Source organism: Schistosoma haematobium, chromosome 4 (genome assembly GCF_000699445.3).
Source record: "Schistosoma haematobium chromosome 4, whole genome shotgun sequence".
Classification (NCBI taxonomy): domain Eukaryota; kingdom Metazoa; phylum Platyhelminthes; class Trematoda; order Strigeidida; family Schistosomatidae; genus Schistosoma; species Schistosoma haematobium.
In genome coordinates, this window is record NC_067199.1 from 30,316,160 (window position 1) to 30,388,248 (window position 72,089).

General features: G+C 32.3%; 2 protein-coding genes across 2 annotated transcripts; one reads left to right on the plus strand and one right to left on the minus strand.

Moving 5' to 3' along the window:
* Positions 1–10,026: 10,026 nt before the first annotated feature.
* Positions 10,027–15,808, plus strand: MICU3 (Calcium uptake protein 3, mitochondrial). Its single transcript, XM_051216180.1, has 9 exons — positions 10,027–10,211; positions 10,251–10,383; positions 10,423–10,694; positions 10,736–10,801; positions 10,839–10,933; positions 10,967–11,144; positions 11,182–11,290; positions 12,262–12,419; positions 14,311–15,808. The coding sequence occupies exons 3-9, from the start codon at positions 10,644–10,646 to the stop codon at positions 14,386–14,388; spliced, it is 735 nt and encodes a 244-aa protein (XP_051066744.1). The 5' UTR covers positions 10,027–10,211; positions 10,251–10,383; positions 10,423–10,643; the 3' UTR covers positions 14,389–15,808.
* A 12,106-nt stretch (positions 15,809–27,914) lies between these two features.
* Positions 27,915–31,559, minus strand: LAMC1_7 (Laminin subunit gamma-1). The gene has a single exon (XM_051208221.1). It carries the CDS (start codon positions 31,038–31,040, stop codon positions 30,531–30,533), a length of 510 nt encoding a protein of 169 aa, XP_051066745.1. The 5' UTR covers positions 31,041–31,559; the 3' UTR covers positions 27,915–30,530.
* Between the last annotated feature and the right edge of the window lie 40,530 nt (positions 31,560–72,089).

Here is a 72,089-nt window from a genome sequence, read left to right on the forward strand (position 1 = left end):
TTTTAGAAATTACGAAACCTTCTACCACCGAGGTATCTTCAGTCAAAGAAAAGCCTCAAACGACTCAGAATGATATAACCGATTTATGTCATACGCTCACGCGTTATCTTAGTCTTCGTGCCGACCATAAGAGATCGCGCACCCCACGTAGAACCATTTCACGTAAGCGATCTGTCTCTAGACAACGAGAGACGGATAATCCCAACTGGTTCTGGTATCATAACCAGTATGGAAAGTTTTCCAGAAATTGCAGAAAACCCTGCAATTTTCCCAACACGAAACCGACTGATTCGAAAAGCAATTCGGGAAACTTCCAAGCCGGCACGCGTTAACGGCGACCGTAGCCGGCGAACAAAGCCGTCTGTTATTCGTCACAGATGTGACAACGAGAGTCCGCTACCCCGTCGACACTGGCGCAGAAGTTAGCGTTCTCCCAGCAAATCCTAACGACCGACTACACGAATCGACCCTAAACTTACAGGCGGCAAACGGAAAACCGATCGCTACGTATGGCAAAAGGTACGTTTACCTTAACGTGGGTTTACGCAAACCCATCCACTGGATTTTCGTTATTGCAGATGTTTCTATGCCAATCATTGGTATGGATCTTCTACAACACCATAATCTGATCATCGACACGCGCAAACGGAGGCTAGTAGACGGAAACACTAATATGTCCGTTTGCGTAACTTCCTTTTCTGGTTGCAGATTATCCCCAGTTACTATGTTGTACCTCCGTCCCATATAGTAAGGAAAGACGACCAGACGCTGCTAAATTTAGTAAGCTATCAGAAGAGTGTTTACCAACGACAAACTCGTTGGGTTTAAACTTCTGGCTGGCCACGTCTTAGGGTCGTCACTGCCCCACCAGGGGGAGTGATCTGTAGCGGTAAATAAATCCCCAAAATAAATAGCTCTGTAAGTTTTCGACATTGGATGCTGACCATATGTTTTAGTGGACTCATCTAGCTGAAGGCGCTCGGTCAGGCATCCAGACCAGATCACGTGTGGTAACGCCGTGCTCAACATCAACCGCAATCGCTAGCCAGATTAGATCAGAGAATTCCGATATATTGGTCATTGCCAAATATACTCTTCCGATCTCCTTGACTCTGTCTTTTGATTTCTCTGGGTGGGAACGAAATATATTAGGTGTTACTGGTAGAAGCGTTGTCAAACACTGAATACCTGTGACATCATCATTGGTGAGACTGACGTGATCTGGTACACCTAATTGCAACTGTGAGTCTGTTCCTTTTTGGGATTTTTATATATCATTGCCTTATTTTTTATTTTTTTTAAACATTGTGATTTTTTTTCGTGTTTTTTCTTGGATATATATATATTTTCCCCTCGTTCATTATCGTACTTCATACTTCATGACTGAACAGACACCTAACGTACTCAAGCTTAAGACTTTGTCCCCACCTTCGTTTCAACTGATGCCCTTCTGGCCCGACAACATCGAAGCCTGGTTTTGCTACGCGGAAGCCGACTTCCACGAGCACGGCGTGATCGACACACGTGCACAATTCCTCGCAGTAGTCAAGGCACTACCGCGCGAATTCAAAAGGTATGTAACACCTAGTATGTTTACTAGTGATGTTTCCGATCCTTACGAAATATTAAAACGCTCGATTCTTAAACGAGGAGACCTAACCGATCGACAAAGGTTAGATCAACTCTTCAATAACATCGACCTGCAACACGGTTCTGCGACGGACATGTTGCAACGGATGAGAGAGGTAATAGGCCCAAGAACTTTCGACGAAGGTCTATTCAAACAACTCTTCTTGTCAAAACTTCCCCAACAGGTGCAAGCAGTTCTGGTCTCGTTCCAGAACAACGCCTTAGACGAGCTAGCTGCATCTGCCGACCGCATTTTAGAAATTACGAAACCTTCTACCACCGAGGTATCTTCAGTCAAAGAAAAGCCTCAAACGACTCAGAATGATATAACCGATTTATGTCATACGCTCACGCGTTATCTTAGTCTTCGTGCCGACCATAAGAGATCGCGCACCCCACGTAGAACCATTTCACGTAAGCGATCTGTCTCTAGACAACGAGAGACGGATAATCCCAACTGGTTCTGGTATCATAACCAGTATGGAAAGTTTTCCAGAAATTGCAGAAAACCCTGCAATTTTCCCAACACGAAACCGACTGATTCGAAAAGCAATTCGGGAAACTTCCAAGCCGGCACGCGTTAACGGCGACCGTAGCCGGCGAACAAAGCCGTCTGTTATTCGTCACAGATGTGACAACGAGAGTCCGCTACCCCGTCGACACTGGCGCAGAAGTTAGCGTTCTCCCAGCAAATCCTAACGACCGACTACACGAATCGACCCTAAACTTACAGGCGGCAAACGGAAAACCGATCGCTACGTATGGCAAAAGGTACGTTTACCTTAACGTGGGTTTACGCAAACCCATCCACTGGATTTTCGTTATTGCAGATGTTTCTATGCCAATCATTGGTATGGATCTTCTACAACACCATAATCTGATCATCGACACGCGCAAACGGAGGCTAGTAGACGGAAACACTAATATGTCCGTTTGCGTAACTTCCTTTCTGGTTGCAGATTATCCCCAGTTACTATGTTGTACCTCCGTCCCATATAGTAAGGAAAGACGACCAGACGCTGCTAAATTTAGTAAGCTATCAGAAGAGTGTTTACCAACGACAAACTCGTTGGGTTTAAACTTCTGGCTGGCCACGTCTTAGGGTCGTCACTGCCCCACCAGGGGAGTGATCTGTAGCGGTAAATAAATCCCCAAAATAAATAGCTCTGTAAGTTTTCGACATTGGATGCTGACCATATGTTTTAGTGGACTCATCTAGCTGAAGGCGCTCGGTCAGGCATCCAGACCAGATCACGTGTGGTAACGCCGTGCTCAACATCAACCGCAATCGCTAGCCAGATTAGATCAGAGAATTCCGATATATTGGTCATTGCCAAATATACTCTTCCGATCTCCTTGACTCTGTCTTTTGATTTCTCTGGGTGGGAACGAAATATATTAGAAGGTGTTACTGGTAGAAGCGTTGTCAAACACTGAATACCTGTGACATCATCATTGGTGAGACTGACGTGATATGGTACACCTAATTGCAACTGTGAGTCTGTTCCTTTTTGGGATTTTTATATATCATTGCCTTATTTTTTATTTTTTTTTAAACATTGTGATTTTTTTCGTGTTTTTTCTTGGATATATATATATTTTCCCCTCGTTCATTATCGTACTTCATACTTCATGACTGAACAGACACCTAACGTACTCAAGCTTAAGACTTTGTCCCCACCTTCGTTTCAACTGATGCCTTTCTGGCCCGACAACATCGAAGCCTGGTTTTGCTACGCGGAAGCCGACTTCCACGAGCACGGCGTGATCGACACACGTGCACAATTCCTCGCAGTAGTCAAGGCACTACCGCGCGAATTCAAAAGGTATGTAACACCTAGTATGTTTACTAGTGATGTTTCCGATCCTTACGAAATATTAAAACGCTCGATTCTTAAACGAGGAGACCTAACCGATCGACAAAGGTTAGATCAACTCTTCAATAACATCGACCTGCAACACGGTTCTGCGACGGACATGTTGCAACGGATGAGAGAGGTAATAGGCCCAAGAACTTTCGACGAAGGTCTATTCAAACAACTCTTCTTGTCAAAACTTCCCCAACAGGTGCAAGCAGTTCTGGTCTCGTTCCAGAACAACGCCTTAGACGAGCTAGCTGCATCTGCCGACCGCATTTTAGAAATTACGAAACCTTCTACCACCGAGGTATCTTCAGTCAAAGAAAAGCCTCAAACGACTCAGAATGATATAACCGATTTATGTCATACGCTCACGCGTTATCTTAGTCTTCGTGCCGACCATAAGAGATCGCGCACCCCACGTAGAACCATTTCACGTAAGCGATCTGTCTCTAGACAACGAGAGACGGATAATCCCAACTGGTTCTGGTATCATAACCAGTATGGAAAGTTTTCCAGAAATTGCAGAAAACCCTGCAATTTTCCCAACACGAAACCGACTGATTCGAAAAGCAATTCGGGAAACTTCCAAGCCGGCACGCGTTAACGGCGACCGTAGCCGGCGAACAAAGCCGTCTGTTATTCGTCACAGATGTGACAACGAGAGTCCGCTACCCCGTCGACACTGGCGCAGAAGTTAGCGTTCTCCCAGCAAATCCTAACGACCGACTACACGAATCGACCCTAAACTTACAGGCGGCAAACGGAAAACCGATCGCTACGTATGGCAAAAGGTACGTTTACCTTAACGTGGGTTTACGCAAACCCATCCACTGGATTTTCGTTATTGCAGATGTTTCTATGCCAATCATTGGTATGGATCTTCTACAACACCATAATCTGATCATCGACACGCGCAAACGGAGGCTAGTAGACGGAAACACTAATATGTCCGTTTGCGTAACTTCCTTTTCTGGTTGCAGATTATCCCCAGTTACTATGTTGTACCTCCGTCCCATATAGTAAGGAAAGACGACCAGACGCTGCTAAATTTAGTAAGCTATCAGAAGAGTGTTTACCAACGACAAACTCGTTGGGTTTAAACTTCTGGCTGGCCACGTCTTAGGGTCGTCACTGCCCCACCAGGGGGAGTGATCTGTAGCGGTAAATAAATCCCCAAAATAAATAGCTCTGTAAGTTTTCGACATTGGATGCTGACCATATGTTTTAGTGGACTCATCTAGCTGAAGGCGCTCGGTCAGGCATCCAGACCAGATCACGTGTGGTAACGCCGTGCTCAACATCAACCGCAATCGCTAGCCAGATTAGATCAGAGAATTCCGATATATTGGTCATTGCCAAATATACTCTTCCGATCTCCTTGACTCTGTCTTTTGATTTCTCTGGGTGGGAACGAAATATATTAGAAGGTGTTACTGGTAGAAGCGTTGTCAAACACTGAATACCTGTGACATCATCAGGATAGTTAAAAGTTTTTTCTCTACTAGTTTTACGACGATAACTTATTAGTCCACTAATGAAACTAGTCATGTTTTATTAACACTGGGACTCACGATTCTAAATATGGAATTACATTATCACTAGATTGGGCTTTCTTCAGCACGGTGACAAGTAGTCGCTGTTAGAAAGCTGGAACTAGGAATCAATAACAATGGAGGAAATCACAATATTTAATAGACTGCAGGTTAAGTGCAATTTTGTCTACGCTCGACGCTCAACCATACTTTACTTTCACCATTACATAACACCATGTCACAACGATATTCTGACTTTTCAGGAAGACTAGTAGAGTAGAGAATACCGAACCAAAGGAAACGTCTCTTCTGGTACCATGAAACGAAGAATGGCCATGGTAAACCGTGGCGGTTTATCCATTAACTACATTCTAAGCTATCAGGCCATCACATTTTTCTATACAGAAACGGACGAAGACATCAATTCAGACGATACTCAACCCATTTCCTCCAAATGGCGTTCCGTTGCAAAAGCGCATACTTAGCGTTTTAGGGTCTTTCGGGAATATAAGTTAGCTAGACCCATGAACTTTTTAAAGTCACGATCAGTGTTTTATAAAGATCACATCTTAAAAAATAGTTCTACATCATACAACTTTGTCTAAATAAGGATGTTGTCTTGCTATATTATGACCATAAAACACAAGCCAAAAGAGTTCTCGACCTACGTACGGTATAATCGGATAGACTAGAATGTTTAAATTTGCAACATATACACTATAGACGGACAGGAAAAGTGCAATGGTTAGGAGTATTTGAATTATTGTACGAATTAGGAATTCCAGATATAACGCAATTAAACCAAGGAGTACTAGATGAGCACGAACAAAGGTATTGTGTTGGGAATTTGTAATCAAGCAGTCACCAAGTGCAAAAGAATCATTAGTTCATACAAACGCCACAAAAATGTATGTTTATAATGTATTGCATCGCTCACAACGTAACATCTGAATTCTTACAATAACAGATTGTGTGAAAGGACATACAATAATCTAAAAATCCATCTAGCTTTCTATATAGCTAGGAGATTTTTGGTGCGAAAGAAGATGCAATGAATAAGAAACGTGGTTGATAAATACGACATCTTAGTACGTGAGAATCGGCAAGGGTACTCTCTGCAAAATGAAATGTTTGCTTACTCTGAAACTCGTGGCCAGTGAGATTAACTCGGTTAGCTTCAAACTGGAACCCAGAAAATCAGCATGCCACACATTCATAAGTTTGAGACACAGATGACACAATCAGTATTCGTCACGAATTATGGTGTTTTGTAACTGCTTAACAATCTAAAATATATCAAGTTACTGGAACATGGTGAACGACACTTTTGGCTGCTTTCGTTTACTACCAACATTATTATTATTAATATTATTGTTATTATTCACAAGCATCTTATGGGTACATAAGCGTTGTGAAGAAACCATTTTGGGTTTCTTCAAACAATGCAATAATACACAATTTTCAATAATGTTAGCATAATACTTGCCATATTTAAAAAAATTTAGAGTAATAATAGTAGAATATTAATAATAATAAATCGGGTCTGTGCAATTGAGAAGAATATTGAATTGATTTCAAAGAAGGAAATGGATAAAATAAGGGGATAGAAATAAAGGAGACGTGAAATACGCAAATAGTTTAATTGGCGTATTTGTGAACATAAAACAAGAACAAACGACTATGTATATGTCGTCAAATTAGTAACAAAAAATAATTAAGAAAAAACAACTTATTATTGTAGTAAAATATGACTCTAGAATAAATGTTTGTGCAGGCATAGTTTGGAGTGATGCGATGAAAGTCTCAATTGAGTGAAAAGGATAATGAAATATCAATATGTATGAGTCATAGTGAAGATAAAACGGGTCTGAGAAGTTAATTTAAGTGTAACACAAGTTATTGTCTTAATTACAAACTTCGTGATCTTAAGAATATTTATTTAGAAGGAAAGAAGAGAGAAAAGAAGTGAACACCTAGTGAAAAGTTTCATCCATGATAAGAATAATAATTGCGTAATGAGTATTAACCTCAGAAGGAAACCAACAATTTAGAAAAATAAAATAAAAATCCTTTAATGCACTCGGATAAATACCATGTAGATTTATGTAATAATATACAGTGTGAAACCGGATATTAGTATAAACATATGTGCAATAATAATTAAGAATGATGCTATGAAAGTCACAATTATTTTCAAAGGACAGTCAGGAATTAAATATGTTAAGAAGGCTAAGAAGATATAAAAGGAATATCTAATGTGTCGGGGGAACAATAATGATAATAATGACAGTAATAATTATAGATACGAACATAAGCAGACTTCATATATTAAGATAAATAGAAATAAAATAAAATAGACGTGAAAATATTTAAAGGTTTCGTTTTGCTTTCCAGGCAATTAAATGGATGACGGACCTTGTTTGTATAAATCATTATTGAATACATTGATATTCAATAGGTGAAATAATCCACTTTCGTAAAGAAAATCATCATCATTCAATACTAATAATAGGAAATATAACGCCTATACAAAATGAGGAAGTGAATGAATGCTTGAACGATACTGTTTTGGCATGTGCTTAGTTATTTGAGGTTAACTATTAACCAACCAAAACTATTGATAAGTCGCAATCCAAACTATTTAAAAGGCTTTAGTATGATATCCAAATTGGAAGAGGACTCGAAGGACTTAAAGGGTCACAATTATTCTGAGTTTGACAACACCTTATAATCGAAATGTTCCAACCTAGTTAAGTCAAAAGTCAGAAGCGAAGGGGTTCGAAGTAATATCTGATGGGCGATCAATGGTCAATCGAAGTTGACCGACGGTTGTAGTACATATGTAACACGGCGTGTCCACTCGTGATCTGGTGCAAGTGCGGTACCGAGCTACTACAGCTAGATGAGGCGAAGACTTACAGAACTACTGATTTTTGGGATTTATTTACAACTGCAGACTCTTTAGTTGATTCACTTTTCAGAAGGAGGTATACAAAGCCTTTGCCTCCACAGTAAGTGCCTTTATCGGGTGATATAACTGCCAGCGTTTTGTCTGCAATGGTGACAACTGTTGAGTCATCTTATCACAGAGGTTCTTCCGTTCACTGGATTGCGGACAAACCGAAATCACTTGTGATGTGGATAAAATCGCTGCATTTGGCTGAGATTGGAGTCATTTGAATTTTCAGCATTGTCCAGAATTAAACGGTGAATTTAGAGCACCTGGAGCAACAATCATCATAGTTATAAATATAGGAGGCTTTATTTATCAGGAATAGGACTGAATAATACTGTGGTGGACCAGACGATATATAAACGCGAAAAGTAGTTTGTGTTGTTTGTCTTGACGTTGCACGGTTTAGTGCAACGGCGTGCTTTCTCACCATAATTTGAATGATACCAACAAATTCCGGCTGCCCGTTTGGGTGACCTAAGACGATGTCTGGATACTGATCTCTTTCTGGACGCAGATCTGGCAGGTCGAGAATGAAAGGTGGCTATAGTTGCCTGCAGCGATGCTAACTGCCGTGTTAACTGTGTTATTTGTTGCTGGATGTTGAGTGCGTCGCTCATGTTTTCTCTACTTGAGGATTGTATCATGTTAACGCCACGACTATCGGGATATATTTCTATCATTTTATCGGCCATGTCTGCTAAATCATCAAGACTGACAGAAGCTCCTGATATGCTGAGGATTTGTCTGACGTTATGTGGTAACCTTTGAACCACATCTGCTCAAGTAATGTTTCGTCTAACTTGTATGAGCCTGCTAGGTGTCTCATATGTCTTAGCAACTGTGAAGGTCTTTTGTCACCTAACTCGCATGCGGTTAGCAGTTGCTGTAAGCTTTATTCGTCAGACTGTGATGTACAGTGGATTACTGCGGCTTTTATTTTGTCAAAGGGGTCCGTTTCTGGTACATTATCTATCAGGTCTCCGACTTCTGCTGCCACTTCTGTGGTTAATACTCCAACGACGTAGGCATATTTTGTCGCTTGCGAGCGTATAACTCTCGCCAAAAATAGTACCTCAATTTGTGCAAACCAGATTCTGGGATTATTAACACCGTACGTTGGTAATCTTAACTCTGAAATAGCGTTGATCGAGCTTAAATCATTATCTTCTGGTTGTGAAGAGTTTAGCGGGTTGGTCGGTGGACTATCTATATCAATGAGTTTGCCCGGAGAGTTCATAGCGGGAAAAATAAAAATGGTGTCGTGTCAAGTAATAATAATAAGAAAATATATGCAGATATATATTGTAAATGTCTATAACAAGTTCGAGGCTCACCAAATAATTGTGGCTGACCAGACGATATATAAACGCAAAACGTATCAACAAAGTTAATAAAGATCAATAGAAATGTTAATATATATAAGTTGATTATTACAAATACAATAGAAAGTTGGGACTCTACTTAAGTTCACCAAACTGATGCGTGTTCGGCTTTGGTCTGGTACTAAGAAACCACAATTATAAATGCTTGGTAATTCCAACCTGGTTGACGAACTCTCCAGTGATATAATCCAACGTAGGATGTGACATATTCCAATTACAGTCTATAAATGTAGATAGTATTTGATTAAGAATTCAGTTAACTCAATCACAAACGAAGATAGAACCAGGAATGTGTGAGAAGTAGTGTATTTGTTAGCCAGCAAGAGTATGTCACGCTATGTGGTTGCACAACGGTAAAGTGTGTTCAAGGTCATTGCCTAAAACAACAGGTACAGTCGTTTAATGATAAATATACACACAGTGAAAGGTTGACGAAATAAATACAAATAATAATAAAAACTATTTACAAAATAGGCTTGTCAGGTCTATTACCATAATGCTTATTATACAGTCTACGGCCTATGAATGTGAGGACACACCTAAAAAACATGCAAAAAGCTCTGACAATCCACAATGTTACATGTAAATTCAGTATTAGCAAATATTAGATTTACGGACGTTTTAATTAAGTAAACGGAATAGGTGGATATTTTGTTGTTGGGAGCAATTACGAAGTTTTTCGGTACTTCTGCGCATGTTGTGGCATTGCTATTGCCGTAAGATCGGTGAGCTTGTAGGTACCGTCATTAGGACGAAGGTGGGAAGTGTAATAATAGCGACTGCATGTGGGTCTGTTTTGTCTGGGGTATTTTACTTTACTGTCAATGGTTATGAACATGTAAAAATGAAGGTTTGAGGAAACTACTGTTAGATAAAGCTTTTTCATTAGAATCAAAAGGCTGATATTAGACATCTGTCGCTTGAAGAAAAGTTCCGCACCTTCGCCTCTTTGCGATTTAACAGCGTTTTGTTGATGACCCCTTCAGATTTTTTACGTTCTTTGGTTGATGATCAAAAGCAGGGTAAATCGTTGTTTAGCCTATACTATGAAGTCTAACCAGTCAAAATGATGATAAAAAATGATCCGCAATTCATCGAGAAAATAATGACCAGGGCATCTAAGAAGAAACATGGATCTCGTTTTTTTCGAAACCTTCAAAACGATGGGATAATAACATTTTCGGAATATTTGTTCCTGCTGCATATACTAACAAGTCTAAATACTTTTTGGTAACGTTAATGTTTTTCAGAATCTTCGTCGGGTTTCGAAATAGCATTCAAAATGCTTGATAGGGATCTAAGTGGATCTGTTGATGCTAGAGAATTCATGATCGTTAGTGATGATGTTCATATACGTACTTACCATGATTTCAGTTGAACCATATAATCGCAGAAAGTACCGATGATATACTTGATACCGATAGAGGGGCATGTGATCTCGTAAGTTAAGAGCTTGTTTGACGACCTGAAAATATAGTTGCTTCCGGCAGACCAAGCTTATAATACAACTCTTATGACTCACCTATTTGGTTATAATAAGAATCATAACCTGAGCTTTGAGGAATTTAAAAGGTAAAATTATAGAGTAAATTTTTGTTTCAATAGATTCATGCATAATGTTCAAACAGAAGCACTAGAGGTTGAATTTCAGGAGTTTTCTTCAGGCTCATCTGCAATTACACCAGTCGATTTCGCCCGTATTATTCTTCGTTATACCACAGTGTCTACTTCTGAGTATGATGCATTCATAAATCGACTTGAAAAGGCTGTTCCCTCTAACATAGTTCGTTCAGTTTGTTTTATTTAAAACTATATTTTAGGCAATCTCCTTCAATGAATTTCAGAAATTCTTCATGTTTCTAAACTGTTTGGATGATTTTGCACTGGCAGTAAAAATGTACACTATTGCAGGCCAGCCTATATCACTACGTATGTTTGCCACATTTTTGCTTTTTCTGCAAATAAGGTTTGAAAAATAACAAGTTGATGATTTTCTAGAAATTTAATGTTAGTTCAGTATAAAATTTTGTCTTTAGGTACCTTCAAGTGACTTATAATCTTTCAACAAAATATCTAACTACTGAGTAGTTCATTTAAATTGGACTAATGAGTCCGTACTATTATCTTAGAAATTTGATTTTTAGTAGTGAGCTTATTCATAATCTCAGGATATCTATTAGTTTGGTCATTATTTTTTCGTTGAGATGCAAATTAAAATATGGTATCATTCACGTGTTGGCATAAACGCAAATGACAGATATACCGAATTCACTGGTCTTATTAACAACTTTCGATCACGACTGCAGAGTTCAAGTTTTAAACACCTGCAACGTGTCGCTTAAAACAATTTTACAATCGGTTAGTTTTCCATGTTTTGGAACATGAGGTCAATGGGGCTAGCAGTCATACCATATCTGATCTCGACCTGTTTCGATTCATTTGATTGTCTCTTTTGGCATCTCTGTTGGTGCTGGTTATCTGTAACAAAATCCTCATTTTCAGTAAAAATCGAATGTATTTGAGAAGTTTACACCTTTTTGAAACCTTAACTTGGAACTCTCATTTTTACTGTCCTTCAACAGGCCTATCTCCGATGACTGGCGATAAACGAACGAATTTCAGTCAATATAAACTACGAACTCTCAAATAAGTCGACCCTTACATCATGGATGTAACTTCAGTTGGGCTTTCTTTTTAAATTTATCTAGATGTAACAAACGATGTATATGAGTAGTAGGATTAGAGCTGAATTATACTAGACCGCTTGCCTAACGCTTTAACTAGGCTAACTCAACTTTATTTGATGTTCATAACATCCAAAATTATAATAAGTTTTTCTTTAATTAATTTATTAATCTCTTAATTATTTTTATACACGTTTAGTTTTTAATCTTTTCTAGCTGAATTTAAGCGAGCTGTTAAAGCATGCATTGGTAATGAATTAAGCTCTGATGTTTTAACAGTCCTGTTTGCCCTATTTGATCGTGATGAAGACAATTGTCTTAGTTATAATGAATTCATTCACATCATGCGGGAGAGACATTCTGGAGGACTGTCGGTATGTCATTAGCTTTACATTTATCGCATAACCCATTAGCCTTCTTAAGGTATTTCCTTTAAGTTAACATAATATTAAAGTTTTCAAACGTTTCACGTTTTTAATTTGCTACTTGTCATTAGACAAAGAGGTATTACTCTGTTAATTTAGCGTTTCGTTTCTTTAAAGACAAAACTTTGTGGGTTTTATGTATTCGAAATTTACATTTTTTTCATGAGCAAGGTTAAATAAACACAGAAAATAATGTTGAAATCGTTTGCTGAAGTTTACTTGTTTTATAATATATTAAGTAAGCAATATATTCTTAAAAAAGGAAATAACGTGATTATTAAAGGCATGAAAAGCAACTACATTTTGTCGCGCAGTTATTATTATGTCACACGGTCGAAAACATTTAGACTTTCGTGTCATTACCATGGTTTGGGCCATGCGATTAAAGTAAAAACTTCATATATTAGTTATTAAAGCAGTTGAATTTATTACAAGAAATTAAGTTTGCATAAATTGAAAGTAACGTAAAAAGTAATTTATATTTTGTTGAATCAAATAAAATGTACACAAAGTAACAATGAAAACTGCGCGGCCCCCATCTATCCTGACAACCTGGGATTTATGTTTTGTCCTTGATATAGGCCATACTGTTGAATTTTTTAGCTGATAATCGGTTTAGAAAGGGAAATGGTTATAGTTTTTAAAAAAATAGTAGATGTTGAAATTAAGTAGTTTTCATATGGCATATGAAATCAGAATAATACTATATCCTTAACAAGTCACTGACGACATTCACTGAATTCGTGTGCGAAATTTAAGAAACTTGATGTGATAACCGTGGTTTCATAAACGAACAATATGTTCTGTTTCAATTTTAAACTAATGAATAAAATATTACATGCTTTAGCTTTACACTTTAATAGCTGGAAATGAAAAGAAACCGTTGTTTTACACTTTCTTATCCAACGGCCGCATATTTAAATAAAGATTTTTATGTAAGCTTAATGCCATCTAGGCCATATCGCACGCTAAGAAGGTACTAAGGAGCTTCCCTTGGCTTATTTTCTGATCAAAATTTTGTTTGATGGAATGGTTAATTAATTGAAGCAAGTATGTGAAGCATTTATTCTTTGATTACCCCTAAAGGGACATAACTGTATACATGTTCACAATTAAAGTGTTCTATTATATCTAGAACTGATTGATCTTATTTATCCAGAATTCTAGAAAACTCACCTTACAAGGTTTAATTATTGTGTTAACCCAAACATGATGTAAATGAGTACCTGAAATATTTCAGGTTATCAACAGAACATAGCTAGTTTCACTGATTATGCATAGATTAATAATAGATCTTCTACTGTCACGTACGCTATGCTAGATGGGCGTTACGCTTTTTTAGATTACACTTGATTCGCTTTATGGGACTGTTTTTCGACATCTTAGTTTGACAGTAGCAGTATGTGAAATGTTCTCTGGGAGATCTGGACAAAATATCGCAGCAAAACATTTGATCTGTTTTTACAAACTAACAGTACAAAAACATATCTGATTGGTTTTCGCGAAACAAGCAACTTTATTGTAAGAGTGCCTCAACACAAAATAAAACAATGTGGTTTCCTTCTGCGTAAAAGGTTCATCTCAGTGTAGAATAAATTGAGGCCATATTACGTAGTTTATGTAAGTTATAGTTAGTCAACCTGAACCTCATTTTTAAGAAGCATCATACTAATTGTGTAACACGCGCACGCTTTTTGAAGTCTGTGAATAATAAAAAATGTACCATTGAAAAGCCTTTAATATATGGAACATTAACTAGAAAGTCATTTTAGTAAGTTTGTTCACACAACTAGAAAATGAATAATTACAAATTTTCTTTTGTTTTTGTTACTTTATACAGAGTACTTCTAAACATAATCAGTACACAAGGATGTTTCGAAAGTGTCTAAAACGTGAACTCCAAAGTTCAGTGAATTGAGGACAAGAATAACAGTGTCATAATTCAAACTTTAAAATCAACTCTTACGCTTATATGAATTCAATATCATAACTCATTATTCCTCTCTTCGATATTGAAATAACAACAATGATCCAAAGGATCAGCTTTATTTTGTTCAACTGAATTATAAACATATTTATTTTTGAATGAATGTAATGGGTAAATGATCAAGTCTTTGAATAATGCATAGAATACGAAAGTCTTTCATGTGGATGTCTTGAATTGAACGTATAAACAAGTCAACAGACTGAACCAGTTTCATGCTAACATTTTACTCCTTGCTTACGTTTGTTTACATAATTTTTCGATGAAAAAATGTAGTTCCTCATGAAAATAACTACTTAGGATGTTTGGAACCGGGACTCAATTAGGCTATTTTATTCAATGTTAAACAATCTGAAACAAACGATCAAGGTATGATATTTGATGACTCTCTCTGGCTGATCTATTTAGTTTCCTCGGAAAATGAAATAGATAGTTACTAACCATTTCTGTTTTTGTTGTCTAAGTTTATTAGCCATAATTAGATAAATATTTTTTAGTTAAAAATCATTTTCATTGTGCATAAAATTTCTAAATCATACACGTATCATGATGTAATTCAATAGAGTTTTGTTCGATTTGTTTTTTCCCAACAACTCATGTGACAGACTTTATGAACTAGTTTTTTTCTTATTATTTGCATTAAACCATATAAATTTTTTTTAGTTTATTCCGGTCATTTATTTACTCTGAAGAATTGGCTTACATTAAGTCACGAAATGTCAGAAATACAATCCTTTTATTCATTGGAATGCAAGAGAAAATATATAATTATTATTAAAATATAATTGAACAACAGTGTATATAGATCCAATACCGTTATGTAAATCCTCTTGCTCAAATTATGACGAAAGAAATTTTATTTACTTTGTTTCATTTCTTGATACGATATATTTTTATTACACAAAAATATTCTCACTCCCTTTTTTATGTAATAAAAATATTTCATTTTGACGAATTTTATTAATTAATTTTGAAGCAGTAACATTCCCTTTTGTCCTCATGCTTAAAATATAACATCAAATAAAACTTTTAATCCATTAAGACAATGAAAGTTTCTAGTTGCCATCTATTTTTTAAACTAGTCTGTTAATATGATTTACAACACTATTTGAGAATAATCTCTAATGTACATAGCTGCACTTTTGTGTTCTTTTTGAAGAAGCAATTTTTAAAACGATTTTCAAAGTAACTTGTAATATTCCCCTCTCTCAAGCTTAGTCGTAATATCAGTTGATATAAACTACTAAAACATAGAAATAAGAACATAATAAAGGTAAAATGACATTTTATTTTGTTTCACTAGATAATTTGATGCATATATATATATATATATATATATATATATATATATATAATGGCATGTAAACCTAGTCAAAAGTGAGATAATAAATCACTGATAATAAGGCGTCATTGTCACGTCATTACAAATTGTCCGGGTATAAATATATAGTTCATAGAGTTTGGATTCAGTGGTCAGAGGGTATTGTTTTTGAATTGAGACTTAAGGATCTTAGGTTCCTTCAAAACCACACCTGAGCTCAGGGGGAGCTAAACAGAAGGATCAACTAATATATGGGTTTATTAATAGAATGTTCAGCTTGGTTTTGCTTTATATAACCTGAGGTTAGTGGGTTAGGAATGATATACTTCGAAGTATTTAATGCTTTAACAATAAAAACTAGTGAAAGGAATAAAATTATTCAAATAACTGGTGTATCTGTGTAAAGGCTTAAAATTCCGTCTCGATAATTGCATAAACAGTCAGCTGAGCTTATAATCTTTTACGTAAAGGGCAACTGAACATTAGAACTAATTAAAAAGAGACCAGAAAATAATTTAGTATTTTTCAGTTTTTTTATACTATCAGTGATTATTCTCATTCTTATTTCTTTGGTTTATTGTTTCACTCTCACAAATGTATAAAAGAGTAAGCTACCTAAAAAACAATTTAGCAAAATATGTAATAAGTTAATTGGTAATCTCATAAAACCATAAATCTGTAGCGGTTTATACTTCTATTTTATAACAAGAATGTCTTTCTCCTTCGGAAAAATAGTTAAGACAATATCAGTGAGTAAATTTCGAGGAAGAAAAACAAAACAAAACTTCTCATAATAAACAGAATTGTTGAAGTTCGTTTATCTACATTTAATTATACATTGAATTGATTAACTTGTATCTGATTTAAATTGCTTCATTTTAAATTCATCGGCTATGACTGAATATATAAGTTCCGAATAGTTTGTATATTTAAACGAATATTTATGAAAATTGATAGTTATTTAATTCAATCTATCCAATTTATTAGGTAAGACATAATATTTCTAAAAAAATATTCTTTAAAAGAAAGTAATTTATAACGTCAAATAGATATCCAGTTTAAAATACTTTTATAGACTAAAGCGTAATAATTATAAAAGTACTACATAGATAGCAAATTAAAATAAAGTTAGATCTACTATACTGTGTTAAAGATTGTTAAGAGTTTATGTGACGCTGTAAATAATAAGTACAGTTGATTATCGCAGAGATTTTCACATGATTGAAGTATATTTTTCCTATTGATTTACAACCTTTGATTTAATGTTCATGGGTAAGAAAAACGGATTCAAATATGAAAAAGAAGGTTGCATATGATAATGTAAATAGACATTCATTTTATCCCGTGTAGTTGTGATTCAGACTTTAAAAAGGGGGTTTTATGATGATGTTGATCAGTCTAAAATAAATTATCAATTTTTTTAACACATGAAGTTAACTTCGATATTTCGTTGTCACTTAAAAGATAAAAACTTATCAATACTTGTATTTATTGAAGTTATCTTAACTGTATAAAATTATTTACCAGAAAGGTTAACTGAGAATACCCAAAGATGGCAGAATGTAATTCAATGCTAGCTTACTTTTACGCTATTTAAGAACATAGGGAAATTACAAATATGGTCTACTTTGATCCAGCAGTTATGAAACCAAAAAATGACAGTCTATGGTGGTTCATACAGAAAAGAAAAAAGAAAATGAGTCTAAACAATATGAGAGGAAATACATCAAAAAACTAGTTGATTGATTTTAGGCGCTTTCTTAGCATATAACCGCCTCAGATGATACTATATTCACTGTCTTTAAATAATAAGACATTTACCAGCTATTCAATAAATATCAACTTGAAATAGCTGCTGAATTTTGCAAGAACAAAGCATCTACAATTAATATTGACTAAAACAATATCCTGTCGACCACGTATTTTAATAATTCAGAGCATGAGTCTTTTCTTTAAATCATTATTTATCTAAGGTCACTCAAACTTATCAGTATTATGCAACTTGCTAATCTCGTTAGGCATTTTGTCAAGAGGTAATCCACTAGTCGGAAAATTTTAATTATTGGGATTACAAGTCCAAATTTCGGATTAATTTGTTCCCAATTATTGGATGATTTCATAATCTCAGGTTTGTCCCGAAGATTTCTTTGAAAAACACAAGATAAACAATAGTGTGAAATTAAAATAATGAGATTTGAATTCGTTAAATAAAGTACTGTCATAAATAAAACAGTCTTAAACCACAGACACCCACAATATATCGTGTAAAATAACATCAAGTCAAAAGATGTTTCCAATTCTAATTTTCTTACAATAAGATTATAGTCATTATTTTAAGTACTGTGTAACATTTTAACTCAGTGATATTATGCTAATTCTCTCATAAACATAATCATTATTATAATCGAATTTCAAAAGAAAGACGGAAGTTAATTCTTCAATTTTTGGCTTGTTATTTGTACCTGCAAAATGTAACCTTGTTAAAAAAAATTGAAATTAATTAAAGAATCATCCTTTTCCGATGTGATTTTTATGTTAGCGAGAAGTTTTATTAATTCAGTGTCTAATCGAAATCTCACAGGGAACAAGCTCATGAAAGAAACATTTTTAAAATGGCACTACTACAACTCAGCTAATAAACTAGACAATTCTGAAAACTGGCGGAAAAGAATTCTGTGATCAATTTGAGTCATTATAATCGAAATTTTGATTTATTGTTGTTTTAGAATAGCAAGTATTCAGTACACAGATATTTAGTGAAAACCATATTTTAGCCATATTTTATCGCGAAATTTTTAGATTGTATTCAACTGGTATGTTAACGCTTCAGTTCATTAGGCTAAGAAATAAAACACCAGAATTATTTATCAGTGAGAAATTTTTTCAAAAGAACACTGAAGATTGAAAGTAATTTGCAAAAAATCCAGTAAAACATTTGAGATGCCTCGAAATAATTAAGATCTGATGTTTCAAAAAAATTTAAACAACCGTTAACAGAGCAGTGTTCTATGCAACTCTCAAGTCGGCATAGAATTTAATCTATGACATTCTTTAATTTCAGCATAAGTATCAAGTACATATGATATAAATATTGAGAATTCTATTATATATTGGATGCCAAAACATTATGTTATGTACCACAGTATTGATCCTATTACGTTCAAATAAATTTTCTACAAAATACCTCACCCAGTTTCTGATGCATTATATATATATATATATATATATATATATATATATTAAAATTTGACAGGATCTCTGTTTGCTACGCAGATAAAAGATAATAGAGAACAGTAAAAAAGGCTTTACTATTGATTTAATAATAAAATCTGTGAATAAACCTAAAATTTCAATACATATTTGACGGAATCGCATTCCTTTTTTTTCACAGTAACAATTTCACACAACCATCAATCACTACATTTTGTGACAAAATTAGATGGAGTTTACTTTGATTTATTTTTATTTAATAATGTCAAAGTTGAAGCTGTCTGTTCATTTTTGAATAAATATTATGTAATTTTGAATTATTGATTTTTAGTGCTGAACTTTAAAAAATAAACATTAGCTAATGGGTCTTAAATAGGATGGAAAGTTCATCCTGAATTCTGTTGCTAGCCTTATTTCATCTATTCTATACCAGCATATTTTAATATTAATTAAGATTATGTATTAGCATGAATTTAAGACAATTGACTATTCGAATTATAACGTTTAACTTCTAGGTTATTAGTGAAATAAAACTAGTAATATTGAAATATATCTAGTAAGTAATGTTAGCAACAATAAGTTTGTACTTCACTTGAAACCGTGAAAATAATAAACAGAATATATATATATATATATATATATATACATAACATAAAATGAGGGGACTGATAATCTAATTACAAATATGATCAAATATTTAGTCAAATATTATGTAATTTATGAAATGTTGTAAAATGAATTTGAAGTAATATGTGCTAATGAAATTCTTCACGCGTTTTTATGATCGATAAAATTAATGACACAAAGTTATATGAATAATGGTCATAATATATTTTATTGAATGAAATCATGAACCGATTGATGTTAGACCACCATTGAAAACCAGGAAGCACTGGACGGCCGTTTCATTCTATTGTGGGACTCCTCAGCAGTGCGCATCCACGACCCTGCTCGCGGGGTTCGAACCCAGGGCCTTCAGTCTCGCGCACGAACGTTAAACCTACTGGACCACTGAGCCAGAATCAAATGGTGTTAATGTCTAACCTCAACCAATCCACGAAGTGCTTCCAGGTTTCCAATGGTGGTCTAACATCAATCGGTTCATGATCTCAATAAAAAAAACTTAACAATCTCCACAACCCCTAAACTATATTATTTTAATAAGATAAATCTAGGCCGTAAAATATACAAGTGTAATGGTCATTTAATAATTGAATTTATGAATCGAATGAATCTAGACCACCATGAAAAGCATGAAAGCATTGGACGGCCGTTTCATTCTAGTATGAGACTCTTCAGTAGTATGCAGCTATGATCTTGTCCCATGAGATCCGAACCCGGGATCTATAAAGATTATTTTGTGATAAAGATGACCTTTTACTTATTAGACTTAAGGTTGACCAAGGTAAAAGAAACGACTGGATATCTTTATTATCACAAAGAGCCCCAGATTTGTAATCCAACTAACTACTGAAGGAATTTAAATCTGACAGATTTCGGCAGACAATTATTCACATGTAAAATTATCGAAAACGAAAGATGTATGCTAGCACTATGAAATTAAAGAAATTCGAATACGTGACTTTTATAAGTTTTTCTCATCACACTGTCGAGCTGTGGAATTTGTAAATAAAAATACGATTTTTTCCAGTCAATTTTTCTATCAGTGAATAATTCATTTCTCAATAAATAACGGGATTAATTCATTCATGGATTGATGAATAAAGAATAATGCTTAGAAACGTGCTTAGAATCTACCTCTATCTGCACTGTTGGATTGTATGTTATTTTGAACTACCAAACAATGGATTCGTTACTCAAGAGTAATGTATACAACAGAAATCGTTTGTTTATTATGATAGGCGGATATAATAAACGTTTTCTGAGGTTCTATTATGAAACTTGTCCGCATAGAATAAACTGTCCTTTGTTTCAATAAAATAAACCAAGCTACTTCATTATTTCTTCATTAATTTCTGAACAAAAAAATGCTATAAACAGTGAGAGTGTTGATAAGTTTAAGGCTCATCAAAATACTAGCGACAAAATGCGCACAATGGAACGAAACGGCCGTCCAGTGCTTCCAGGTTTCCAAAGGTGGTGGTCTAACATCAATCGGTTCATGATCTCAATCAAACACGATTTCAGTTTAATTTAATATTGTTTTTTAGTGTTTCGATTCCCGTTTCAAATGGTATGAGAGTATGTCTAAAAATGGAGAAGAATATAATTAGAAAATATACTCTTTTCATTATAATTTAGAAAAAAAGAGAAGAAAAATGTTTTTCAGTGTAAATTGCAGTTGAGAATAGTTTACAAATTATCCTCATATATTTGTAAACTTTATGAAGCCCACCTGCTTGAACCTCTGGACTACCTGTTTCTGCCCTCTAAATATTTCAACACGTTATTTGTTTTTGCTTGTCTTAACACATCATTATGTTTATTAATCACACAACATGGTAAGGTGCATATATGAAGAGTTTATAACCTTTCGCTGTACAAGTTGCAAAAAAGTCCAATCAGAAACATTGTAATTGCTGGCAATTTGCAACGAAAAAAATGTACATTATTCAAGTGTCAATTCTTAGACTACTAACATTTAGCTGGCGACCACTCAACATTTGTCGTCAGGTTCGACCAAGAAGTAAAAAACGGAAACTCGTTGAAATGCTTTATGCTCAGAATTCTATATTGTACCGTAAATATGTTACTGAATAAAGCTAATAATAATAACAAAATAGTGGTAGTAAGGCTTTGTTGAAAAAGTAGTTAAGTTAAAAATTTAATGTAAAGCAGTTATTCTAGGAAGTAGTCGACTAGGGATTTGGTTGTGAATCATTATTTAAATGGTTTATGAGATAGTGTGTGAAAAATGGGAGGGGGACTGATGGAACATTGTAATTGTTGAACATATTTAATTCAGGATTTATGGTGTTTTTTGATCGGTCTATGACATATTCTGTCATCTATTCCACCTTGAACATGCAAACGCATTTGCTAATTATATGTATGAAAAAGAAGTGACTTCATTAGAAATATAGTATCAATATCCGATGGAATGAAAGTGTATCTAATAAACCAATGAAAAAACGTGAGGTTAATTATGTATATGAGAAACTGACTAATTATATATAGATCATTTCACTTTTATAATAATTCACATAAATGGAACAGGAATTGATTGATGCTCAATTTTTCGAGATCAAATTTCGTTTCGTCAGATCGTCTTGAAAGTAACAAGTTCATTTCGATGTTTAAAATTTATTAACCTGTAAGGACGAAAACATACATCAAAGTTAATAGATCAGTTGACAATGTTTATTGCTTTCATGTTTTAAGTGTAAGATGTTTGTCGATAATCAGTATTACATTTCATGGTAGTTTCTTATTGCTCACTATAAGGATAGTGTTACACGTTTTGTAAGACTGAAACCGATTCAGTTAAGTAACTGAACTGAAAATATTACTGTCAATGTATTTTGCTAAAGGTATAATTTTCGCAAATTCATAGATTGAAAGTACCTTAAACGATTTCTATTGGTTTACAGAGTTAAATACTTTTTGTAGTCCAACTTGTATCGTTAACTCAAGGAAATTATTCTGTGATCTTATATGATATTTATTGAGATTATTACTATCTGTTTGTTGTAGAGTTGAAAAAGGCTCTTCAAAGCTTATCATCGAAATATTTTATAAGTTTATCAATAACTTACAATGAAAAGTATGAGAAATTACATATATTTTTTAAGTAAAAGTTTTATTGAGTAAATATTATATGCTTCTAGTAAGTTATTCAGGACACATTTGTTATCTGTTTGTTAGTTTTACTTCTCATGTGATGACCTTAATATTTATATCAACCATATTGTTATTGAGAATAAGACCTTGATGTTTAAAATAAATGAACATTTAATTATCAAAAAGACGTATGACTGGTAATATGAAAAACATATACTCTATTGAAATTTATCTGTTTCATGGCCAAGAATATGTAGGTATTTCATAATGAGATTATAACCGAAAACATTTTGCTATGAACTACATGTAACTAGTTTCTTACAAACTGTTCCTTTGGATCTTTTATCATGACTATAAATCATGAGATGATGATTTTCTCATTTATCATTATCATCATCATCATCATCATCATCATCACATGTTTGGCAAAAATTGCTTTTTCAGTGTTTAAGTTAAGCAACAGCTGTTAAAACATTGATATCATCGTCATTTACCCTAGCAAATTTAATACTGACATAAAAATTCAAATAAGGTAAATGTATACAAGCTTAAATATGGAATATAATTGAGTAGAGTTTTTGTCAATTAACTATTATTTTATTTTACATATTTACTAATCTTTCTATTATTTAACCGTTTCTAGTTTCCTTCAAATACCATTAATTCATTTAATTAAAAATTGTCACCAAGAGTCATACTCTACTTTGACATATGATACTTGATGTGTGTGTGTATGTGCACTCTGCTATATATTACCATTAATAGTGAACTTCTTTTTCTTGTCAATAATTAAGATCCTATTACTACCTTCATTAATGCTACCATCATCGCTACTGTTATCATTTTATTAATTTTGAGTTCAATCATTATAACAATATTTTAGACATACACTGACTGATAAAGTGATCAAACGTAAACATTTATCTTTTTATCAATTTTCTATTGGTTATAACTAATTTCAATTATAAATAAAATCAATAGTAAGATAATAGAATTAAAGATGAAAATATCAACTTTGATTGAATGAGTCTTTTAAAGTGGTTATCTATATATATTATCAAGTTATTGACTAGGATTTATACACTTAATATAATGTAAATTCATCGCTTACAGTAAGATTGATACTGGATACTTGAGTACAACTTATTTATAAAGTACTTCATTGGTTATAGTGAGTGAGAAAGAATATACTTATAATTAAGTTGATTGTATGATGTATGTTATCGATTGTTTCAATTTAGGTGTTTCTTAATGGGTTAATTCATTCTAGAATGAACTTGTGTAATCCAGACTTTATATTAAGTCTATCATAAATCTCATATAAACAAAATAATCATTTAGTTTATGCTATTTAATAATTATAAAGCTAACAGCATATTATCATTTTAGTAAAACGTGGAGTACTTATGTAATATTATTATAAGGTGAATGCCTATGACCAAAATTGAAATAAATTTCATTCAGGAGATTTAAGGGAAAAATAAAAATAACCAAGTTGAATTATGCTAGTCCACTAATTAGACCTCAGCAAACAAATTTAGGGACCAAGAATACATCCTACTTTGAACTAATCGACTGATTGTTTCCAAAGTCTAATATATAATGTTACAAGTTAATCATAGGATCAAAAAGAAATAAGCTATTATGGAGGATGTTTATTCTTATTTGGCAACCAGTTATTTTAAATAATGTGATCAGTTCTGGCTAGAAATATGATAGTTAAATTAGTTTACAAGAACCCGTTTGAAATTTTTGTCGAGATTTTATCAGTACGTAATTTAAAGCACACAGGACCTGGGTTCGAATCCCGCGAGCGGGATCGTGGATGCGCACTGCTGAAGAGTCCCACAATGGGACGAAACGGCCGTCCAGTGCTTTCAGATTTCCAAAGGTGGTCTGACATCAATGGGTTCATGATCTCAATCAAAAACTTAATAATCTCCACAACCCCTATACAAGTACGTAGGTTATGTTGTTCATATACAAAAAATGTGTTTCTTTCATACTGTTCCAAGATCAGTAGTAAATTCTGTGATCTGTTTATATTTTATTTGTCAAGGATATGACTTGCTAAAACATTTACATGGTGTGAATAGATCTATTAGGTTAGGGAATAATCAGTATATTTTATATCTTGAGGTCTAACTGTTGGGAAGACCCATTATATTCCTCAAAAATGTTCAGAAGAGCCCTGAAAATGCTGGGAAACATTTTATCCAATTAGTGTTGAATAGAAGTATCTTAGAAACATCTAGAAAGTGAAGTCACGTGTCACATTTCTGATTGGATGATGACCTATGTTTAGTAGGATTCCGAAAACTTCAAAAAGCCAAAGAGCATCTGAAATGCTATTAATACCATCATTTTTCTGTACATAAGCGAACCATATTTCGCCCTTCTTATCTTGTGTTCACGTTGTCATGTAGATTGAGCCTGGCGTTACTAGAAGAACTTAGGAAACTGTTGTTATATTGTTTATTGGTTGATGAACACTTAGGTTTGAACGATTGTTCAACCACTTGTAATGGACAACTCAATAGACATTTTATATTGAAAAGTCTCCCCCAAATTACGATTACTGGTGTTGAATATATATAATCGCATATTGAAATGTTATAGTTGTAGGCTTTAAGTAACAGTACAGTGTGAAAGGTTTTTAAAATAACGTTTAGTCTTTCGTTTCTTTTTAGGATTGATGCAGAAATGTTTATCATAAAAACTGGCTGACAAACATGTAAATGTATTTATGTCAAACGAATCGGCTTAATGACATCAACTTAATCCAACAACCAGAAGAGAATTAAGAAAAACTTATGATTTTAGTGAATATGAAAAGCTGTTAAATTTGATTTATTTATAATCAGTTTCTTCAAAATAAACAAACGTGCAAGGTTTTTGAAACCAATTCCCCAGTAATCGTTATCTTTATTGCTATTCAACAAAAGGATGAAAGTTACTTAAAAAAGTATAAATATTGATTTTATGGTTTTTTGTTTACGGGGTAGCGTCAGATAAGGAATCTGAGTTGAAATCTCGCTAGTGGGATCATGGATGCACACTAAAATGAAACGGCCATCCAGTGCTTCAAGGTTTTCAATAGCGGTTTAACATTGATCGATTCATAATCCCAATTAAAAACTCAACAATCTCTTCAACTCCATACAAATAAGGAATCATTGAGGCATAGATGTTTTATTTGAAGTGATGACTCCACTTGAGTACTTTTTTGTGACTGAATGAATAAGGATATTTTATAAATAGCTCAGAACGACTAAGATACAATTAGAACGCACTGATCATTTAAGAAATGAATAGACTATTCATTTTTATCAATATATTTTTATACATTCATGTAAATAATATCGCATTTTTTGTTTGAATTAGCTCATAGAAAAAGACATAATTTTCCCAATCTATCGATTGAAAATTAATGGAAATAAAACGTTATAGAATACCTGGTAACATTTAGTTAAAATAAAATAATAATGAATACAATTTACAAACTGGCATAATGATCATAAATAATACACGTGAATACATTTTTATGACCTATCATGATTAATTCATATCATTGTAGGTATGTGTACGCATTAGTTTCAAACATGAACGTTGTAGTGTTTATCGTAATTAGTTTTTTCTTTTAAATGTTACAGAACGCAAGAATGAATAAATGAACAGTATCAGAAAATATATAAAATCAGAGAAGGATTTTCTCGGATATTATAGTAATTTAATAGTTGAATTCACGAGTCAAATGAAGCTAGATCACCATGGAAAAAAAGGAAGCACTCTTAGACCGTTTCATTCTAGTGTGGGACTCCTCAGTAGTGTGCATCCACGATCTCGCCTCATGAGATTCGAATACAGGATCTATCAGTCTCGCGCGCGAACACTTGACCACTAGACCAGTGAGCTGGCATCCGGTCGTGTTGACATCTAACTTAAATCAACTCGCGAAGTTGCGCCAACGTCGACCATTGTCATTAGTGAGTTACTATCTCACAACAGATCCACATAAGCTCTTCTCTGATTAAAATCATCATATGCTCACTAGTGACGGTCTTCAAGAGATATTTTCTGGAGTTCTAGTGAGAAGCCGTGACCAGTGGAGTTCAACCGGGTTTGTTGTGAGATAGTAACTCACTGAAGACAATGTTGAATGTGTCACTCGATTTTGTGGATTGATTGGAGCTAGACATTAACATTGTTGGATACCAACTCAGTGTTCTAGTGGTTAAGTGTTCGCGCGCGAGACTGATAGATCCTGTATTCGAATCCCATGGGGCGAGATCGTGGATGTACACTACCGAGGAGTCTCATACTGGGATGAAACAGTCTAAGAATGCTTCCAGGTTTTTCATGGTGGTCTAGCTTCAAATGACTCATGAATTCAACAATTAAAATATTTAAAAGCTCACATAAATTTGAAAAAGTCTTGTCTAAGTGTTGAAACTTGTGAGTTTTTGAAACTAAAGAATTGATCAATAAACCTAAATGCTGCTCACTTGAACCCTAGTAACTGTTAAATACAAAAAAATATCCGAATGGAAATTTATTTCAATAATCTGACTTACTAATTCGTTGTGTTTACTTTATTGATAATATATTTTTACAATACAGTTGGGAATGGTTTGATCATTCATAGTATATTAAATGAACATACATTTGTGTCACAGATAACATATGTACATTGAAGTGAATTTGATATATATATATATATATATATATATATATATATATATATATATATATATATATAACTCACTAAATATTAACCAAACTAAATAACATAATATGACATTAAACCCATTTATTTTTATTTTCAGCTCATTTTCATTCATGATAGAAATGATTACAACAACAACGATGTGAATTGTTCAGCCTAATGATAAATTATATATGTACATATATATATATATATGTTCCGGATTTATGGATGACTTAGTACGAATGGTAAACGATAAAGAACAGATAAGTTACTTATCTGTATTCTAGATTATTTCTGTTTAACTTATTACCATGGTTTTTGTTTAGTTATGTTCAAAGCACATGATCTATTCTAATATCAATTCTTACAATGATGAAGATAAAGTGAGGTTTAATAGCATTCTGTTACACTGAATTATTAGTGGGGTTTAAAGAATTTAAACTATGGTCTGTATCATTAACTTCTATCAAAGATGAGTTATAAATATCTTTCCATTATTCTACTACAGGATTTCAACTTCTTGATAATAAAATGTAATTTGGCCTAATATAATCATTACATTGGTATTACTAAGAATGAGCTAGAGTAAACGAATATACACATAGGTAAAATGTTTTGTATTACTTTTGATTTCGTTTCAATAAGATAACATTTTGGGGTTATTATAAAGATTTCTATTAAAGTCTTAGAAAATTCACGACTTAGTAACATTTCTCTCCAATATCAAAATATTCAATACATTTCACTGGTATAACTTATTCTAAATCATATTCACCAAAATTCTACTACAGAACAATCACTTATAAAAGTCAGTGTAGACGTTTGGCGATCATATTAGCTGGTGTATAATAAAATAATATCAACTGAAGATTACTTAACAACTTTACTATATACTTATACCGTTATATTATTACTATAATGAATATCAAGATTTTCTTCCAGTGACAAATTACATAGTGATAGAGGTTTTAATGTTCCAATAATCCAGTTCAGTTATACAAGGTCGAAATGAATTAGTAGAAATAGTGTTAATGGATAAGCGTGACGAAAACTTCGACTCTGAAGTATCAATTTTTTTAGTCAATAAATATCATATGTTAATCCAAATATTTATGAGTAATTCATATGTGAGCACCAAGATATGTTTGTTGTCAAGAGAACATTGTTTATATCGACAGTGAATTTTGTTTCATATCACAAAAAAATTCTTAAACATATCTTGGCTAAACTAACAAAAATTGGTTAAGAATGAGTCGATTTATTTTCAAGGTTCATACTACATAATATTGGAAAAATCCAGAAACCTTTTGCTTTTAACAACTTTACCACACGAATATATTTTGTTAAAGAGATATAATAAATGATATTCGTTGTTACCTAATATAATTACTAAAAGTCATTACCAGAAAGCTTTATACCTACTGTGGATGTGTTGTGTAGTACAGAGAACATTAATGTTTGTAGCTAACTCCATACTAAGTTTAGATTTGATTACAAAACATATTATAATTATACTACCGAACATCGTTTGATAGATAACAGTTAATAGAACATAATGACTTGGCATCTCAAACAATCTGACATTTTATCATTCATTAGGATTGTTACTTTGGCATCAAGCAACAAAAGTACACAATTGCAGTTAACACGATCGATCTGTTAACTATTAAAGGTCATTTCCTTTTTCCCACATTATTGTGTAAGTACATTGATTTGGTTAACATGTCTAGCATATCATGTGTCTGCATGCACAAAATATCTTGTTTTTCTGTTTAGCTGATCATTAAAATTTATGTTAAATTATTTCAAAAATGCAATAAGGTTCTAGGCCAATTTTTTTTGAGAAATGTTTTGAAATACATTAGTCATAAGCAATATGAAGTCTAGCACATATGGTCATCTATTCAAGCTGCCACATGACAATGAAATGAAATTAGTTAAATGAATACTGAAGTAGCAGGATTAGAATTAGCATCAATGATAGTGAGTATAAGCATTATGAATAGAGAATATGATTACCAAGGAGTCCACGAATTCTCAGTATAAAAGGTAAAAATAATTTTTTAAAATTATGATCTAAAAGAAAATAAATAGTGAATACATCTACCCTACTGAATCAGTTCTCAATCATCGTCTCTAACTAATAGCCAAAATAATTGAGCAGACACAGGTCGGGTGCCTTCTACTTACATAGCTCACCACAAAAGTCAGTGTTTTCATGAACTGATGACATATTTTGATTTTTTCATTCCTAACTTTCTTCCAATCCATGCTATGCCTGCTAGCATCAATGGACAGAGATTTATTAGCTTATCAATCAACACTTTTACCAATAAACTTTATGAAAAATAGATACCGAAACTTTTTAGCTCATTTGATTAGGAAAGTTTAATTGTTTTTTGTTAAAGTATATCAATTTTTGTTATCAAGTGTAAAATGTTACGTTTTACATAGCAGTAATCTAATTTTTACGAATGAACTTGAATAACGTCGGAATGAGACAAAACACTGGGTTATTTGTCCGCCATTACGTTAGACAAAAGCCATCAGCTTTAGCCATGACTAAAATGGTCATAATGTCCTTAACCAAAAGAATTATTTTTTTTTCAGGAAAAATCTTCAAAAGTCATTATATCATCACAAATATTCATACTTTACTTATTTACGCCTCTTACCCCTCATGGAGGAGTAAAGGCCGCTCACCAATATACTCAATTCAACCCTATCCTGCGCAATCCCTTTCAGTTGTATCCAGTTGTTATTCATCCTTTTCATATCTACCTCGGATTCCCGAAGCAATGTGTTCCTTGGTATGCCATTTTCCCTCTTCCCTTCAGGATTCCGAGTTACGACTTGCCTCGTGATGCAGTTTGGTGATTTCCGCATTGTATGTTATATTCACCTGTTCTCTCCCACAGTAGGCTGTTACTGATGGTATCTGGCTAACGGACATTCAGCATCTTGCACAGACAATTGCTTATAAATACTTGTACATTTTTGATGTTCGTAGTAGTTCTCCAAGTTTCAGCTACATACAGTGAAACTAACTATATTGACGTTCGTATTAAAGATTCTGACTTTGATGTTGTTTGACAATTATTTTGAGTTCCATATGTTCTTCAATTGTAGAACCGAAGCCCTTGCTTTACCAATCCTCACGTTTACATCTACATCAGATACCCATTGTTCACTGATAATGCTGTCCATATATGTGAAAGTTTCCACCTCTTCCAGAGCTTCTCCATCAAGTGTGATTAGGTTGGTGCCCTCTGTTTTGAATTTGAGTATCTTGGCTTTTTCCTTGTGTATGTTGAGGCCTACTGATGGAGAGACTGCTGCTACACTAGTTTCCTTGACCTGCATTTGTTGGTGTGCATGGGATAGAAGAGTTAGGTCAACTGTGAAGTCCCAATCGTCTACTTGCATCCAACCTGTCCAGTTTATTCTGTTATCCCCGTCAGATGTCGAGGTCTTCATAATCCACTCAACCACCTGAAGAAAGAAAAAGGGACAGAGGGTATGCAGCTTTATCTGACACTGGTCTTCACTTGGAATGCCTCTGCAAGCTGTCCTCCATTCACCACTTTGTACTGCGATCAGTTGCATGCATTCCGGATGATTTTGACGATTTTCTCAGATACATCATAGTGTCGAAGAAGTTTTCATAATGTTTTTCTACTCACACTGTTGAATGCTTCCTCATGGTCAATGAAGTTGATGTATAGCGACGAGTTCCACTCAACTGATTGTTCGACGGTGATCCATAGTGTTGAAACATTCCTACAATAACTATTTAATCCTCCTCATTCGAAACAACATTATTTGTTCGTGCAATTACTCTTTTCTGAATGTATCCTGAGATCCCCATGATTATATAACTAATTCAGCTGCTTTCATTACTTCTTGAATAGAATAACAACTTTATTTTGTTAGAAACTGTAGAAACATTTTTTATGTTATTATTAAAAAGGGAACATTCTTTGTTAATAAGTAAAAGTGCCCTCTTTCTTTTAAAAAAATCGATATGATATTCTTGTCTTCGAATGTACATGAACTTCTAGTTTGTCAAAATGAATCAGAGATAATTATCAATATCATTATTAATGTTGAACTTGAAAATTTCAAATATAGTGATCATAGAGTGGAGTGTTTGTGATAGTAAAACAATAATAATATACTAGTAATGAGTAGATAACTGGATTTTTTAGTGAAGAATCCAGTTACTTCAGAAAATTGAATCTTTTTTATCCAATGGAGTATTACCGATATATCATCTTAGTTTTATTGTTGTAAAGATGTTTACATTATACATAATGCCTAATAAATTATAACAAAGTAAATATCTCCTAGTGGAGAATTCAAAAAGACCAATTATCTTTTCAGTAGTTAAGATCATGAATCAGTAGAAGCTAGACCACGATGGAAAACCTGGAAGCACTCGACAGCCATTTCTTCCTATTGTGAGATTACTCAGAAGTGAGCATCCATGATCGCGCCTCACCAGATTTGAATCAAGGACCTAACGGTATAACAATTTCTAAGTTCCGATAATTTTATCTAATAGTTCTTAATTTAAACCATACTGTTTTGTGAAAGATCATATGATTTTCACACAGTAAATCCAAGCATTTTCAAAGAAAACATATTTAAGGAAATTTGGAAGAACTTAAGGATTATTGAAACTATTATTGCTATTTTAGTCAATTTGTATTCTGATCGATGTCTGAACTAGACATCGTTCGAATTCTATTTTCATTTATAGAGCTACAGTAAATCGATAGTGAACTATTCACACTTTTATTATTGTCAATATAAATTTCATGTAACAGTGTCTAATGTCTAATGTGGCCTTCATTACCTAAAGTATGTTAAGACTTCATTCAAATAAAAAAAATACTGTTATTGAAATAGGGAAAGCTTTAAACTAATCGATCAGGAAGGAAGATGTTTTTATTAAGATAATACTTTGCGATTTATCACAGTAAAAAATATAATTTACCAAACAGTTGACTTAAGAAACTGACATTGATCCACCTAGTATAGTAAACCGTTATTTATATATTAGTTGACAATACATCTACTTATAAGTTAAATTGCTATTAGATATCTAAAGTATACTTAAGTGTGTATCGAAGTACATATTGACTACAATTAATGTGAGCACTGAACAGTATTTATTTTTCTTAATTCATGTGATTGAATTGAATAAGACAAATATAACTAACAATATGCTTGAATACTTTGCTTGAGAATATATTTTTCTGATTCAAATTAATTATGCGAAATTATCATATTTTCTTCGAATATATTACTTACCTAGAAGATATATTTTTGCTTCATCAATTGAAAATATAATTTTCCAAACAATATCACAATTATGTTACTGCAACTTACTTAAATTAGTGTCAGACTGTTCAATGTATAGAACGGGATCTTGTTTTCTAAATTTTTAATCTCACACCTATTCTCTTAGAAATTTAAACTGATTTGGAACAAAAGGGATAAAATCATGTTTGCTAATTATTGATGAACATGCTGAGAAGAAATTATGAAGAAAATAAAGAAGAATTCAAAAATCATATTTGTGCCTCACTATTGATGATTGTCAATGGTTTCTTAAGGAAGACTTTGATTCTTTTAAAACTGATAGGTCTCACGAGGCGGGATCATGAGTGCGCACTGCTGACGAGTTCCATATTAGGACGACACGGCCATTCAGTGCTTCCACGTTTTCCATGGTCGTTCAGCTTCTATCGATCCATGAATTAAACTATTAAATTAAAACCATAGTGCTTAAGAGACAAAGAGCGAGAAACAGAGAAAATCAAAGATCTGCTGAATAAATTAAACACTTATTTTGAATGTTATGAGTAAAAACGTCTATATAAGTCGACTCGCCTTTAATAATGAATTGAAGTATGTAGTCATTTAAAACACAATTGAATTTATCTGTTATATTAAAGAAATGATAATTTAGCAAAGGAAGTATCTCTAACAAATTGATTCCCAGATTTTTGTATATACTTATAATCAGTTCACTAGTTCGTTCAAATACGTAAGGAGTTTTAATCAGAAAATTAACATCACAGTCTAAAATAAATAGTTATGAAGGATTGTAAAGTGGTGATAAATTTAGTTATTTAATCAGTTAAAATATTGTGATACTAATAATATCAGTAGTGTAGATATAGCATTTGTATTATAAGTTTTATCAAAAGTAGTTTCATTATAATGTAATAATTACGACGAACAGTAATGGCGTGTAAACACTAATGAACAAAGTAAGGAAAATCTTAACAGTCTAGGATAGAGAGATAAAGAAATAATAAACAAATATTCCTCCTCAATACGTTTTCCATCATGGGTCCTATTTTTCAATATACAGAAAATTAGACTTGAATAAACGGGCCAAAATTATGTAAATATAAGAAAACATCACCACAAATAATTACAAATAATTATCAATCGCTGTAGTTGAAATAGAACACCTTAGTCGAAAACATAAATAAAGTAGGCTAAAACATAATCCCATAAATTAATAGTTTACAGCATTACACTTTATAATGCATAATACCTAAGAAATTATAAATTGCTTGGCATTCAAATATGAAATGCAGTGTGAGTCACAGCTAAAGTTGACAAGAAAATATGTTCATGCTATTAAAATATGCTACATCTGAACAATACTATGAAACGCTTGAATTTGAGTCACTGCCTGAAATACTAAAAATTCAAGCAAAGTATCTCTTTGAATCTCACACCCATCACAAGTCAGAGTATTTACAACTCATCTTCGAAATCAGTGAACATCTTGTACATAATAAATGTGAAAAGTTAGGCTTGATCAGTCCATTTGGTAAAATGTTTTTTTAAATACATAATGATTTATCGATTTCATGACTACCCTATGCTTAATTACCTATAATTATTTTATGCATAACCTGTACAAATGAAAGATTTTGTTGACAGTATAACTAATGTAGTGTATGCTACTTATGTCAATATAAGTAGTATATAACACCAATCAGAAATGGAATGCTTGGCAGCAGACGGTTGGGAAGATCGAATCGAAGAGAATGGGAACAGAGAGCAGTTGTTATGGCATTGAAGGAACAATGAAGCTTGAAACAATTTATAGAGGATTTGCAAATGAAATATTAAACGTATGATCTTCATATTTTACCAATGAACTCTGTAATTTTGCATTAAGTTCGTTTTTCCCACTTGAGTCTCCATTCATTACACTGCTATAAATTATGCATTCACTCTTAGAATATCACATAACATATTCATCGTTTCATCTCAGATTAGTTTTCAATCAGATTGAAATATCACAGGCTAATTTAAATTAATGGGTGTATTTCAAATCCCACAACACTAATTAATGTTATATTTCTTTGAAATTTATTTGTTTTATTTATGTTATTGATGATTAAACAGAATAAACATGATTTCACTTGTTAGGAAAAAAAATTAAAAACAACTCATTTTGATAACTCAAATTGTTTCCCTTGAGTTCAAACCGATATTATTTTGTATAGAAAAACTATGTAGTCTTTAAACGTTTCCATGACTTTTATTTATAATACTATACAGTATAGGCCCATAACAGTTAGTACGAAACCCCACCTGTAGCTCTTCTAGAATCACTGCCGTGATAAAGGAGAGGGGTTGGGCATGGGGTCGGCAACTCCATCCCGTAGAGAAAAATCTTGCTGAAAAACGCCAACAAGTAAGTTAGTACAAAATATAAAACACAATCATTTCTATTCTATTCAATAAACTACATAAAGACCTGTGCAACAATTCAAATTGAAATGAAATATATCACTTATTAATTATTGAATTAAGATTTTAAATACACCCATTAACTTAAATTGGTTTTTGTAGTTGGCATATGATTGGAAATAACCTAAGGAAAAAATAATGAACATATTTCAAAAGATATTTCAAGAGTAAATTTCTTCTTTTTTTGGTAGTTGTCCTTATAATCAAATCTTTCACGTTATTTTTCAAGTGACAAAAAAGGTAATCGCTATCAAATGATCATCAAAGATATAAATCGTCATTTATTTAAAATACAAATGAGAGAGTTATTTTAGTTTGTGTCTCCAGGGGGGTTTAACTATGGTAACAGATTGCATCTATTAGCTTAAGGTGGTATTTTAAAGATAATTGGTAAAAAATGTCTAAATGGACATCAGTTTACATAATTTCTATTGTCTGATGATCATGTGCATTCTAATGGCCATTAATTAGCACACAGATTTTTCTTAAAATTTTTAAATAATTGGTACGTTATCATAAAAGGCACAATTTTGCCTTATTTTTAATTTTTAATCTCTCAGCTAAATTACTAAAATTATCATAATTTATCATTGTCATCATCATCATCTTTCGGGCGAATGTTTAACCATTAGACCACTGTGTCGGTATCCGATGGCGTTAATGTTTAAATTCAACCAATCCACGGTAGGTTCTGGGTTGGAATCTCGCGTGGGGAAGAGTGGCGAAAGCGCACTGCTATGCTAAGACAAAACAGCCGTCCAGTGCTATCAGGTTTACTATGGTGGTCTAGCTTTAATTGACTCATGATTTTCACTTTTGAAATTACTAAAAGCTCTGGAAAACCAGTTCTGAAAATATAATAATTTTTAAAATGCGTAGCAAAATTTTTTCCAATCAAGTTATGATAGTGTTTAGCAGTTAGTATATAAAAAGGACGTTTCGTAATATTTGGGACTAGACAGCGTGATGTACTTGCGCCTGTTTTACTGGAACAAGATAGTCATTGTTTGGTTTAATAAGGATCAACTGTAGTTCATTAGCGCAACAAATGGAAGATTCAAACAACCTTTGTGAAATAAGTAAAATAAAATGCTATCAAAAGAATCCTGTCGCTTTTTTTTCTATATAAATTCCTACCATGTACGTTTAAAATATATTCTACTTATTTCTATGGTTTACAAAACTCCTTATGATAATTCCTTAATAATCAAAATTTCATATGGTTTATGAAGTTTTTCAGCTTCAAGTATAACATAAACATTATATGTACTAGTTTAGACACAAATACTAAATAATTTACGTTTACTTTACTCAAAAATAAGATAATCAACGATCCTTTAGTTCGGTTAGAATATAGACAACTTCACTCAGAATGAACATTCAATATTTTCACGAATTTAAGGCAGTGTCAAAAACTGACTGTCGTCCACTACCTCTCACAGTGTATATCTTAATGAATATTAGTGACAAAATCACCAATGAACTATTTAAATGTTTTCAAAGGTAATATAGATATATATAATACAGATTCACATGTATAACATCACTTAGGTAAAACTAGTAAGGGATTTTCACATAATGAACTAACGAGTTTGAGAATAATCTATGATAATGTAACATTTTTCTACTCGTAACTGTGATTGAATTTGAAGGTAAGTAGCATTTCAGTGTTATTTGGTTTTGTAAATTTCTGAAATGAAAATTGGTTACTATGCTTCATGAACAAAATACAAATCACTGTTCATATAGTGATAACCTAAAAGTATTATGTAAACTAATTAGTTTTGTTTTAATTAACATATTTTAATAAAAAGGAATAGATTTACATCAAGTTCATGCTCATGGTTTTCATACTGCCCTTATAAATTAGTGTATCCCAACAAACATTATTAATGCTTGAAAATACTTGCTGAATTTAAACTGTTTTTTTTTTTTGAATAAATTAAATCCTAGTTAAGTCAGACGTGTTTTCTGGAAGAATACCATTCTTGGTATGAAAAATGTATACTTCATAAATATGTAAAAATATCTGGTTAGTATACATAACTACTTCGTTCAAAACTTAAGAACATGGGGTAAAGAGTGTTTTTTAAAAGGTATCAATCCCTTAGATATATTTTAATATACGTTGTACAAATAGTTTGACGAGTCCTAATTCTACTTAATTCCAATTTTTGAACATAAAATATCAATTAATACAACTACATCTACATGAATAGTACTGTAACTTACTGAATTTACTAAGACAATAGGATAGATAAGTTGACCATAAAAATATACAGTTAATGCAAATTAATGCATTGCTTTCCAAACGATTATAACATCTTGATGATAAAAAAGGATTACGATTGCTGGTCCAATATACATATTAGGTCTATGTTATAATGACGTATTTTAGTAATCCCGAGCATTAGAGACAACAATTTCTGCTTATTCAGTTAGTCAGCTAAAACGTAAAACCTAGTATGTTTGTATATCGATTCAAGTTGCCATGCCTCATTAGCACAGAGAGGTGATATTGTTAGGCGGAATCCCAGAATAGTAGAGGTTGTAACAGTATCAGTGATAATAGGAAAGACTAAGCATAGAAGACACGATTCGGTAGTAAGATATCAGTTAGTAAAATAAAAAATAAAAAGATTGAAGCCAAAGAACGGATGCACTTGTGCCATTGCAAATGGTTTTGAGCCATGCCATTGGTTAAGATAACCACCTGCACTACTGCAAACGATTTTAATCTATGTCATTCAAAGTCTTTGATCATTGGTTACTATAACTACGCTGACCCTAACCAGGTAGTCTACACCTATAAATATCTCTCAGTCCAATTTCCTATGACTTCACAGACTATTGCCGTGTACTAGGTTGGCCGTACCGAAATTTCGCCCACCATACTCTTACACCAGACAACATCGCCCGTAGAGGTATGCAGTGATTGGAAACACACCATTTGTTAGAGTAATTAAAGATGACAAAAATAAATTATGATAATTTTAGTAATTTAGCTGAGAGATTAAAAATTAAAAATAAGGCAAAATTGTGCCTTTTATGATAACGTACCAATTATTTAAAAATTTTAAGAAAAATCTGTGTGCTAATTAATGGCCATTAGAATGCACATGATCATCAGACAATAGAAATTATGTAAACTGATGTCCATTTAGACATTTTTTACCAATTATCTTTAAAATACCACCTTAAGCTAATAGATGCAATCTGTTACCATAGTTAAACCCCCCTGGAGACACAAACTAAAATAACTCTCTCATTTGTATTTTAAATAAATGACGATTTATATCTTTGATGATCATTTGATAGCGATTACCTTTTTTGTCACTTGAAAAATAACGTGAAAGATTTGATTATAAGGACAACTACCAAAAAAAGAAGAAATTTACTCTTGAAATATCTTTTGAAATATGTTCATTATTTTTTCCTTAGGTTATTTCCAATCATATGCCAACTACAAAAACCAATTTAAGTTAATGGGCGTATTTAAAATCTTAATTCAATAATTAATAAGTGATATATTTCATTTCAATTTGAATTGTTGCACAGGTCTTTATGTAGTTTATTGAATAGAATAGAAATGATTGTGTTTTATATTTTGTACTAACTTACTTGTTGGCGTTTTTCAGCAAGATTTTCTCTACGGGATGGAGTTGCCGACCCCATGCCCAACCCCTCTCCTTTATCACGGCAGTAATTCCAGAAGAGCTACAGGTGGGGGTTTCGTACTAACTGTTATGGGCCTATACTGTATAGTATTATAAATAAAAGTCATGGAAACGTTTAAACACTACATAGTTTTTCTATACAAAATAATATCGGTTTGAACTCAAAGTAAACAATTTGAGTTATCAAAATGAGTTGTTTTTAATTTTTTTCCTAACAAGTGAAATCATGTTTATTCTGTTTAATCATCAATAACATAAATAAAACAAATAAATTTCAAAGAAATATAACATTAATTAGTGTTGTGGGATTTGAAATACACCCATTAATTTAAATTAGCCTGTGATATTTCAATCTGATTGAAAACTAATCTGAGATGAAACGATGAATATGTTATGTGATATTCTAAGAGTGAATGCATAATTTATAGCAGTGTAATGAATGGAGACTCAAGTGGGAAAAACGAACTTAATGCAAAATTACAGAGTTCATTGGTAAAATATGAAGATCATACGTTTAATATTTCATTTGCAAATCCTCTATAAATTGTTTCAAGCTTCATTGTTCCTTCAATGCCATAACAACTGCTCTCTGTTCCCATTCTCTTCGATTCGATCTTCCCAACCGTCTGCTGCCAAGCATTCCATTTCTGATTGGTGTTATATACTACTTATATTGACATAAGTAGCATACACTACATTAGTTATACTGTCAACAAAATCTTTCATTTGTACAGGTTATGCATAAAATAATTATAGGTAATTAAGCATAGGGTAGTCATGAAATCGATAAATCATTATGTATTTAAAAAAACATTTTACCAAATGGACTGATCAAGCCTAACTTTTCACATTTATTATGTACAAGATGTTCACTGATTTCGAAGATGAGTTGTAAATACTCTGACTTGTGATGGGTGTGAGATTCAAAGAGATACTTTGCTTGAATTTTTAGTATTTCAGGCAGTGACTCAAATTCAAGCGTTTCATAGTATTGTTCAGATGTAGCATATTTTAATAGCATGAACATATTTTCTTGTCAACTTTAGCTGTGACTCACACTGCATTTCATATTTGAATGCCAAGCAATTTATAATTTCTTAGGTATTATGCATTATAAAGTGTAATGCTGTAAACTATTAATTTATGGGATTATGTTTTAGCCTACTTTATTTATGTTTTCGACTAAGGTGTTCTATTTCAACTACAGCGATTGATAATTATTTGTAATTATTTGTGGTGATGTTTTCTTATATTTACATAATTTTGGCCCGTTTATTCAAGTCTAATTTTCTGTATATTGAAAAATAGGACCCATGATGGAAAACGTATTGAGGAGGAATATTTGTTTATTATTTCTTTATCTCTCTATCCTAGACTGTTAAGATTTTCCTTACTTTGTTCATTAGTGTTTACACGCCATTACTGTTCGTCGTAATTATTACATTATAATGAAACTACTTTTGATAAAACTTATAATACAAATGCTATATCTACACTACTGATATTATTAGTATCACAATATTTTAACTGATTAAATAACTAAATTTATCACCACTTTACAATCCTTCATAACTATTTATTTTAGACTGTGATGTTAATTTTCTGATTAAAACTCCTTACGTATTTGAACGAACTAGTGAACTGATTATAAGTATATACAAAAATCTGGGAATCAATTTGTTAGAGATACTTCCTTTGCTAAATTATCATTTCTTTAATATAACAGATAAATTCAATTGTGTTTTAAATGACTACATACTTCAATTCATTATTAAAGGCGAGTCGACTTATATAGACGTTTTTACTCATAACATTCAAAATAAGTGTTTAATTTATTCAGCAGATCTTTGATTTTCTCTGTTTCTCGCTCTTTGTCTCTTAAGCACTATGGTTTTAATTTAATAGTTTAATTCATGGATCGATAGAAGCTGAACGACCATGGAAAACGTGGAAGCACTGAATGGCCGTGTCGTCCTAATATGGAACTCGTCAGCAGTGCGCACTCATGATCCCGCCTCGTGAGACCTATCAGTTTTAAAAGAATCAAAGTCTTCCTTAAGAAACCATTGACAATCATCAATAGTGAGGCACAAATATGATTTTTGAATTCTTCTTTATTTTCTTCATAATTTCTTCTCAGCATGTTCATCAATAATTAGCAAACATGATTTTATCCCTTTTGTTCCAAATCAGTTTAAATTTCTAAGAGAATAGGTGTGAGATTAAAAATTTAGAAAACAAGATCCCGTTCTATACATTGAACAGTCTGACACTAATTTAAGTAAGTTGCAGTAACATAATTGTGATATTGTTTGGAAAATTATATTTTCAATTGATGAAGCAAAAATATATCTTCTAGGTAAGTAATATATTCGAAGAAAATATGATAATTTCGCATAATTAATTTGAATCAGAAAAATATATTCTCAAGCAAAGTATTCAAGCATATTGTTAGTTATATTTGTCTTATTCAATTCAATCACATGAATTAAGAAAAATAAATACTGTTCAGTGCTCACATTAATTGTAGTCAATATGTACTTCGATACACACTTAAGTATACTTTAGATATCTAATAGCAATTTAACTTATAAGTAGATGTATTGTCAACTAATATATAAATAACGGTTTACTATACTAGGTGGATCAATGTCAGTTTCTTAAGTCAACTGTTTGGTAAATTATATTTTTACTGTGATAAATCGCAAAGTATTATCTTAATAAAAACATCTTCCTTCCTGATCGATTAGTTTAAAGCTTTCCCTATTTCAATAACAGTATTTTTTTATTTGAATGAAGTCTTAACATACTTTAGGTAATGAAGGCCACATTAGACATTAGACACTGTTACATGAAATTTATATTGACAATAATAAAAGTGTGAATAGTTCACTATCGATTTACTGTAGCTCTATAAATGAAAATAGAATTCGAACGATGTCTAGTTCAGACATCGATCAGAATACAAATTGACTAAAATAGCAATAATAGTTTCAATAATCCTTAAGTTCTTCCAAATTTCCTTAAATATGTTTTCTTTGAAAATGCTTGAATTTTCTGTGTGGATATCATATTGTGGTGAACAAAGCACGGGTGGTTCACTCGAATATATTTATCACAGAATTACAGAGCATCTCAATAAAATCTGAGAACCATATGTCCAGTCATTATTTTGCAAAATGTCCACCAATTATTTCAAAATGCCTCAGACTTCATTGTCCTTGTATTTTTATAGAAACTTCATTCTATTCCCGCTTTTATTTTCTTGATCTTCCCCCATCTTCTGCTGCCAGACATTACATTCCTTACTCGCGTCATATACTAGTTATATCAATATAATTAGCACGCACCGTAATATGATCTTTAACGAAAAAATGTGGTTTAAATTAAGAACTGTTAGAGAAAATTATCGGAACTTATAAATTGTTATACCGTTAGTTCCTGGATTCGAATTTCGCGAGGCACGATAGTGCATGCGCACTTCTGAGTAATCTCACAATAGGAAGAAATGGCTGTCGAGTGCTTCCAGGTTTTCCATGGCGGTCTAGCTTCAATTAACTCATCATTTCAACTACTGAGATCTTAATAATTAACAAAGTTTTGATTAAACACTAATCTTACCATTATTACTCTAATTAGACTAATTTGTTCAAGGTTAGTCAAAGCTAATTACTTAGAATTGAACTGTACAAGAGAAAAAAATACATTAAAAATAACTCTTAAGCAGTTTAGACATACAAAAATAAAATTTTTACATTACTGATAGTATCAAAAATTGAACATTTTTATATTTAGTTAAGATTTTTATATATTTTTCTGTAAAAAGACAAAACAAACTAGTTACTCAAAGCACAATCAAGTCACAAAGCTGAACTATACTTTAAATATATTGATCATACCATTATAAGATCTACCTTTGATGAAACTAACTTAATAACTAAAAAGCAGTGGTTTTTTAAATCAAAGTTATGTACGAGGTTTTTTTCACAATAGTTATTGCTAAAAAGTTACATGGAACTTTTTATTATGTTTTGCTCTGTTACATATAACATCGATCAAAATGTATGATTACAAAAAACATTACAGCAATCCAATTTATTAAGTAATTACTTTTCATATGCATATGTCCCTAGAAGCCAACTAATAAAAGCCTGTAACTGTATTTATGCCAGTCATTCCTATATATTGGTCTTTACAAATAGATGTTCATTTGTAATTACCACCGGAAATAAAAAGTGTTTTATTCCTTAACTTACATCATATTTGTGGAAACTTTATTATATTGACATTGCAAATGCAAAGGCGAAATCCGACTCACACGTCTGCATCGTGCCTCCTGGAGAGTGGGACGGACGACTCATAAACTAACATGAGTGGTAACCCGGGTGGTTGAGACCGGGCTAACCACCCACTTAACCGATACCCTCTAACAGGTTACGAACTTCACAAAGAAACACATCACAATTACTCTTGGATGGAAAAACGACAAAAATTGACAAAAATGGTGCATGTAATGTACGGGGTTGCTTCTCACGGGGCGAACTCCAACCAGTGTCAAAAACAACTATTCTAGTCCTGGTAGTTGTGCCGTGCTTCGATGCGGCCTGTTTCTCTACAGAAGGGCCTACTAGGTTTCACCAACTTTTTTTGGCTGAAATGGGGCTTGCAAATGCTGTGCATTAAACTTCTCTAAGACTCTTCCTAATAAAGTCAAATGTTTTAATCAATAGTTAAATAGGAAATCATTTTTGTATACTCTTTTCATTATTGCAGAACAAACATTTTTTATTTCATCCATTTCTTATATAATAATTTACTAGCTTTCAAAATAAGCGGATGTATCGTCACAAATATACAATGCTTTAAATCGATTTGTTTTCAAAATTTTGCGCTATATTTGAAATTCAAACATACAAATAGTGATTTTACTCATAAATTTGTTTTATTACTTTCATTGATTGACTTATATAATTCTACACTTAACGAATATTAAAAACCCATTCATTGTGTATCAAATTCTTTGAGTAACTCAAAATAATAACACACAGTCACCAAACCACTTTGGTTTGGCTTTGTTCTAGACTATTAAAGTTCTTTTTATTAGATCAACAAAATTAGAAATCAAGCTGCTAAAACTATATATATATATATATATATATATATATATATATATATAATTAAACCTGCGATCTGATTTCTGTGGCCCGTTTTAATAACTGGAGACTGAATCATCATTATAAATTGAATGTAAGAGAAAAGGCGTCAACTGTAAAATCAAAAACTGATGGTATGGATTTATTAGAGTAGTTCCGTGAGGAAATGTGAACACGAATAACCAAGACGACGCAATAGAAAGATTGTGATACTAGATTATGTCATACGAATAATATCACTTCATTAATTTTTGTAAATTAGAATGAGTTGCATTGAACAATAATAGTTCACTAACTTATTGTGTGAAAACAAACTGACCATATTATACAATTGAGCATCTATAATCTACCTTAACATTTGAATACATGTCATACATGGTTAGAAAAAATAAATTTAATAAGTCGTTCGCAGTCCAGTTAATTGGACATTTAAGTTTATGTATATCATTATTCTATTAGAAAGGAGACAATCGATACCACAACTCTCTTCAGCAAATATTACTAACAGTATGTTCTTCGTTAGTTATTCGAATGGTATGGTTACTGAGCTTCAACTGGTATTTGATTAAATATATACTCAATAATTACTCTTAAAAACAAATACTATATTTCACGTTTAGTATAATTTATATTCGGGAATAACATTTCAATAACAAATTAGAGCAGGTAATTAGACCTTTCAAGTTGTTTTCTTTCCTGAATTCAAGTCAATTATGATTCAAAGCAATTTATCATGTTTCATGCGCTGATAACATTCATCTAATTAAGTCAAAAGAAACTATAAAGTCACTTGAATGAAGTATAGATTATTGATTGTTAAGTTTTAAGAGACTTGTAGTAAGTTTTAAAATGTTTACAAATTCTTTCGATTATTAGGTGGAAATGTCAATTTACATTACATACCAGATTTGAGTCAAGTTTTAAAACATCTTTTGTATTTATTTGTCTTTCATGTTTATAAATGATTTTCTAAAGATTATCCTCCTACCTGAGATTTTGTTTTGAATACAAATAGTAGAGAGCAGAGCCATTATAGTAAAAGGAAACTCGTTCGTCTGACTAACTTTATTTGGGTTGAAAAACCTTATCGGAATAATTTATTTGTCATGTAAATGCTTTATAAAAAAGAATGATAATTAAGTAGTTGGATGCATTCCACCTGAAATCTAGCATTGTGATATATGCTACTCATATCAAAGATACCATTAATATAGATATAGCTGTATGCAGTTTCCAAGATGTAGTAGATTAATCTTTTAATTAGTCCAAGAGTTTGCTGATGTCGACGATTCACGATAAGATAAGATTGATATAAGATACAAACTCATGTAATCATGAAAATACAGTGATATTCATTAGTGTATACGCGGAAACGTTTTTGGATTGGTCAGTGTTGTAAACTTTTTTTGATATCTTTTTTACAGTAAACTAGTGGAATGACTCTTATGATTTGCGGAATGCTTACTAGAAGAAGATTGAAATAAAGAGAAAAGTGGGGAACGGAGAGCAACCAGAATAACAACTGAATTAGAAGAATAGTAGAGTATGTAAAGGGTAACTCAGGAAAGATGTACAAATGATATTATTAATGCATGATTTTCATATTTTACAAAGTCACAATGTGTTTTTGCATAAAACAATCAGTTGGTTTACCGTACCTGAGTTTTCCATTATTTCGTAGTGCTCAATCAAAACATGTCAATCTTCGTACTTAGGTTTATATAAGAAGATAAATCTATCGTGTCTTATGGGGTTCAGTTTTTGCCGTCTTAAAATGTTTAATCTTTATGATTAATAGAATTTAGTTTATTGAAAGGTAGATTGTTAGCATGTCACATGTGTTATACAAATTGTTACAATATCAATCTAAAAAAAATGAGACAAGGTTGAACACGGTCTACTTTTTGTTTGAAAACAAACTGTGGATTCAAACTAAATTCAAAATGTGGACTTATTTATTTAGTTACATTAATTTTATTTTGATTCAGGTAGCGTAAAAGTGTGAATTGGTTGATAGTCACTCTGTACTGGTTTCTTCATGCTAGGTTCCAAAACATATATCAGTGAATTAAGCTAAGCAAGTGATATTTTTCAGCTCAATAAGTTGTCCTCCTTTCTAAAGTAATGCAAAAAGTTGATGATATGTTAAGATTTCAAAGTCTTCGGTCGGCTGATATTATCTACTTTACAGTTTGAAAAATACTGAATATGCACTCACATTTACTTCTGATGAAATGATGTTGGATATTTATTTCAACATGCTACGACAGTCGTCCTTTTCTGATGGAAAATAACTACAGTCATAAAATATCTCTACAGATTCTAAATAGAAATTGAAAACACCTGTTAATTAGTTTTCAGAACCCGTTATTTCCCAGCAGGTAGAAACGGGATATCTATTTAACCATTATAAGTTTTTATGAATTTTAGCTTTTGTAAGTTGAATCGAAGCATTTGAAACACATAATATGTATGAATAATTGTTACTTATATGTCCTAATGACGGCAAATTGAAAACAATATGGAATCGTTTGCTTCTATAAAAAAAATGTGAGAGCAGTTTGTTAACTAGGGAAATTTAGCATTACATCATGAAAGAAAGATCTGTATCACAACAAATATAAACCAGCAAAAGGCATATGTTTTTGTCAATTCTTTTTAATTTGAGATATAATTTATAAACCCACAGAAGAATCTTCTTATAGAAGAAACCGTGATTAACGACTTTATTAAAATTGAAGAAGATCAAACACAATATCTTGGCTAAAAAATCTGCCAAAGTTTACTTTCAGAAACTTAAGCTATCAATTCAATATACTCAGAACTAATTAAAACACGAATGTGTCGTAGATGTTGATGAAATATTGTTTTTAAAATGCGTCATATATTGGAGATAGGCGTGACAAACGTATACTTTAAATAATTTTTGATATTATTTGCATTTATTTTGTTAGTTTTTACAGTCTGTACATTTGCCACAAAATGATTGTACATGTTGTTTAAGTGTATGACCTTAAACACACCTTCTTCCGTCGTGTTTCACTCATAGCATCACACACGCTGTTATCTGCTAGCAAACAGAATACTATACACACACACCCTGTTCTCTATTGCTCATGGTTGTGATAACTGGACTCTAAATTGCCTACTGTCTACATTTATAGATCGCAGCCACATTTACATTATATTCTACGTTTGGCTATATCTCTAGAAGAACAACAATCTAATTGGAATCATTAATCATCGATAATTGTGGATTCTGGTACCAAACGCAATCGAAACACACACAAGCCAGCTGAATTAAGTAACGTCCCTAATTTTTATTGTGTTTATAACGTATAACTGATATATTATAATATCACTGTTTGTACGCAATAACTTTATTACTATTTTTGAGTTCATATTTAGTTTGGTCCACCACAATATAACAAATATATTGTTTACAACAAAAAATGGATGATTTAAAAAATGTTCACTTCCATTAATGCTTACTAGTCCTTAAAAGCTTCTCTTAAGCATCGTATCTATCAATGAAATTTTATTGTCACTCCACTTGTAATTGTAATAAACAAGCAATTTGAAAGATTAACTATCGTGGTTAGTCCACAAATGACCTAAAATTGGGCAATGATGTACAGTGTTACTTATAACCTGGTTACCATCACACCAACAACTTTTTTTTAGAAATTTATTCAAGACAAAAGAAAATTCTATAAAGGTTTTGTCCTTAAATAATGATTTTAATAATTAGATTGTTACATAAAAACTTTGTTTAAATTAACACAGAATATTTAAATGTTTGACAGTATACTTTCATTGAAGTGTTGCGCAGTAACGTATCTCATCCATTTGATTATGAATAAAGTAGGAATAATGAAATGATGTTTATTCATTGCTTTTTATAACTTGAGGTAATTAATTTACATATTAGAAAACGAATGAAAAACTCAATTAATCGCTTAACAATAAAATTGGCAATTATACAGGAATTTACATTTTAATAATGACATCAAAGATTTAATGAATAAAAAGCTGAAAAACGAGAATAATACTTTCTCATGGAAAGAATATTTATTTTAACAACTGAACAGTATTGATTACCCGTTGAATTTACAACGTGGAAGACTGTAAAATGATAAACTGACATTATGTTACTAAAATCAATTTTCTAGTTGTTCAACATCATTTTCAGTATAGAACAAAGTAAAATGCATTCGAATAATAGACATAACATATTTGTTTTTGAAAGGAATTTTACCATATCTTTTGCTTGAATGTTTTATTTTGGATTAAAAATAAATAATTTTAAATTGGATCTTTCGTAGAAACGAACATTTCAAGAAGATATCTGAATGAATAATGTGTTTGAAAGAAAATTGTGAAGGAATATGTTTTCAGGAGATAGAAGCAAATATTTTTTCATATAAAAATGATTCCGCTCTGTGTCACATTGTTACACACTTTTATTGTTCATTCGAATTACAAATGATTTTACGACAATACAACAAAAGAGATTGAAATGTTGAACAGTCTATCTTTGGAAAAAATAACATTTCAAATAACTGATGTCATCACCGCGCCAGTTATATATATATATATATATGTACCATGATTTGTTCAAAGATTGATCGTATCCATAGATGTCAACATAGTTATGACGTTATATACCTAACACGTTCCACAGGATAAGCTCTGTTGATGAAAACAGTGTTTTATTTTGTCATCCTGTTTAATTAAGCGTTTTTCAAATGAAGTAACAGACTTCGTGATTCACTCAAGACCATTATTTTGTATATCCTTCTCGTTAATCTAGAAATGTAGTCAGAATAAATTAGAAGATAGACTAAAATACACATTCCAGCATAAAGGGTAATAAAGTAGTTAATAAAAATCTTATTTAAGATATCCATACTTGTTCTTAGTGACCTCTTGTTAACTGTATGGAATGAACTTTCAGAGTAGATAATGAGCAGTATCAATAACTGATTATAGAGGCACATTAGGTTTTGTAAAATATTCGTAATCATGATGAAAATAAAATATAGTAAAGCTCAAATAAAAATTGTAGCATCAGTGGTTTCCTAGTTATTCATTATCTTGATGAAAATTTAAAAAGAATACATACACGGTAAATATAATCAGAGTTTAGTATGTGTTAAGAATTATGATGGATTTCTAACCTAAATACAATACTTCTAGATGATGTTTGTGCTTAGAATGTTTATTCTCACATGACTTGTGTCATAAATTATTAGTTAAATTAAGTAATTAGTACTTATTCACAATGTTACACTAATTGTTAACTTGAGGTATTGATCACCTATTAAAAATATTTTTCATCTTAGTTTTATTATTCACGATTTTTAATGAATAGTGAAAGCTTATAAGTGATGAATTTTCTCATAACTTAGAAAAACTGGTGTTATTCCCACAATCTATTTCTCCAATAGATCACACATGATATTGTACTTAACATGCATAACTTAGGTTTCAGAATTTATTTAAACAACTTTTACAGTTATGTAAACCATGTTTTTTTGTTTTTATTGGTTAACAATTAGTTTAACTTTTTAAACAACTTTCAATCTGAAAAATATCTATAAAGTTGACTTACATAAATTCTCAGTCAAATTAAATTTAGGCCAACATTGATTGAACATGATAAAACCTTTCCGAATTTATAACGATGAATTTTAATGAAGAAATAATTAGATCATTAAATTAAATTATCTGGAAAAGTAATTCAAATGATAAGGTCAATGATAAATTGGAATAAACAAACATCTTATAACTAATTTATTCACTCACGTAAATATAAAACTAATGTAAAACTATATTAATAGAAAGTTTAATATTGATGTTTATTTTTCGAAAATGAACTCATTAGTTCATTGGGTTATAATTAATATAATTATAATTTGATAGATTTTATTTGGATAACTAAAAATCGTACTGCATTTCTTTAATAGTACTCATTATTTATTTGATCTTTTTTTTCAAATACTAGTGTTTATAAAGTTCAGAAAGTGAAATGAATGATTTCTCAAAACATATTGAGTAGGCTACGAGCTAAGAAATTAGACTGAAAAGTGGTGTACTTTCGGTAACTGATTTATACTATTTTTTGTTTTATGTAAATGAGTAGAAATATGTTACTTGGTTGTACTTGACTGCTTGTATACAGCTTCAGAATCGTTATTCCTATAGTATTATTTCCGGTTATTCATATTCTAAATTGTTCTTTCAATTAGCATCATGCTTCAATAAGAGACATTTTGTAACGATCACTAGTTTTCACTCTTGCTATTGGCAGATGTTGATTTTCGGCTTCATTTGTGTTTAGTTCACTTAAATTTATTTATTCAAGATATATTTTTACATTAAGCGAATGAGATTTACATTTTATATGGTGGATAAGTTGCCCTTTTGTTTAAATAATATATTCATTCAATTTGTCAGTAAAATAACGTTTTTAGTCACAGGTCACAGAATAGCGAAAATTGATTCTGTGAGTAAATCTAACTTTTGTATTTTCTATTGACGTTCACTGTAAAGATTTTAGATCTGTGTTTACTAACTATACAGAAACTTAAATAAATGAAATATCCTTTTTATGTATTTTACATCTTTATTATGATGTCTTTTTTAGTATGGATATATTTATCAGACAATATATATGTGAAGTTAACTCGAAATATGAAAATAAATGTATTCTGTGTGTCATATTGCAGTGAACGAGAACACCAGTGGAGACAATCTAATGCTTTTAACACATTACAGAACGTCTTAGTAGAATCTGAGAACCATACAATAAATGACTCACTTACCATATATTAATCAATTGTCTCAGACTTCATTGTTCATTCCTTTCCACACTAATCATTCTCAATTTTCATTCATTTTTCTTTGATCTTCTTAACATTCTGCCGCCAGGTATTTCTCTTTCCATTGATGATACATACTAATTATATCTGTTGACATCAGTAGCACTTACTTACTTACGCCCACTACTCCTAGTGGAGGAGCATAGGCCGCTCACCAGCATTCTCCTTCCAACCCTATCTTGGGCACTACTTTCCAGCTCTTTTCAGTTGATATTCATCCTTTTCATATCTGCTTCTATTTCGCGACGTAATATATTCCTTTGCCTCCCACTTTTCCGCTTCCCTTCAGGACTCCAAGTTACGGCTTGCCTCATGATGCAGTTTGGTGATTTTCGTAATGTATGTCCTATCCGCTTCCAAGGCCTTTTCCTAATTTCCCCCTCAGCCGGAAGGTCATTTGTTTTCTCCTACAGAAAGCTGTTGCTGATGGTATACGCCCAACGGATATTGAGTATCTTGCGCAGACAAGTGGTTATAAATTCTTGTACCCTCTTGATGATTGTTGTAGTATTTCTCCACGTCTCAGCTGTACAGTCGAACTGTCTTGACGTTGGTATTGAAGATTGTGACTTTGGTGTTGGTTGACAGTTGTTTTGAATTCTATATATCCTTCAACTCTAGGAATGTGACCCTTGCTTTGCCAATCCTCGCATTTACATCTGCATCTGATCCTCCTCGTTCATCGATGGTGCTTCCCAGGTATGTGAAGGATTCTACATCCTCCAGAGTTTCTCCATTAAGTGTGATTGGGTTAGTGTCCTCGGTGTTATATTTCAGGATCTTGGTTTTCTTGGGCACTTCTATATGAATGATTACAGAGTCTCATAGAATTGATCTTTATTGTAGTCGTTTCTATAATTGGTGGGTGCATTACATTGGATAATACTCATTGTGATCCCCTCCTTCTTTGTTTTGAATGATGCTTTGATGATTCTGGATCCGTGAGATTCCTATCCTAAAAGTGCATCTCGTGCTACTTTAGACAGCATTAGAGCAACTCCCTGAGTGTGTGGAGCATTTTCCTCTTCATGACCGGAGTATAGCAGCATCTCTCCTGTATTTAGCCTTCGTTGTCCGGCTTGGGTCCAATGGGTTTCGCTGATTCCGAGTGCTTCCAAGTTGTATCTCCTTATCTCCGTTGCTATTTGCCTGGTCTTCCCGGTCTCCCACATTGTCCGTACGTTCCATGTATCTATAAAAATTGTTGATCTGGTTGTTAGAAGGGGCACTGGCCTCGTGGCTTTCGAAGGAACTCGGCTTTCACCATGAAGCGTCATAACTTTTCTAAATGAAGAGTTTCTAACTCCCAAGGCAGAGTTAAATTGGTTTGAATTATTTTTTCTGGTTAGCGTTTGTTTTAGCGAGTTAGTTTTCTACGAAGTGGGGTCGCTAATCCCATGCCCAACCCTCCTCCTTTACCCAGACTTGGGACCGGTAGTAAACCTAGAAGAGCTACAGGCGGAGTTATCATTAGCATACCACCACATTATTACTTTTTTTTCAGCATTTCAGTTTGCTAATCGGAAATTTATTATTTTGTAGAAAATAAAGGTATTACATTTAGAGAAAAAAATAACTATCTATTTGCACTTTTAATATTCATTTATCTATTTTTTTCCCATGGCCTACCAATTAAAATAAACAATAACTTCAATTTTGTTTTGTAACCCTTTTTGAATAGTTAATATGTTCTAATAAAGCTAACAATTTTCTTTTATTTATGATAGAAAATTTCATAATTCAATGATGAATTCTAACAACAAACTAATTATGATCCATTAAATAAATAAATAAGTGAAGAGTGTTTATTAATATAAATATAAACTAAACTTAGAATAATGATACATCTCATTTTAATACTAATGCGTTTAACAAAAAGGCCAAGCTATAGTAACTAAGTAAATTAATAATATGAGAATCAAATATTCCATTGTATTATGAAATAGAATAAAAACATAATTGGATGATTTTTTGTCTTGTTTTTTGTTTTAGAAAAACATACAATCAATCAATGAAATGTTTTACTTGAAACATAATTTTTGAATCGTTTGCTAGTTGATAAGCTTAGATTAGCGATAATAAATAATTTTTCAATGTTTCATCAATAGTTAAGCTATCATTATTGATGAAAAACATTCATTTTTGATATAGTGGAATGTTTAGTGTAAATTAAATTAACATTTTGTCGAGATCATGAACCGATTGATGTTAGGCCACCGTTGAAAACCTGGAAGCACTGGACGGCCGTTTCATTCTATTGTGGGACTCCTCAGCAGTGCACATCCACGATCCCACTCGCGAGATTTGAAAAAAAACTGAACAATCTCTACAATCCTTAAACTGATAACATTTTATCATTGAATTCAATAGTATCAACTATAAAACTATAGTAACACTATAAAAGTATAGATATCCATGATTTAATAAGGTAACAATATACAAATTACTATACAGGCTAGTGTTTCAACTAAATCAGTTTTCATATCTATACGTGTGGTGTGTGCTACTTATATTGACATAAGAAGTATATGATGTTAGTCGTGAACAGAAGGTCTGGCAGCAGAGAAACGAGAGGATCGGACAGTAAAGAATGGAAACAGGATGCAAGTGGTATGAAAATGCAAGAACAATGAATTCTGAGTCATTTTGAGACAACTGATGGACATTTTGCAAATTAAGCATTTACTTTATGATTGTTAGATTTTATTAACAAGTCCTTTAATTTTTTTAAAATTCTTCAGTCGTATATCTACGTGAACGTTTAGGTTCGAAAACAAGCAAACAGTATTGTGCATAAATTGATTTAAAGTAAAACATGCAAAGTTTAGCTCAACATGTTATTAATCAATATTAAAGAAATGAGATGTTGGATGTAAAACACTACAAAATAGATGGTAAACCTGAGTATTGTAGAGAAGATCGATTACACTATGAATTTCAATTTAGTTCATAGTAATCTTTGAAAATATTCATAAATGAATCGTTTTTTTAACTATTCATTTGTCTACTAATTTTGTTTCAAATTACATTATATACATCGAAATGGTATAAGCTGTTTTATAGGAGCAAAATATCTGATGGAAAGTGTTTTTATTTTGAAAATAATAATTACAGCTTGATTTAGATTTGTGCAATATTTAGTTTCAATTTTCTGAGTAAAACAGAAATGCTTGAGTTTGTATTCATCAAAATGTCAGCGTTATATTATCTGAATTGTATGCATCCGATTTTTGCTTGTTGCTATCCACAGTTTGGTAATGTCAGTTATGAAAAAATAGCCCTTTTCTATTTAGACATTTTTTTTCTTTTTAAACGAAATATTGCTCTAGTTGTTTAAATATGGCATTAATATACTAAAAATTATATAAGTGCTGCAAATGAAAAATAAATAGTTCAGCGATAGCATTATACTAAATAGAGTTGGGTCATATACAGTTGATTTCAATGGCACAAGAATTGTTCAAAAAGATCCTAATTGTTACAAATAAATCCCTCGTATCTGAGTAAATTCAAAAAGTATTCATAGGGGAGATGGAATACGATTAGCAGTACCATGGCAACTAATAATGAATAAGTAAACCTGAACTTCATATTCCATTTAATGTATCACTTAATATCTGAAAAATAATAATAACATGCAACTGTCCTAATCAGTTGTCCTATCTGAATATGTCGAACAAATAGCTGGAGTAGTAAAAATAACACAAACATTCATTCATTTATTTTTATTATGTTTATTTATCTTCATTTTATGCATGCAGGGATATATTTGATTTGTATCATATGTAATATTTGTATATTTAAAGTCACTTGTTATTGTTTACTTTAATCTTCTTATTGATGTTTGGGACTCTTATTGGCATATGTGCATGGCGTACGGATTACCTCAACATTGCCTTAAGTCACAAGCATTATACACAAAGATGGATGGTGGCTAGTAGTGGATTGCAGGACGCGCGTTTCGTCCTATTTGGGTCACGTCAGCTAGATGTTCCCTTAAAAATAAATAAACAACTAGTGAATGAAATTTCTTCTCACACCTCAGATACACCTACCAATACAAACAATCTGTTGTCTTAGCACACCTTTCGTTTTATACCACATGTCACATACACAATACAGCAAATACCTGTTATAATTTGTCGTTTGAATGCTTATTGTCTTGGCTCTTTTAATGCTGCTTTTTCTATCTGGTCATCGCTGATTATAATGTCGGAAACGCATGCACTCGGAACGAGGGGCCTCTGCAATTCCTACGACACTAAAGTAAGAACACAAAGACTGGTATAAGTGAGGATTTATTAACCCCAAAACACGACGACGACTCTAGTCAAAAATACACTCATTTATATATTGATTGTACACCCATTTTGATTAATAATAAGAATGTAATCACATATATGAAAAATACTTAGATTTATAACAAATCACATACTGAGCATAGTTCATGTCAATGGAATACAAGAATATCGTATATTATACAGAATAAAATATCATACGAGAAAAGAAAACAAATACTACATTGAGTAATCACTACATCGAATCAAAACGGAAGTAATCTTGAACAAGATTCATAATGAGTAATTTAATCGAAAAATGACTTTTCTTTCCATCACATCAGTACCCACTTTAAACTTTGTTAACGTAGATTGGATGACATATACAGTGTACAGTTAACCAGGGAATCATGTACTTATTTATATTTAATGATTTTGATGTTTATTATATTTCCTTGAAAACGTTTGAACCAGATTGCCATGCAAAAAGTTGGATTTACGTCAAATTCATTCGCTGAGGTTTAACAAATACATTCTCCCCTCTTAATGTCATACATCAACTCAGAGACCAAATATTGTGAAGATAATCGATCAAATTTAGATGAAAGTTCTTATAATTAGTTCATGGTTTCTTCACTAAATATGAATAATAACAGTATTTTCTATAAGGTATATTTTGAGAATACTAGTTGGTAATTGCTTAACTTAAAGTAAAATCATTGATTTTAACGTAAATCATTACAGTGAATAAGTTATTCCTTATAGAAAAAAATCTGGGCTTCATTTATATTTTACATTTGATCATGAATTTAACTGTAAAATAACAGTCACAGTTTGATCTTCGAATGAACTTAATGAAAGTATTTGGAAATTAATTTGGAAAAATGATAGTTGGACATAGTAACAGTTTTAATGAGTTTTTTTCCTAACTAAAAGAATTTTTATATTCCAGGAAAAATCTTCCAAAATCAATAAATTATAACAAATATTCATACTTTATTTATTTACACTTCTTACCCCTCATGGAGGAGTACAATCCACTCACCTGCATTCTCCATCTAAGACTGTCCTGAGCAATCCTTTACAGTCCTTTCCAAATGCTTTCCATTCTTTTCATGTCCACTTACAATTCTCAATGTAGTGTGTTCTTCGTCCTTCCACTTTTCTGTTTCCCTTCACAATTAAAATTTAGTGCTTGCCTTGTGATGCAGTTTGGTGATTTCCGCAATGTATGTTCTATCCACTTCCATAGTCTTTTCTTAATTTCCTCTTCAGCTGGAAGTTGGATTGTTCTCTCCCACAGTAGGTTGTTGCTGATGGTATCCGGCCAAAGGACACTCAATATTTTGCATAGACAATTGTTTATAAATACTGGTACATTTTTGATGATGGTCGTAGTAGTCCTACAATTTTCAGCTACGTACCCTCTCTGTGTTGTATTTGAAGATCTTGATTTTTCCATTGTGTTTGTTGATACTCACTACCACAGAGGCTGCTGGTATACTGCTTGTCTTGATCTGCATTAGTCGGTGTGTATTGGATAGAAGAGTTAGGTCATCTGCGAAGTTCAAATCGTCTAGATTCATTCAAGCTATCTATTTCATTCCAAGCTTCCCCTTAGATGTGAGAGTCTTCGTAATCCAGTCATCCACTCTAATGAAGTGAAAGAGCGAGAGTAAGGAGGCCTATCCGACACTTGAAATGCATCTGTACTGCTGCCTTATATTCACGACTTTACGGTATGGTCTATCATAAGAATTCCGTAAGATGTTGACATTAATTTCAGGTACACCAGAATGTCGAGGAAAGTTCTTCAGATTGTTTTATCTACTCTGTGAAATGCTTTCTCAAGTTCGAGGAAGTTGATGTGTGGTGAGGAATTCCATCCAACTGATTGCTCAACATTGTCTCGTGGTGTTGCGATTTGGTGTGTGCACGATCGATTCTTACGGAATCTAGCTTGTTGATTTCGAAGTTGGACATTTACTGAATCTCTCATCTGCTTCAACAACACACTGTTGAAAATCAGGCAGTCCATTCTGATTTCTCCTATCGTTGGTGGAATGACATCTTTGGGAATGTCTGTGTGTGCTGCTGAGATGTCCGGTGGATTGAATGGAGCTGGTCTATTTATCAGTTCTTTGAAGTATTCTGCTCATCTGTTCCTCTATTATTGAATCTCGATGATTGTCTTTCCTTCTTTGTCCTTGACCGGTCTCTCTTGTTAACTATATTTCCCTACTACTTCCTTCAGTGTCATATCATTGTTTCAAATTTCCTTCTCTTACAGTGTTTTGCACTGTCGTTGTTAGTTCTTCTGCATATTTCTGCTTGTCGACTCCAATGCTCTTATTCACTTGCTTGTTTGTTTCTGTGTACTCAGCTTTTGCTTTGACTTTTTCTGGATTAAACAGCTCGCAGACTCGTTCGAAGTAAATACCGGTGTCAGGCAAGGTTGGTTACTCTCAACCTTTCTCTTCCTTCTGGTGATCGACTGGATCATGAAGACATCAACATCTTGGGTAAGGATGGGATACAGTGGACAGACAAGATTCAGCTGGACGATCTAGACTTCACAGATGATCTGACTTTAGCCACACACGTAACAACAAATGCAGGAGAAGACGACCAGTATAGCAGCAGCCTCAGAAGCAGTAGGTCTCAATATACACAAAGGGAAAAGCAGGATTCTCCGATACAACACAGCATGCACCAATCCAATCACACCTGACGGAGATTTGGAAGATGTAAAAGCCTTCACATATTTGGGCAGCATCATTGATGAACATGGTGGATCTGATGCAGATGTGAAAGCGCGGATCGGTAAAGCAAGAGCAGTATATTTACAACTGAAGAACGTCTGGAACTCAAAACAACTGTCAACCAACACCAAGGTCAGGATTTTCAATACAAATGTCAAGACAGTTCTACTGTATGAGGCGGAAACCTGGAGAACTACGAAAGCGATCATCCAGAAAATACAAGTGTCTATTAACAATTGTCTACGCAAAATACTTGGGATACGTTGGCCAGACACTATTAGCAACAACCTACTGTGAGCGGGAACAAACCAGATCCCAGCGGAGGAAGAAATCAGGAAGAAGCGCTGGAAGTGGATAGGACACACATTGAGGAAAGCACCCAACTGCGTCACAAGACAAGCCCTCACATGGAATCATCAAGGCCAAAGGAAAAGAGGAAGACCAAAGAACACATTACGCCGAGAAATGGAAATAGACATGAAAAAAATGAACAAGAATTGGATGGAACTAGAAAAGAAGGCCCAGGACAGAGTGGGTTGGAGAATGCTGTTCGGCGGCCTATGCTCCATTGGGAGTAACAGGCGAAAGTAAGTAAGTAAGTAATAATTGCCTAACTTAATTATGTAATTATAATGATTTATTTAATTAATTAATGCTTTGTTAAACAGAATAAAGTTTCAAATGAAACAATTGAAGTTTCATATGGAAATGTGAAGGAACAGAATTCTAATTACGCTCTTTGTATTACTTACGTCTGTTACTCCTAGTGGGGGAGCATAGTCTGCCTACTATCACTCACCATCCAACCCTATCCTGGTCAATTTTTTCAAGTTATTCCCAGTTATTATTCATCATTTTCATGTCTGCTTCTATTTCGCGACGTAATATATTCTTTGACCTTCCTCTTTTCCGCTTCCTTTCAGGATTCCAAGTTACGGCTTGCCTCATGATGCAGTTTGGTGATTTCCGTAATGTATGTCCTATCCATTTTCATTGTCTTTTCCTAAATTTCTCCTCAGCTAGAAGCCGGTGAGTTTTCTCCCACAGTAAGCTGTTGCTGGTGGTATCGTGCTAATGGATGCTGAGTATCTTGCGTAGATAGCTATTTATAAATACTTGTACGTTTATGATGATTGTTGTAGTATTTCTGCAAGTTTCAGCTCCGTACAGTAGAAGCTCTTTGTATTACTGAAAGAAAATGAGACTATTTTTTTCGGTTATTGCTACTTTGTATATAAGAATATGATATGAACTATGGAAAATTTTTATATAAATCTGGTTATTTTTAATTTAATATGAATATGTAATATGTAAGGTACTTTGTAATATATTTTATATTTAGATATCAGACTCGTCAAATCAACTCATAGCCTTAAGTATGATTTTGTTTAAATTGACACTCTTCATTTAATAGTAACTATTACGACATGATATGGAAATGGGTGTTGAAGAAACTTAATAGACTGGTAATGAGTATTTCAGCAGTTCTCCGTTGTTCAGAATGTTTATTTCTAAATACGTTTTCAGTAATTTTTTATATTTGAATACATGAGTCGTTTAATGCCATACCACCGTCTAGTTTTTTCCAGGTTTAGCTCTAAACGACTCTTAAATTCAACTATTAAATTACTGCAATCTCCACGAAACCCCTTTATAGATGATACATTTTCAGTAGTTTGACAATGTGACTGATTAAATAACTACTATGTTTACAGAATAATTTACGATGTATCTTTCGTTTATGATTGAGAGAATAAAAACTGGTAAGTTTAGTTAGTTTGAAGTGCTAAAATAAAACTGAACATTAAAAAAACCAGCACATAATTAAGAAAAGATAGGATTGAACGGTAACCGCCAACTATTTTTGAAAACTTCATTTATGACTACAGTTTATTCAACTCAACTAGAAGTATTGTTTTGTTTTTTATCTGGTTACGTTCCTGAACTCCACGTACGTTCATATTTCAAACTAAACAAATATATTGGCTTTTTTTATCGTGGTGAGTAAACAATGACTTTATCTTTAGGGTTTAACTCTTGGCTATGTTCTAGAGTTCGTACTGTTGTTCTCATGGAATTTGTCGCAACTAGTGCTTAAAACTCGTCGGAATAATTTGAATTTCAGCCATCAAGTGTAACTATACTAATATCCTGAATCTGAAGTTGTCAGAAATAACTTTGCAATTTTGAGACCAGTTTCCAGTCATTTAGGAGCAGATCTGTATAAATCGCACCTACTTCACTATAGAAACCGGTAATATTATAGCAGTTTTAGGTAATCTAATAATTTTAAATCCATAGAATCAGTACTTTCATTTTATTATCGTAGAAATGTCACCAAAGTATCTGATTTACTAGGTTGCAAATATGTTTCATATTGTATCAGTTTTCATGACCATAAACAGTTATGTAGGAAATTCTTAAAATTCTGCAGTTTCTCTGAAGAGTAAGGTATATGAGATCTAGGAGCAATGATGTGGAGGAATCATGTTTACAAAATCTATTTAATTTGCTATTCACTAGGAAAATTATTAGTTTGATATTTTACTTGAAAATACGACAGTAGAACACTATATATTTGATTGACATATTATTTACAATCTCTACATGAAAAAGCAACCATTTATCTTGCTTCATATTGTCATTTTTCCTTTATGATGGGAGCATTTCTACAATGCCGCTCATATGATATAAGGTAAGTATAAGGATGACCATCCTTTACAATGTCCAATAAAAGTGTAGTATCTATGGTGTCTGAACATTTTTCTGTTCATTTAGTTGATCATTACTGCATGTATGAGTGTAATTTTCATTAGGCTTTCCATTTCAATAATCTGAAACTATCTATTTTTGTACAGAACATTAGAACACTGTAATGAATCCCGAATTCGAGGATGAAAAGCTTTAGTTTCAAGTAAAATCTCCAATTAAAATCTTGATCTTATATGTAGCATCAACTCATTCAATGAATTGAACAGTACTAAATATAGTATGCGTATTGAACATTGAAATGCAAATGGGCTACAAATTTACTTCCACATATCCTATCCATAAGTTGAATGTCAATAACTACTAAACCTCATGCCAAAAATTAGTCATTTTTTTTTGTTTTGATTAACTTGAGTCTGTACTGAAGTTATACCCTAATCTAATGAGTAAAAGTATTGATCATATTGCGAATATATAAATAACTGGACTATAAATAAAAGGATATCTTCCATAATTTGAGTCAAATTAACAATTTTAATCTCATGCTTATGACCCACTTTTGTTTATCATAATGTTTCTAATATTATATGGTCTATTCTACCTAAACAAGGTTTTCCAGTCCTTTGGATAAAGAAAAAAATAAAGAAAAAATATATTTCTTTCATAGGTTTATACTAATATATTTGCTTTACTTTAATAACAGAATTTCAGGCAAAGAATTTTGTCAAGTAATAGCATTACAACCTCGCAACTAAGTTGCTATGATAGAAATAAAATATTGTAATATTAGTATTCAAAGTGATTCTTCTCAAATAAACTGATGTGTGACTAAATTATTGATGGATTGCTCAATGTTTGATGAGAAAACTGACAGAACATTTTTGTTAAAAAGTTAACCATGAGTTACAGTAGAGTAATTGTAAGAAAGATATAGAAACAGTAAAGAAAAAAACAGTTTATACAAGTGTCAAGTAAAATTTCCAGTTTAGCCTGTTGTTTTATAGCCGATATTAACGGTCAGAATAAGAAGAGAGGCTGTTAAATTTATTTGGAGATATACGTTTGATATCGTGGTATTGACAACGATCACTTCTGGGATGAATGTATGAACCATGGATTATATTTTACTGGAAGCTGATTAAGAGGTCGAATTACTTTATTCAAGTCTTTTTGATAGCTTTGTCAATGAGTGTATTGTTTATTTGACGATGTTTGCTTATAGCTCCTTATAGCGTTCCATTCAATCTTCTTGTTAATACGTGGACTTGACCCAAGATTTCATTGGTTTGTTCCTCATCTTAAATGATAGATAAATGTTGTATAATATGTTAACCAAACTATATTTTTCTCTTTTTTTTCTTATTACAATGAATGTAATATCTCTGTCGAGTAAATAACATATAAACTAGTTAATTACTCTTTTAAACTGTCCATTCTCAGTATTGTAATAGCAAATTCTGCAAGGAATGAACGAGATAGTAATCCCATAGCTACATTGTCTAACCATCTATAGTACTAACTGTTGAAAAGAAATAAATATGAACCTTATTTGTGATCAATTTATTGTCTTTATTTTGTATGGTATCCAATATTTTAATGTTTTTCAGAAGAGCTTTTGCAAGCTGTCAGATAATATGCCATATAAATTATGTTAATTTTTGAATGGTAATTGTTTGAGTTGTACCCGTTTAATGTGAAACCAACCAGATGAAATTGATTTTTTTCGCTAGTGGGCGGAGATTTACCTTTCATGCATACAAAAATGTAAATATAATGTAGAAATAAAGTCCTGTGAAAATAAACTAACTTGTTTATTTTACATTTCAATTGGGATTAGTATTCTGATGTAGGAAAAATGCACGGGAGATTGATTTTGTTCATTATTGACTAAGCAGCGTTTAAAACTATAGTAATCTTCGTAAGTAGAGGTAGATAGCGGCTAGCAGTGGAATCCAAGACGCACGTTTCGTCAGTTGCATGTGCCTGCATCTCAGAGTTGGTGTTCACTCTGGGACTGGAACCCAGTACCTTTCGCTTCAAACTCTATTGCATTATCCACTCAGCTACTGAGTCTTGATAGCCACTTGCTTGTGCAATGAGCTGAAGTTTACATTTACTTTGTATTGTTTACTTGAATCTTGCGACTGATGTTTAAGACTGCAATTGATCAGTCTCTTATTGGCATGTGTGCATACTGTGCGTATTGCCTTGATATTGTCTTAATTCGCAATCCTTATAAGCACTAGACATCAATAGGAAGATTCGAGTAAACAATACGAAGTGAAGGTATCGTAGTATTTGGTTTCATTCTAATTACTTAATATTTAATTTTATAAAAAATGTCATTTTCCCTAACATCCTGTAATATTATCTACGAAATCAACTTCATATATAGTCTGAACAACAAAGTCTTAGTTAAAAAATATCCATATTAATAATCAATCAGTTGGTTTAATTACGTAGGTTAGTTCGATTTTGATTAAGACTAAAGAGGTTTCCTCTACTAGTCAAGGGATGCACAGATTATTTAAAATTAGAAAGATTAATAAAGAGGCTTTAATTTTTAAGAAAAACAAAACCTTTCAAACTAATCATTGTAGTTTAACTTGATATACACAAAGATGTATAAACACGAAACTATTCAGTCATTCATCTAGAAAACATGTGAATTGACTTTGTTAGATCGTGAAATATAAAATGTCTTTCGTATGGGCGGAAGTGAGATGATTTTCCAATAAAACAACATGTGCAAATCTTTCTTACGTAATGATCTTTATTAAATGGTGTTTCTTAATGATTGATAACTTGTAAGAGTCTATGTCAGTAATCTAAAATGATAAATTATTTGTTCGAAACGGAACAAGCATTTTGTTTTTCATGGGACAATGAATAGAATTCTGCAATGCAACTGATGTAACAATCATTTTGGTTGAAATCACTTTTTATCTAACTGGATAATGTTAACATTAACTTGGTGTCGTTATTATTTCTAAGCAAATCATGACTAAAAGGTTGGCGAATAATAATGAAGTGTTCGGTTTACTGAAAATATCGTGAATCACGGTATCATTTGTTTTACAGAAAAATGAGCACCCTGATGTTACTTTCGTTTCCATAATAGTGAGCATGAATTCTTTTTGTCTTTAAATTTATCAATAAACGGATTAACATATTAGCAATATTCATGATACAAATTAATACTATTGTGAAATAATTTTCCGAATAATTTAAACACTATGTTATACACTATTTACAGTAGTAAATCTAATCTAACTAAAAATATCTCGTACAATACAAATACTCCCTATTAACGGGTTGTTTTAATATTTCAAACATTACTGTACAACAAGCCTGTCTTCAACAATTAATATAAGCAAAGCGAGATCACAAATTAATAATTAAATGAGTGGAAGTCACTCAATGTGAGCACTAGACCACATTTCGATGGAGACCAAAAGTAAATTGTGGATTGGGTTTAATAGTCTTTTGGTTGTATTCACTCGATCAATCAAATTAAACTAGCAACCATCATCCTATGGTTCGATTACCGATGTATCTTTTGCTACACCATTGAGCCATAAAGCTTGAAGGTATTGTTGAAATCCAAAATAGCTTCACGTTTAATTGTAAGTTGCACTGAAGAAGATATAATTTCATATACTGCATATAATTAAGAAAGCAGATTCCACGACACCTGTGCACTTCCTAAATCGTGAATAAAAATATCGTCTTATAAATATCACCGAAAAAAATATCTGAGGGTTTGTTTTGCTAGTAGGAACTAGACACACATTTTACCATTAATAAACAAAACATTGTTTTGAAACTATGAACTACTAAGTTGCAGAATCATATATCGCATTATATTTTTTTTAGCTGATACAACTAAATAATACGGGTCACTTTTAAACAAAAGATTTTATTCAGTTTTGAGTAAACAAACTTGGACTTGTATTGTGTTCACCAGAGGATAGACATTATTTATTCTTGTTTCCAATGACATTTTCTTTGTGAAGGACCGATCTAGGGTTTTTAGTTCACTTGTAAAATACTGATTTTCATAATTGATGATGATAAATAAACAAAGCTAATTAATACTAAACAATTGAACATTCTTTAGTCTAACAAAATATGGAATTTATAATCTTTTTCCTGTTTTATTACATATATTACATTTCATCCTGTCCACCTAATATGGGAGAGAACAAACCAGTTTACAGCTCAAGAAAAAGTTAGGAAAAAACTTTGGAAGTGGATAAGACATACATTGAGGAAATCACCAAACTGCATCACGAGGCAAGCCGCAACTTGGAATTCAGGTGGGAAAGGTAAAAGAGGAAGTCCAAAGAACACACTACATCGGGAATTGGAAACAGATATGGAAAAGATGAATAGCAACCGGAAAGAACTGGAAGCTATTTCCCATGACTGGTGAGTGGCTCATGCTTTTTCATGAGGGGTAATAGGCATAAGTAACTAAGCAAGATATCCCCTCATTGTCAGGTTTGGTGCTTCCTTTTTATTGGTATTTTCGAAAACATACAAGAACTATGTAAAAGTATCTACATATAAAGGAATATGCTTACCATATAAGTGTACAGCAAATATTATCAAAACATCGTTTAATTGCTAATTTTATCAGTTATCGACAGTTTATTGGAAATGTTTTAGTTTAACTCATTTATTAAAAAAATCAGTTACATGGGTATGTGTAACTGGGTTCATACTATTACTTAGCATTTTCTTCGTTCTATATTTTATATTGTTATTATGAAATGATTCGTGATCATTGGGCACTTTGAGAGTACTGATGCTCACTAAGAAAGACGTGAAACTTCACACCCTAGTAATAATTTATTTCTGTTTTTCATATGAACCGTTACTATTTTGTAAGAAAACGAATTATTAATGTAAATTACTACTGACTATAAATGATTTATTTAGTAGAATAAAAGCTCAAACATCTGTAGACATAAATTGACATTAAATAATATACTCTTTCACACAATGAAGTAACAATATATGTACTTACAGCTTAACTATCCATTTAAACAAGTGATATAACACTCAATTATTGTTGCTGAGCGTTTTATCCTTATATTTTTCAACAGTTGAAATCATGAGTCAGTTGAAGCTAAACCATTATGGAAAACCTGGAAGCACTCTAGGTCCGTTTCGTCCTAGTATGGAATTCCTCAGCAATGCGCATCCACGACTCGCCCTCCGAGAGATTCGAACTTAGGACCAGTCGGTCTCGCGCGCAAGCGCTTAAGAACCAGATCACTGAGCCGGCCTCCAACGGTGTTAATGTCTAACTTCAACCAATCCACGAAATCGCACCACCGTCCACTTTTGTCTTCAGTGAGTTGATATCTCACAACAGACCTAGTTGAACTCCACTGGTAACGGCTTATCACTGGGACTTCAGGAAATGTATCTTGAAGTCAGTCACTAGTGAGCAGATGATTATAATCAGAAAGGGTTTTGTGGAGATTTTAGCAATTTCAACAGTTGAAATCATGAGTCTAGTGCTTCCAGTTTTTCCATGGTGGTCTGGCTTCAACTGACTCATGATTTCAACTGTTGAAATTACTAAAATCTCCACAAAACCCCTTTTTTATTTTTTAAAAAGTAAAATAAAACCTATTATTAATGTATACCACTTAATTTCAGAGCATAAATCACCACAAGTAAATATGAAATCTTGAACAGTATAATATTGTTAAACTATTTACATCTAATGTTTCAGTATTTCAGATTAAAAATGTCATCGATTAATTATCTTAGTTACGTGTTTAAAAGTACAAAGTTTTGAATGTATTATGCCTCATCAACTGATTAACTTTCATAGTAAAGTCACTAGATAGTTAGATTGAGATAGGGTGTTTAATCCTTAGGATAAACAGTAACGCATTTGACTTAATAAAAGTACAATATAATATCATCGTATGTACTGGCCATAAAATGAGGATTGCTAAACAACTCATATCCTGTTTGTAAGTAACATAATTTTGTACCGAGAAAAATTAAAAGGTGTATTTGATTCTAATAACATTTTTAAAAAAACTGGAGTGGTACAATTTGTAGTCAACTAATCATCATCAAGATTGATTGATGAATCTGACAAATAAATCTTTATCATTGAATATAAGTACTAGTAATAGTTTGGTAAATAAACTTGTCCTTTTTCTGTCACTCATATATCCATGTTATTCATAAATGAAACTTTATTGACACTATGCTTGTTTTGATAACATTTTTCAGCTTTCTGAAATTAAATTCTATTGTATTAGTTCATTGTACAAAACTGTCTATTGTTTTCATTTGTATTTGAATCCTATTGTAGTGAACGAGAACACTAGTGGGGACAACCAAATGTATTTCAACACAAAATTACAGAATCTCCAAGTAAAATCCGAGAACTATACAGTAAATACTTCATTTGCAAAATGTCAATCAATCATCTCAGACTTCATTGTTCCTTCGTTTCCACAGCAGTCATTCTCTGTTCTCGTTCTCTTTTCTTTAATCTTCTTAACCTTCTGCCTTTAGGCAATTCACTTTCGATTGTTGATACATACAACTTATATCTGTAGACATCAGTAGCATACATCACACTATTAGTTATATTGCAAAATACATCTAAAAATTAGGTTATTTAGAAAGAATAGTTGTTGAAAGTCATTTTATGTATTCGTCTTCTTGTTGATAAAATGATTATTTTGTAGTACCCATGTTTAATAATATTTCTATACTTAAATCAGTTCAGTATTAACTACTAAAATCATATGAAGACAATACTCTTTATCTTTATCCGTGAAGATTAAACCTATGTAGTGGGGAACGTAAAAGAAAACTACAACCATATAAATATTTTTCACTAAACGAATAAAGATATCTACAAGTTTCTATACGTTGAATTAGCAGATTACTAGTACATTCATGAATTAGATAAGATAAAATTCAGTCCGTTAGGTAGTTGGGGGTGATTGTCAATGAACTCTCTGGTTTTTTCGAGGTATTTGAGAATCATTAACATGAAGTGCCTGAAATATCAAGGTGACAGATACTCGCTGTGATATTAGATCTAGTGTGATTCGGCCTGGCAATCTAGGACATCACAACTAAGCTATTTGGAGAACGTCTAGACACATATGAAGCTGATTTATTTAAAGTTAATTGGTCACTGAGTAGTGACCAAGGTCATGTTTATCAACTTCTTTAGTGTTGACCGAGTTCTGTTGATCAAGGACTCCAATCTGACATGGAGTATAAGTTACTTTGAAAATGCGGGTATGCAATGTTAATCAGTCCCAACTAGCACGAAACTCGGACTCAGAACTGTTTAGCGATTACCCCTAATTATACTGAATGTACCTTTATATTTCAAAATACCGTCTTCAATTGGTGAATTATAGTACTGCGACATTCAGAGGCTAAATTCAAAATTTTTAAATTTACTAAACATTTGTTTAAATGACTAAACAACCAGAACAGAATAAATTCCTGCAATATTTTACGGTTACATGATGAAACATAATGAATCTGAAAGAATGATGTCTAGGGATAGTTTAATATATTTTTCGAGTGTTAACCATAAACAGTCTTCAAATGTTTATTGTTATGGATATTACAACCTCATTTATTTAATACTATTTACTTTGTATCTGCTAACCAGATAGGCGAATTCCTGCTTCAGATAAATATTCCGTGAAGTTAAGTACAATATTCATTATCGTTCCAGTTCTGACATAGTTTTCTGGGTCGACTTTTATTAAAAGGACTACACTTACGAGTTTAAGTACAGAAACTTGAAATAATTGTCAGCGTACTTACTAAAGCTTTATGTTAACTAAGCTAAGGTTAAGTGGCCTAAACATTTTTTGAAGCCCTATGTATATATGAGCAGAATTCTTCTTTTTATCCCTAAAAATGTGTGGACGCACGGAACATGGGAGAGGTTCAAAAACTAAAAACAGTATAACATACAGCTTATAGTAGGCATTCATCCAGCCGGAAAATACTTTGAGTTCTCAAGGAGTAGAGGAGTAGTGTGGAACAATCTGGAGGAGAAATAAACAAGAGGAAAAGCGAGTTGACAATCCATTAAACACAAAAAATGCAATTTAAATAAAATAATGAAAGCAGTTGACAATAATCACCAATAACAAACATAAGATCAAAACAATCTCAATAATCTAAATAAGAAGTTGCTCGCGCACGGTTTCTAATGTGTTAAAACAGAACTTGATTATTCAAATTTCATTCCTTAAAATAAACACCGAGTAAAATTGAAACACTGCATATTTGTGACCCTTATTTGCCCACATATTTATCTGATATGTTTCAAATAGGGCAGGATATATGTCTTGAATCCCAAAATAACCATAATCTATATTTTATTGTCGTAATCATCTAGTGAAGTAGTAGGATAGTACTTAGTATGCAAATAGATTAGTAAAAATGAAAAAATATACCCCTTCTATTCTAATTTACGAACATTATTGGTCGATATTTTATCTAAATTTGAGCTTATATTTTCATAATATATTCTTCATTAATATGTGATTTATGTTATGTTTATTTACATAACTGTTATGCTCAGTAAAAAAAAGGAAACATACGTGCTCACTTAAAAGAAGCTTTTTAAAGTAATTTTATACGGACAAGCAGTTGGCAAAAGTCAAAAACGAAATAGTTGAGTTAAACAAAGTAGGTACTCATTTTTGACAGTAAATTTTCCAGCTGAAGAGTGTGATCATTTTCTAAAGTTAGATGTAACTATTTCTATAACAGCAAAGATTGAATTAATCAATATGTATTCACACATCACTTAAACTTTAGGTAATTCGGACAATTCTTGCCACGGGTAAGAAATTGTTTCCAACCTGATAATTTTGATGAATTATTTTATCTCGACCAAACATCAAAGTAACTTTTCATTCATGTATATTATCTAGAAGGAATATGTCATTTCTGAGTTACAAACTAAGACTACTATTATAGCTGCGAAGGGAACTCTAGTTGTATGTTTCTATCAAGTGATTATAGTTATAATCATCAGGTGTCTTAACTAAAAAGAAATCTAACGCTGAAATAAGCATTTACGTTAATTGAAACTAATGGAAAAGGATGGTTTTCAAACTCTGCCTTACTACAACAACACGGTTTTATTTTAACTTTATAAATGAAACAGCTAAACTACTCTTTCTCAATGAAGTTAGTAGAGGTTCAAACCAGGGACTTTGCTCAAATACGGGTGAACCAACAGAACTTACTTGTTTGATGATAAGTACGTAGTAATTAATGAATTACGTTCTCATCTCTTTTTAAATAAAGATTATAAATTTTAAATATATACCGTTATAACTGAACTAAAATTAGTCAGTGTATTTTTTTATCTGGGTGACGACTTTTATGCCAGAACTCATCTTTCAGTGTTTTTTTAGTACTATGACAACATACATTGTTCAATATTAAGATTGAACATCAGTATGATGGATTCGGTAAAGCTATTATCGACGATATAAAATAACAGAAAGCAGATTGTAAGCAAATTATACAGAATCAGTGATATAATCTGACTTTTATTATTTAGTCGCCCAAAATTATTAGAATTATCTAATTACTATTGTACAAACTATTAACAAACAAAATAAAAAGAGTAAAATATATTATTTATCCATTATCTCTGCTCCTTATACTTCCCATAATAGTGAATGGGCCGTTATTATTATTATTATTACTATTACTATTCTAATTTATTAATCACTAATGCAAAGCTTAGAATATTTTATCATTTATTCACATGACAGCTTGATGAAATTAGTTGCAAAGCAATGAATACGGTCAGTAGGATTAGTTAAACAAATACATTATATGTCAAAAATTTCCAAAAACCTGTTAATATCCAATAAGTTGAGTAAACAAAGATAATCTAGTATTTTCATTTTAACTAGATTAGAATATAAGTTGATAAGATTGTCCTAAGGTCAGTAATTTACATCTCAAAATCAAAATTCAGCAATGAGAAACTCTAAAGTTTTAGATGAAGAATTATTTCTGATTAAAATAGCGGAGTGGAAAACCAAGTTACACTAAAAAGAAGAAGAAGAGAAGGAAGAAGAAATTGGCATAATTCAGAATAATTGAGTTTAAACACTCATCGAATTCTTCAAGGCATTCACCTTTTTATTTAACCGCTTTTAAATGTTTAAACACCTAATACATTTATTGGATGCTGCTAGTATGATTTCCATAATGTGTTACATTCACAAGTAAGATACCTATTTCTACCTAGTTACATATAGTTAAAATTAATTGCAAAACAATGAATAGTCTACACTGAATATCATTTTTTTTATATTTTCCCCTGTTTCTTTAACGAGTTTCAATAGTGAATTATTTATTTATTATTTATCCCATAAGTCATTTTTTGTAATCTGCTTCTTTTATATCACCGTTATTCTATTTGTAAATAATACTGGAGATTAAATCAAATACAGTTAATTTCATTTAACTCCTTCAGTGTTTATTTTTTAATTTAACATGTGATATTCTTTTGATTAATTTACATGATAAAATACGATGTACTTACGCATGTTACCCTACGTGAAGGAGCACAGGCCGCTCACCAGCATTCGCCATCCAGCCTTATCCTGAGCAGTCCTTTCCAGCTCATTCCATTTGTTGTTCATCCCTTTCATATCTGCTTCTATTTCCCGACATAATGTGTCATTTGGCCTTCCTCTTTTTCGCTCCCCTTCAGGATTCCAAATTAGAGATTGCCTCGTGATGTAGTTTGATGATTTTCGTAATGTATGTCTTATCCACTTCCATAGTTTTTCCCTAATTTCTTCTTCATCTGGAAGTTGGTTTGTTCTCTCTCACAGTAGGCTGTTGCTGACGGTATCCGGCCAATGGATGTTGAGTATCTTGCGTAGACAGCTATTTATAAATACTTGTACTTTCTTGATGGTGGTTGTTGTAGTTCTCCAAGTTTCAGCTCCGTACAGTAGAACTGCCTTGACATTCGTATTGAAGATTCTGACTTTGATATTGGTTGAAAGTTGTTTTGAATTCCATATGTTCTTCAATTGTAGAAATGCTGTCCTTGCTTTGCCAATCCTCGCATTTGCGTCTGCATGGGATCCTTCTTGTTCATCAATGATGCTTCCCAGATACATGAAAAATTCCACATCTTCCAGAGCTTGTCCATCAAGTATGATTGAGTTGGTGTTCTCTAAGTTGAATTTGAGGATCTTGCTTTTTCCTTTGTGTATGATACTATATTTACAAACTGACCGAACTCATTAATGTTCTCTATCGACAAGAAATTTTCTACTAATTTATGGCTTACGTATCATCTATCTTTTTCTGATTACTGAAAAAAATCCCTACAAAAA

Bases quoted from the DNA above. Each gene is read 5' to 3' on its own strand.
- LAMC1_7 (XM_051208221.1), bottom strand. From the start codon at position 31,040: ATGCAACTGATCGCAGTACAAAGTGGTGAATGGAGGACAGCTTGCAGA.
- MICU3 (XM_051216180.1), top strand. From the start codon at position 10,644: ATGCTTGATAGGGATCTAAGTGGATCTGTTGATGCTAGAGAATTCATG. The intron at 10,934-10,966 runs GTAAAATTATAG...TTGTTTCAATAG, and splicing joins AGCTTTGAGGAATTTAAAAG to ATTCATGCATAATGTTCAAA. The intron at 11,291-12,261 runs GTATGTTTGCCA...AATCTTTTCTAG, and splicing joins AGGCCAGCCTATATCACTAC to CTGAATTTAAGCGAGCTGTT.